The 72,089-nt window shown below is 35.7% G+C and overlaps 1 protein-coding gene across 1 annotated transcript; it reads right to left on the reverse strand.

Annotated features, from left to right (window-relative positions):
* Positions 1 to 926: 926 nt before the first annotated feature.
* Positions 927 to 51,003, reverse strand: LOC130232510 (sodium/potassium/calcium exchanger 3). The gene is made up of 17 exons (XM_056462460.1): positions 50,712 to 51,003; positions 44,636 to 44,722; positions 25,811 to 25,887; positions 23,608 to 23,682; positions 22,975 to 23,059; positions 21,375 to 21,478; positions 19,792 to 19,866; positions 19,682 to 19,707; positions 19,546 to 19,599; positions 15,606 to 15,748; positions 12,514 to 12,680; positions 11,764 to 11,962; positions 8,390 to 8,556; positions 8,196 to 8,310; positions 5,269 to 5,381; positions 5,091 to 5,156; positions 927 to 2,047 (listed from the first exon to the last, which is right to left on the reverse strand). Exons 1-17 carry the CDS (start codon positions 50,806 to 50,808, stop codon positions 1,937 to 1,939), a joined length of 1,761 nt encoding a protein of 586 aa, XP_056318435.1. The 5' UTR covers positions 50,809 to 51,003; the 3' UTR covers positions 927 to 1,936.
* Between the last annotated feature and the right edge of the window lie 21,086 nt (positions 51,004 to 72,089).

Here is a 72,089-nt window from a genome sequence, read left to right on the forward strand (position 1 = left end):
GACTCACCGCACAACACATGGACATGAGCTCAATCAGTTTTGTTGATGCAATAAATATCGCCCATAGATAAAAAACTAATTCTAGCAACACTTTAGCTGATTGTGCAACATCTCTATCTCTACTGGAGGTGGTTAAAAACACTGTAGTATTTACTATAAATTACTATAGTATATTTTCATGTGGGTGTCTGACAGCTGAAAATAGATCTGGCAGCAGATATCGCAGCCTCTGTTACACTTTATCTTGCACTTCTGTGTTAACATTTATTATTATTTATTTAGGATATGCGTTTCACATTCTGACTCCAATGCCTCATTATTAAAATGACTATCATTAAAGGAAATATTCTTAAGAATAAAATAATATGTGCTCTTTGGAAGAGTGTACTTGCATTGAGATGATATTATATTGTCAGTCTGGCATTATGACAATAATATCATCGCAATAAATCAGGGGTAGGGAACCCATGGCTCGGAAATATGTGGCTCTCCAGCTGTCTCTTTTCAATAAATTAATTTTAAAGTTAAAAAAAGTCACTAGAAATCAGTTTCCTATTGAAAATACAATTACAATCCCGTTTTTAATTCTGTTTTTACAGAAAAATGTATAAAAACTCAGTTTACAATTAAATTATGTTTCAACCAGTGTGCGTGTGTGGTGCTGTGGATTAACTTGAATCACAACAAGCTACAAGGGCAAGCTACAAGGGCAAGCTACTAACATTTCAATGGTAACCTCGCGCACGTAAATTCAAACACTTATGACAGGTGATGGCGAAAAAAAATTCTATGAATTTTCCTACCTTCATACATTGTGATGCGTCATATTTGTTTATTTTTAAGTTGTGCATGGACACAAAAAGGTTTTGTTATATACACACACACACACACACACACAACGGCTCTTTAAAAAATCTATTTGCCAAAAACATCTGAAATGGCTCTTTGCTGAATAAAGGTTCCTGACCCCTGCAATATATTATGGTGCAAAATATCATACAACAACATACAGACATTGCGACAGGCCTACTTGTAATATGTATATAATATGCATCATGAATATGTAATTATATGCATCAGATTTCTATATGGATATCAAAACCACTATCAACTAATCAGTGGCTGATGTTAATGCTTTTTAAAACAAAAATATCAGCATGTAAAATAGAAACGGCACAAATTAATGGCAATCCCAAGCTATTCAATGTTTGTGTTGAATTAGTGATATTAGATCAGTGTTTCCCAACCCTGTTCCTGGAGGCACACCAACAGAACATATTTTGGATGTCTCCCCTATCTCACCCATTCACTTCAGGTGTTGGAGTCTCTTCTAATGTTCTGGTGAGGTGATTCAGGTGTGTTGGATTAGGGAGAGCTTGAAAATGTGTACTGTTGGTGTGCCTTCAGGAACAGGGTTGGGAAACACTGCATTAGATATCATACAAATTCACAATAATTAGCCACAAATTTGCATGTTAATGTAAAATGTTCTCCTGTCAGATCATTTTTATGAACAGAAACCATTATATTGATCACTATTCCTCATTCAGAATCTTACTCCGTTCCTCAAACTGATGTTATGTGAACGGATGCCACTATAAATGTATATATTTTCTATTAAAGATTACAGCTCATATGGTGATTTAAAGTGGTTTAATTAGGTCATATTTTAGGTTAATTCTGTTTACTTGGAGTTGACTTAAATCTGTGCACATTCTCTTGTCAAGTTTTTGTTTTTTAATTTGGCTCATGCACATTTTCAGCCCATTTTCTGTACATGCCATGTTTATAAGTGACCCCAGATCTCTGCTTTTAAATCCATTTTGAGGTCTATGTTAAAGCTGAAACATTGCTTTTGGCTGCTACATTAGACCCAAGACTGGAAACCACCCAAGATGTAGTACCTGATCTACAGTATAAATCAGTGCAAGATCATCTAAAGCTGGCCGAAGAGGATGGAGCAGAGCAGAAAGATGGAGTAGAGCAGCATCAGGCCCAAACCCAGCCTTCGATCCAGCTTCCAGCCGTTCAGATGAACACTCAGGACCTGAAGGAGATACACACACACACACACACTTTTAACACTGTGCGTGCGTGCGTGCGTGTGTGAAATCATCGATGCATTGGTAACACTTCATAATAACTGCACACTATGAATCATTTATTAAGCATTAGCACACAGTTAATCATTTGTTTAGCATTAACTCTACATTAATAGACATTAGTAAGCAGTTTATAAATGCTGTATTCTTGATGTATAAGCACATGAACATTTTCATCCTGTATTAATGATTACATTTCCACTACTATATTAATCATTGCATTATTTACTAGGCAGCTATATAAGAGTAGCTGGATTTTAAGACCATTCAGAATGAGTAAGTAGATTAATTAATAGAAATGACACAAATTCATGGAAATTCATGACTATTTTATGTTTATGAGTTAAATTAGTGGCTAAATTATTCATTTCTACAATCATGAAGGTTTACTGAAAAGCCTTTTTGTTTACGTTGCACATTTTCATCCAAGTAAGACCACAAAATATTCTATAAAGCATTTGTTAAGCATTAACTCGACATTAATAGACATTAGTAAGCAGTATATAAATAAAGCTACAAACGCTGTATTCTTGACATGTATAATGTACTTAATGATTGAGTTTTTCATACTTTATTAATTATTTCATTTTCACTACTACTAAATGTAGTATTGCATTATTTACTAAGGAGTTATTAAAGAGTAGCTGGTGGTTTTTGGGATCATTCACAATGAGTAAGTAAATGATTAATAAACTATTCAAATGAACACATATATAATTATTATTCAGGCATTAAGTAATATTGAATTTGTATGTTAATAAATGCTTCAGTTTTGTGATCTAATCTAAAGTGAGGACTATTTATGCTTTATAAATCCCTTGTGAATGACAATTAAAGGCTCATGTATGTTCCAAAAAGGAAATGAATGGGAGAGTGCTGTTTGTGCCAGTAGATGGCGATGTATGTTTTCCTACTAGCATACTTTTTGGCAGACGCCTTGCGGATTCAACAGCAGGAATGTAACCTAAACAGCTCTGATAAGATGTCAGCGTCACTGTTTTTCTATAACAATGTAATTTTGACCCTAATGTTAATTTCTGCAAGGTGAACGGATCCGCTTTCTATAATATAGTGGATTACTCAGTAAATATACACGATTGACATTAAGACATTAAGAGTCTTTTCTTGACTGTTTCTGTTTGTCTTCCTTTTCAGAAAAATCATATGAACCCTTGTGCATCGTTCAAATTTACAACCCTTTCCTTATGTGCTGGAAGAAAACATCAAAGAAAACACTGAATTGAATCACTGTAAAACTGTATAAGATTATTATTGTTATTAATATTATTTTGCATAAATCTGTTAAATCAGCCTCAGTCCTGATCAAAAATATTTATTTATTTATAATTATTTTCACTCTTTAATTTCCAAGTTTAGGATGTCATGGATTTGTGTAAAAAAGTTAATTGTGAACTGGATATATTTGTACCTTTTATTACAGTCTTGCACATGTGAAAGATCCATAATAACATTAGCTTTCATGCACTGTTAGATTTTTTTTACAGTAAAAATGACAAATGTGACCTCTTCCCAACAGGGAAATCACCAACAATAAAGAATACATAATAAAAATAATAATAATAATGATAATAATCCATAATAATAATAATAATACATAATAATGATAATACATAATACATAATAATAACGATAATAATAATAACGATAATATCAATAATAATAATACATAATAATAATGATAATAATAATAATAATAATAATACATAACAATAATAATGATAATAATAATAACAACAATACATAATAATGATAATAATAATAATACATAATAATAATAATAATGATAATACATAATAATACATAATAATAATAATAATAATGATAATACATAATAATACATAATAATAATAATAATGATAATAATAATACATAATAATAATAATAATAATAATAATAATGATAATATATAATAATACATAATAATAATAATAATAATGATAATACATAATAATACATAATAATAATAATAATGATAATAATAATAATAATAATAATACATAATAATAATAATAATAATAATAATAATAATAATAATAATACATAATAATAATAATAATAATAACAATACATAATAATAATAACAATACACAATAATAATAATAATGATAATAATACATAATAAAAATAATAATAATAACAATACATAATAATAATAATACATAATGATAATAATACATAATAATAATAATACATAATAAAAAATAAAAATAATAATGATAATAATAATACGCTGTCATGGCTTTGCAGTCAAAAATTGTGATTATAATGGAAGTCAATGGGGCAAAAACATCCACCAACATAATGAAAGGGTAGTAAACTTGCCAACACTGTATTAAGTTTTTACATTTTTTAAAAAGCCTTTTGCCAAAATATGTGTCGAAATAAGATTTGTGACCAAAAATCATTTCATTTGCTGAAACAGAGAAAGTTGTGGCCAAATTAAGACTCAAAATCAGCCCAGAGTGGATGAAAACAACCCCAAGTTTAACATAAGGGTTAAAAATATGGGCGCAGTTCAAGATGAAAAGGCATTTATTATTAAGCCATCACGTAACCATCAGTGATGAAAATCAGAAAAGGAAATACTTAAGAAAAAAAGTTCATTTTATAGCACTACTGTCATAAAAGCTTGCAGAGAATCATATGGTGTATGTGCTCACCACATTTACTGAAGAGCTGAGCTTTTGTTTAGAAACTAGGCATTTGGTTCTATTCAGCCACCCATTTTTATTATTATTTCTTTTGTAAATGACTTAATTAAAGCTGTCCAAATGCAAAGGTAGCCGTGTGTATTGATAATTACTGATCTAGGCAATTCCTATTTTTAGGTGTGAATTTTCCAGAAGCAAAAAATAAATACTGCAAACACGTGAAGAGTTGAAGCCATTCTAGAGCTAAATACAGGACAAATGAGGAGGGTTGACAACTATGCTTGTATGCATGTTGTGGTGTTGTGTATTTGCTCACGGTGAGGAAGACTGATGCCAGCAGCAGGACCACAGAATAGACCAGACCCTTATTATTGATGAACACCTGACAAACAACACAGAGAGCCATCAGACATCATCATCTGCACAGTGTGTGTGTGTGTGTGTGTGTGTGTGTGTGTGTGTGTGTGTGTGTGTGGAGTAAATAAAACACTCACTTCTGAGCCGTGATCTACAACTAGTGTCCTCAGAGCCCAGGGGAAGCCCAGACCCAGCAGGATGTCAAAGATGTTGCTGCCGATGGAGTTGGACACCGCCATATCCCCCATACCTGAATCACAGAGACAGTCTTACATGAGTATTTTTATAAACAGGAATGTTTCTGTCCACATGAAGACACAAAGATGCACTGTGATGCACGTTCAGGCCATGTCAAACCAAGAGGTGGAGATAAGATTCTCAGAGTTTTCTTGCACACGGACGTTTCAGTGGTCCAGTTGTCCTCAAATGTATTGGACGGACATTTTTATCATCTATTAGTGTTGACAATAGTTATTCCATCAAGTTGGAAACTACTGTTGCGTGAAGCATTTAGTCAATATGAATACCACATTTTCTTTTTTACTAATAACACATTTTTGGCATCATTATTGCAACCTTGAGTCAAACTCAGTAAGTGATTGGAATTTAACCCTTGTGTACTGATCAGGGGTGCGTTTACCAAACAATGACATCGGCGGCTGAACTATCATAGTGCGATTCTAATTATTCTCTAGTTCCACCTGGGGATACTCATCCTGAGGCCTTCAGACTATGCAGCGCCGCTGATTTAATCCAAGACCAGCGACGAGATGATCCCAAGGTTTCCATAATTCTGGACCAGGCCGTATCCAGAGCAGCTACTGTGGTGGTCATGGAGGAGTGGAGAGCATGAGACTGATTCCTGTGACGCTCCAGGGACAGACGAGTCTTTGCTGAGGTCCAGCATTCTCCAGCGCCTAGACTGCAGCTCTGCACAAGACGTTTGGGCAGTGGAGAAATGGTCGTGCCCAACTGAGCCTGGTTTCTCTCGAGGTTTTTTAATTCTTCACTTTCACAAATTGGTGAAGTTTTTTTCCCTCTCCGCTGTCATCACTGGCTTGCATGGTTCAGGATCTGTAGAGCTGCGCATCGTTGGATTTGCTCTTCAGTGTTTGGACTCTCAGTAGTGATTATTAAACCACACTGAACTGAACTGAACAGAACTGAACTTAAACACTGAAAACTGGACCACACTGTTTCAATTCACTATGATCTTTCACGTGAAGCTGCTTTGACACAATCCATACTGTAAAAGCGCTACACAAATAAAGGTGAAATGAACTGAATTGAATTACGATGCATCTTTTGGGCAAAGAACGATGTAGTGACGAGTGTTTCCCAAAACCCCTAGTTTCTCTGTCACAGATCCATCGCTTGAAGCATGTTAGTTATAGCATAAAATGCCCATAATAATGTTCTAAATGGGGTGGAGTAACAACTTCTTTAGAGAAGAACCTCATCATTTCTTTGTGCAAATTGTATTGTTTTACACAAACACGCATAAATAAAAATAAATAAATAAATAAATTTTAAAAAATCCAATATTAGTTTTGGTAAAAACATGCACTCGTTTTCCATATTAATTGAAATATATGTAAACCGCACTTATTGGGCCAATGTTTCCTTTACAAATATTATTGAGAACATTCCATAATCTATTCTAAAATATAAAATCACTTACAAAAAGCTAACACGTACTCTAATATCATATATAAATCATATAAATAAATAAATAAATAAATAAATGAGGTGTAAATAAATAAATTTATTAAGAAATGAAATGTAATATTTATTATTTATTAGGAAATGAAATATTCTACTTTAATAATATTAATGATGATGATGATGATTATTATTAAGTAGGATATTGTTTATTTATTTTTTTTAAGTCTACTTTTACAATTTGACACATGTAAACCACTGCAGAAATGTTCTAACCAGCCGGCCCGTCACATACAGTACAGATACTTCATAAATAACCCACTATAAATTAAAAGCATTAACATATGCTGTGTTTTTTTTTTTTACAAGCTTTGGAGACGTAAGGTAAATTCCACTTTTCAATAATAGGTCACCTATAGCTTTCGTCATGAGGCTTTCGTGTTCAAAATGACATCAATGTTTTCAAAGTGCACTATGAAGGGAGCACAATTGTAAACATGAAGATCGCTAAAACTGATCTGTAAAAATAGTTAGCAAATTACACATAAGAGAGATGAGCTTAATGCTTTATTATTTTTAATCATTCCATGTTTAAATGTTAGAATGTTCTAAATGAATAGGGCATAGGGGGGGAAAACTGGGAATAGAACACAGCCAGGAACTCTGTTTCTAACTACAGCTCCAGAGGAGTAGTTGCAAGCATACAAGTTTGCGAATGTTCATTGGATTTGGAAAACGGCAAATCAACAAACTATGTTTGTAACGACGGAACTTGCAACCTTAGTTCGCTAACAGTGGTTTTCGGAAACGCACCCCAGATTGACTCCCCTTATATATTATAATGGAAGTCAATAGGGCAAAAACAGCCCAATAATATAATGAATGAGTAGTCAATGCCCTGAGTGTTTTGTATTGAGTGTACTGACAAATCGTCACCTTAGAATTATAAGGTTCTGTCTGACATTTTTGTCAAAATGTAATGATTGCCATATTCTTATTAAATGACAACGTATTTACATTATGAGATGTTTTTTATTAAGTTGTTTACATTTTAAGACTTCTTATTTTGAAAGCAAATGTTACACACACACTGTTTGCTATATGGATTGCAAAAACTTTGAAGCTCGATATCTCAAAATCATTCAGAACGCAGACAGAACCTTATAATTCAAAGGTGACGAAATTCCAAAGCATTTCCCCAAAATATGCATCAAAATAATATTTATCACCAAACATCATTCCATTTGCTGAAATACAGAGAACAGAGAAAGTTAAGGCCAAATTAAGCCTCAAAATCCCCCGAGAGTGGATGAAAACGACCCAACAGCACACAAGGGTTAAAAGAGATGAATAAGGTATTAGTCAACAAATACACACATATTTAAGATTTTTCTGTGCATACCTTGACGGGCAACGATGAGGCTTGCCATGCAGTCAGGCACACTGGTGCCAGCAGCCAGAAACGTGATTCCCATGATGTAGTCGGGAATATCGAGTGTGTAACTGATGATGGTGACCTGCATGCATAATCATACAAATCTGATCAGAAAGACTGGCGTGTGTAGTAGGATTGATTTATTCTTAGCTTGATCTTACCATCCACACCATGAGGTAGGAGAAAATAGCAATCCAGAAAGTTGAAGCAATAAAGGTGATCATGAACCAGCGATGCCAGCGTGGGAGGATGCAGTTTGGTACAGTAAAATACAGTAAAACACCCAGCGGCCAGGACACCAGCCACTTCAGACGCGCACTGCAGCCCGCTAATGCACACACACACACACACACACACAAATTCACATTCAGACGTGAAATAAACAGTCTTTACTTGTCATTTTATGGACATAATAACAATAACAAATGTCCACCACATTATTTTTATATAAATAAATGATTCAGATAAGTGTGGTTTATTTATAAACTAATTTCGAGAGGATCACGTGCTTATGATCAACATGGCTGGTTTCTCATTAACTCCATAATCTGACCTATTAGATGGTTACGGAAGCATTATAAATAACCAGAGCTTTTCACTCCAGTTATCTTCGTCTTGAAGCTTCCCCCTCCTTCCACCCCTACTTCCTCCCCCTATTCCAATAGGGGGCGACACGGTGGCCCAGTGGCTAGCACTGTTGCCTCACAGCAAGAACACCGCTGGTCTAACCTCCTATCAGGCTGGTTGGTGTTTCTGTACGGAGTTTACATGTTCTCCCCGTGTTTGCGTGGGCTTCCCCCGGGTTCCCCTGTTTCCTCCCACCGTCCAAAAACAAACCATAGCCAATCAACTAAACCAATTATCACCTAAGACGACCTTAGTTTACACTTCTCACACGGCGACAAGCAGGGGAGTTCTTGAGACCTACCTGAGCTCGGACTCCCCTCTCGCCCTTCTAATGGGAGGGAGCCCCGGGCTCGAGGATATTACGAGCTCAGGGCTCTCTCCCGGGACAGCATGCCAAATACGCTTATTGATTATCAGCTAAGTGTGAACTCTTGAAAGGTAAAACATTAGCAAATTTTAAAACTATGATTAATAAATGCTGTACAAGTATTGTTCATTATTAGTTATTATAACCATGTTTTAATGCGCAATTTGTTTATCCAGTTTCGTGTAGTAAAATAAAAGTAATGGAATAAAATTAATAGCGCTGGACAAAGATTGGTCCCACTTTATTTTGATGGTCCGTTTGTTGAATTAAGTTACATTACATCTACATGCCAGCTAATTCTTATTAGATTATAAGTAGACTGTTGGGTTAGGGTTAGGGTTAGTGTAAGTTGACATGTGCTTGTAAAGTGTCTTATAGTCAGTTAAATGTCTGTTGAAGGAGCAGTATCAGCAGATATTAAGCAGACAGTCTACTAATACTCAAATGGACCATCAAAATAAAGTGTTACCCAAAGATTAAACACATCCAAAATATGTTTGTTTTATTTTTTACATAATATATGTGTATAGTGGGCAGCATGGAGGCTATGTGGTTGTCTCACAGCAAAAAGGTCGCTGTTTCGAGTCCCGGCTGAGTCAGTTGGCATTTCTGTGTGGCGTTTGCATGTTCTCCCTGTGTGGGTGTGGGTTTCCTCTGGGTGCTCTGGTTTCCCCCCCCCAGTCCAAACACATGTGCTATAGGGAATTGAATAAACTAAATTGGCTGTTGTGGATGAGTGTGTATAAATGTTTCCCAGTGCTGGGTTGCAGCTGGAAGGGCATCCGCTGCGTAAAACATATGCTGGATAAGTTGGCGGGTCATTCCGCTGTGGCGGAATAAAGGGACTAAGCTGAAGAAAAATTAATGAATGTGTGTGTATTTCTTTTGTGTATATGAATACACACATGCATGCATATATTCGAGAAAAAGTTTATTATATTTAGATAAAATATGTGTGTATATGATACAAATTATATATACATGTGACAAACCTTTAGTTTTTTATGTATGTTTATGTATCACATATATAAAACACACACACACATATATATTATGGCAAAATAAATATTTATTTTAGATGTGGTTAATCGTGATTAATGTTTGCCCAGCAAGAAAAATTTAAAAATACAATCATATGTGTGACTCTATACAGATTAAAAAGAAAATTCATTAAAGACAATTAATAATGCAAAGAGGGATCACGTTGGCGCAGCGGGTAGCACAATCGCCTCACAGCAAGAAGGTTGGTAGTTCAAGCCTCGGCTGGGTCAGTCGGCATTTCTGTGTGGCGTTGTTTGCATGTTCTTCCCATGTTGGCGTGGGTTTCCTCTGGTTTTTATAGGTGAATTGGGTAAGCTAAATTGGCCGTAGTGTATGTGTGTGATTGAGCGTCTATGGGTGTTTCCCAGTGATGGGTTGCAGCTGGAAGGGCATCCGCTGCATAAAACATGCTGGATAAGTTGGCGGTTCATTCCGCTGTGGCAGATTATTAAAGGGACTAAGCCGAAAAGAAAATGAATGAAATAATGCAAAGAAAGTTTGCAAATAATGGTGTTTATAACGGATTTATGGAAAGTATTTTGTCTTGTAACTAGGACTGTCACGATGAGGAGTTTTTGTTGTGTATTATACAGTGCTCAGCATAATTGAGTTCACCCCATTTTGAAAATTAATATAGGCAGTGTATTTTGGTGCATTCAAACAAAATATATATATAAGATATATTTATTAAAATAATATTTTAGTCACCAAACATATTTAGAAATCGAAAGATAAAACAATTAAACTCAAGCAAAATATTGCAAAAAAATGACAACCTACAAAATTTCAACTAAATGTTTCACATTTTTTGCTTCTCTTGATTTTTCCTCTTTTTTCTACAGCATTTCTATAGTTTTTTGACTGTTATCGTAAGTTATTTTGCTAATTTTTTTAATGAATTTTGTTATTTTTTTTACTTTAACTGAACTTGTTATTTACACTGAACAAAAATATAGTTATTTTGTTAAAGTAAATCAAGGTTTATACCATCATACACTGAAAATAAAGCCAGTTAATGAACAGTTTCCATATTTTGTGATTAATTTTCCTTTTATTTCTGGTTATGAATTGCATTATGGGATGTTGATCTCTGTTCTGTCACTTCTGATGGTGAAAATTCAACTCTACAGTTTAACAAGGTGACTTTTATTGACATTTTAGTAAATAATATAATGTACAAGATATAATATCTGGAGAAGTCTGTCAAATAACAGAAAATGTGCTGGCAGTTTATTACAAGGCTTTTGTAGCGTAATATACAACACCAACCCAGCCAATATAGCACTGCAAACTATTAAAATTCTCAATAAAAAATCACCTTTTCTAACTTTTTAAGGTTAAAAATTGTTTGAAGAAAGATTAAAATCCCATAATGCAATTAAATAAACGAGACAAATAAAAACATGAATCACCAAATACAGAAAACTGCCAATTTCCGGATATTTTTAACAGCGCACAGCACATATGAATAGTTATATACTGTGTTTGATGTGTACTGACCAGGGATATGGAGCGGCCTGAAGATCTGGTCTTCGTCTTCATCGTCTTCCTCAGGCTGAGTGTTCTCCACCTCCAGCATCACTCCTGTGTTTCCGTCCTCCAGCGTCTGCTGAGCTTCAACATTTCCACCGTTCACCATTCCTCTGGAGCTCTTCACTGAGCCCCGGCTCGACCTGTTCTCCTTCAGCAGCCTCTGTCTCTGAAAACAACACACACAATCACATTTATAAGCACTGACTTCTAGATTTTCAGTTACACGCACAAATAAATTACATTGTGAATTATTAGTAGTATTTCTAATACATTTTCTCTGTTTTAATGTTTTACTCAGTTTGACTATTTTTTGGGTCAAATGAATGCATCTTTGGTGTGCATAAGTAAGTCAGATATGAAAATTCTACATACTGATGACTGGAACTGTGAGTAAATCCTAAAACAATAGCTTTCTACAGAGACTTACATGAAAGAAAGATAATTTTCCAGAATTTTCAGGTGTGTATTATTAAAAATAAATAAATAAAAGATTGGTATAGAGTTTTTTTGTATACAGTATATTATTCCATATGCTGCTTATAGATAATCCCTACTGAAACATGTATTATTAAAAACAACGACGCCTGCATGAAGCATTTCTATTCACTTTGAATTCTACCATCGTGATTTTCAGTTGGCATTTGTTATTGACTGCTCATTTGAAAGGAAGTGATTTCCTGTACTGAACAGCATATAAAAAACAGAACTGGTGCTGACCTCGCTGATGAGCATGCGTCCGGCCATGGAGAGGCGTGTGCGCGGAGAGAAGTGTGGAGTGATCATGACGCGCAGACCAGCCTCTGGGAAGGAGAGCTGATGAGGCCTTAATATGAGGAGCTCGTCCACCATCAACACTGAAGAGTCCTGAGCAGAGCCTGCGGGAGCTCAACACACACACACACACATGCACACCCACACACACACACACATGCACACACACGCACACACACGCACACGCGCACACACACGCACACACGCACACACACACACACACACACAAGCAAACATGCATACACAAACACGCGCAAACATGCAGAAACGAACATGCAAGCACGCACACAAATGCACACACAAACACACGCACAGAAATACACACAAATGCATGCACGCAAAACGCAGACACACACGCACACAAACAAATGCACACACACACACACACACACGTGCGCACACAAACGCACGCACAGATATACACAAATGCATGCACGCAAAACGCAGACACACAAATGCACACACGCGCACACACACACACACGCACGCACGCACACAAATGCATGCAGGCAAAATGTAGACACACACAAACAAACGCACGCAGGCACACAAATGCACGCACACACACAAACGCATGCACACAAACAAACGCAAGCACACACACATGCACACAAACGCACACACGCACGCACGCAAATGTACACACACACAAACGCACACAAACATGCACACAAAAACACATACAAACACATGCAAGCACAAACACACACACAAATGCACGCACAAACGCCCACCAGGCACGCACGCATAAAGGCATATGCACACACACACAAACACACGCATGCACACATACACACATGAACATGCACGCACACACAAACACATGCACAAAGGAACACAAACACATGCATGCACAAATGCACACACACATACATACAAACAAACACACACACACACACACACACACATCACTACAAACACTGCTACTGTACTGCTTAACTGCTACTGTACAGGCTTACAATCACCTATAAAGTGCGGCACTTCTTTTATTGTTGCACTATTGGCATGTAAAGCATCACCTCACCTCCAGAATGAAGACTTGATCACTCATTTTACCCTCTCTGTCATCTTTTCTTCAGTCAGATAGACAGAAATAAAGTGTTGGTGTTGAAAACATGCAGGATTTTTCTACATATCGTGAACTTCTGTGGTGCCTAATGGTTTGAACTTCCTAATTGCAGTTTGAGTGCAATTTGAAAAGGCTTTAAATCTTCTCAGCTGAGAAACAAGCAAAACAATCTGTCATTTCCTTTAAAGGGCACATACTGTAGTTGACCTCTTTTTTATGATTTAATAATAATATTATGGCTCTTCTGAGTGTGTCAGTTCAGGTTCAGTTTAAAACACAATTCAGATTGTTTTATTATAATGTGTTAAAAAGTGTCATGTTGGGGGCGTGTCCACAGCTCGCTGATTTATGGGTGTGTTGCTTCACATGTAAATTAGTTTCGGCTTCCCGCCAACGTAACAAGGGGGCGGGGCCATGAGCTCACCCGCTCTGCATTTGCAACAGAGTCTGAGAGGCAGACAGAGAAGGAGCTGGAGTGAGAGGTACAGCAGTCAGTCGTACATGTACGACTCGGACACAGACCAAGCAGAGAGTACAAAATCATTTGTGTCTTTGTACAGTTTTACAGCCAACTGTGTGCTAGTTTCAAGTGCTGAGCTTGTACACAGAAACTAATAACCACGCACACTGAATTAACTTTGACTGAGGCACCGGATGCGCCACTCGAAGCCGCGACACGGCACACCAGACACTCTCTGTGGCGCGGCAGAGACATGAAGTGTCCCGAATCGTCGCGCCACGCATTTTTGAATTCTAAACATAGGTTTCTGCAGCGGTCCGCGGCGCCCAGCCGTCGACTTGAGTGTACCCTGATAGAAACCTATGTTTATAATTCTAAAACGCATGCTAGTTAAGATCACAGGGAGCTTCTGGGATCGCGAGAAATGCAAACGGCTGAAGTATAAGGTAGACTCAATGAGAAGTACACATGTTTGCAAACCTACCTAAAGATACAACCAATAATTCCGATTAGAGCGATAATGTGGAGAATATTGATCTTGTGTTGAGCCCAATGAGCCTTGCATCTGAAAATAGAGCTAGCGTGTTCCTTTAGTGATATCGCTTCGACTCACGCTGAAAATGGCGGACGCGAATCAACAAACTGAGGATATGATGACACGCCTGTCAATTCACGAGTTCATACTTGCAATAGTTTCAGAATAAAGCGTATTTGGCGTCGGGGAGCTCGGGGAAGACACCCAAACTCGAGTTATTCCTCTTATCAGGAAACAAAGAGGAATTGGGATTCGAGCGAAGTATCTAGCCCGGCCCCAGAACGCTCCCCCCGGGATTGTAATGCTTAAGAGGTGAGGTGACGGGGTGGTGAAGGGATGCTAAAGTCGTAAGATGCTGCAGGTAAGACAGCTTTGGTATATATAGGGGTTTGGTCAAGAACTGATTGGATAATAGAATAATTGTCAATGACGTATTTGATACTGAAACTTCTGCGCGTGCTCCTCCCGAAATTTGTTTATAAAACATCACTCAATATTGGTGGGCAGGGGGACCGCTCTCCTACGTAAAGTTGCGGTCGGTTTGAAAACCGTTCCAATTGGTCCACCGTTTTTTATGTTGTTAAATTGAAAAAAAAGCACTGGGTGTGTATATATACGGTATATGACGGTCTATACACCATACATGCACATATGTCTGCCCAAACAGCTTGAAAAGTAAATTTTTTACCATAGGTGCTCTTTAAAGATGTTGTGGTTAAAAAGTACATACATTGTTTTTTATACAAATGGCTGCTTATTCTGCTAGGTCGGACCCTTTAAAGGGTGAAACTATTTATTATGCTCAAACTATTGTATTTTATCTTTCACCGAAGAAAGAAAGAAATGAACTCGGATGAGAAGGGGGTGATCGGGTTATTTAATTCTGGAAGTAAACTAATCCTAAACGTGCTGTATTCAGCTTCATTTCAATGCTATACAAGAACAACAATACTGCATCTTATCCTGTCTAATACCTTTCCTCAGCAGCACCATGGACGTGTTGCCGTTCGCTCCCACTTCTTCTGCCTCTTTATCTCTGGATGTTTCTCTGCGTACACAACACTGACCTGGACCACCACACGATCTCTGGACAAAACTGGCAATCTGACTGTTAAACCTGTAAAGGAGATGATCAAGGCAAAAACATCGATCAATGGTTTGAGTTTTTGTGTCTGAGAAACCACAAAACTACACTAAAATTAATTTCACTGCAGCACAAACTAAGCCTCATATATAATACATTCATTTCATCAAAAATACTAGCATGACGTCTAGTTTTTGAGGATCTTTCGGTCTACTTCACTTTGTCAGGCCTATTTAGGTGATTTCTGTGGTTTTAACAGGGGGGCAAACACTTTTTCACACAATGCCATGTAGTTTTGGATTTGGTTTTCCATTAATATTGAAAAACCTTCATTTAAAACGGCATGATGTCAGGACTTCGGTCTTGTTAATTCTTGTTTTGGTGGCAGAGCCCAGACACTAGTCCTGTCATGTCTTGTATGTTGTGCTCGGCTCGAGTTTTCTTGGGTCGAGTGCTTATTTTCTGTCATTGTGTGTCTTCATCTTTGTATGAGCGCCGTCTTGTCTGCGCACACTTCCACTTAATAATAATAATAATAATTCCTTACATTTATATAGCACTTTTCTGGGCACTCAAATCACTGGATGACGCGACGGCAGCCATTTTGCGCCAGACCGCACACCACACACCTGCTAATTGGTGGAGAGGAGACAGAGTGATGAAGCCAATTATGATATGGGGATGATTAACAGGCCATGATGGACATAGGCTAGTGGGCAGATTTGGCCAGGATGCCAGGGTGAAACCCCTACTCTTTTTTGAAGGACATCCTGGGATTTCTAACGACCACAGAGAGTCAGGACCTCGGTTTAACGTCTCATCTGAAAGACGGCGCTAACTGAGGACCATGGAATCCCAGTCACAATACTGGGGCATTAGGACCCACAGAGACTGCAGGTTGACCGCCCCCTGCTGGCCTCGCAAACACCACTTCAGGCAGCAACCTGGCTTTCCCGTGTTGCCCCCTAAATTAAATATCAATATCAATAAAAAGCATTTTTGCACATTTACCAGTTTCATAACTGACTATATTCTTCAAATATCTCCATGTTTCTCTCTCTCTCTCTCTCTCTCCTATAAACAACAATTCCTTCAAAACACAGTGCACTCTTTATCTTTTCACATACATACATTTACAGGCATGTTTATATGAGATAAACATGCACCATTTCATACCATCAACATGCAACCAAACATTTTTCAGTTTCCGTCCTCCTGTTAAACAGAGCAGTGGTGTTTATCTGAGGCTTCGACAGCTCAAGTCTCACCAATGGCCTTAAAAGGTGTTTAATGAAGAGATTGTTGTCTTCTAGAAGATTCTTATCTCTCTGTACAACTCTGCTACTCAGCCAGACTCATTTCTAAACAACAAATGAAGCATGCTCCTCTCGCTAGCACTGATGCAAGTAATGTCGCACATTAGACTGGATGTGGAGGATCTTAATGGGCCTCTCACAATAATCGATATGTCAACTTATCGTGCTATACATGGACATTAGTTAATAATTTTTTGTTATGCAATATATTTTACTCATCATTTTCATCATTATCACTCATCAACATGTTTTAGCTACTGTTAGTGTGCTGCTACCATGTTACCATATTGTTAGACGGAATAAGTTTGCTGCTAATATGTTTAATCACACTGCTTGCATGAGCTAACATGTTATTAGCATGTTTAACATGAGGGTTGCAAGGTTAACACGCTACAATTATGGTTGGCTGATTAGCATAGCTAACATAGTCATTGCGAATTTGATTTTATAGCACATGGCTAATATGTTTTAGCTATTGTTAGCCTGCCATGTTTTTAACATCATTATTTAGTATGCTGCTACCATGCTTACCTTATTGCTATCATGAATTAGCTTGCTGTTACTATGTTTATCACATTGTTTGCATGACTTAACATGTTTTAGCATGTTTAGCATGAGGGTTGCAAATTTAACATGCTACAAGTATGGTTAGCTGATTAGCATTGCTAACAGTCATTGTGAATTTGCTTTTATAGCACATGGCTAACATGTTTTAGCTACTGTTACCATGTTTTTACATCATCATTATATAGTATGCTGCTACCATGTTTACCATATTGCTATCATAAATAAGCTTGCTGCTACTATGTTTTACACATGGTAGTGTGTTTAGCATGAGGGTTGCAAGGTTAACATGCTACAAGTATGGTTGGCTGATTAGCATAGCTAACATAGTCATTGTGCATTTGATTTTATAGCACATGACTAACATGTTTTAGCTATTGTTAGCCTGCCATGTTTTTAACATCATTATTTAGTATGCTGCTAACATGCTTACCTTATTGCTATCATGAATTAGCTTGCTGTTACTATGTTTATCACATTGTTTGCATGACTTAACATGTTTTAGCATGTTTAGCATGAGGGTTGCAAAGTTAACATGCTACAAGTATGGTTAGCTGATTAGCATTGCCAACACAGTCATTGTGAATTTACTTTTATAGCACCTGGCTAACATGTTTTAGCTCCTGTTACCATGTTTTTAACATCATCATTATATAGTATGCTGCTACCATGTTTACCATATTGCTATCATGAATAAGCTTGCTGCTACTATGTTTTACACATGGTAGTGTGTTTAGCATGAGGGTTGCAAGAATAACATGCTACAAGTATGGTTGGCTGATTAGCATAGCTAACATAGTCATTGTGAATTTGATTTTATAGCACATGGCTAACATGTTTTAGCTATTGTTAGCCTGCCATGTTTTTAACATGATCATTATTTAGTGTGCTGCTACCATGTTACCATATTGCTAGCATGAAATTGCTTGCTGCTACTATGTTTATCACATTGTTTGCATGATTCAACATTTTATTAGCATGAGGATTGCAAGTTTAACACTCCAAGTATGGCTATCTGATTAGCATAGCTAACAAGGTCGTTGTGAATTTACTTTTATAGCACGTGGCTAACATGTTTTAGCTACTGTTACCATGTTTTAACGTCATCATTATTTAGTATGCTGGTACCAAGTTTACCTTATTGCTATCATGAATTAGCTTACTGTTACTATGTTTATCACATGTTATTGTGTTTAGCATGAGGGTTGCAAGGTTAACATGCTACAAGTATGGTTAGCTAATTAGCATAGTCAACATGGTCATTGTGAATTTGCTTTTATAGCACATGGCTAACATGTTTAGCTACTCTTACCATGTTTTTAACATCACTATTATTTAGTGAGCTTCTATCATGTTACCACATTGCTAGCATGAATTAGTATGCTGCTACTATGTTTATCATATTGTTAGCATTAATCAACAAGTTGGTATCATGTTTAGCATGAGGGTTGCAAGGCTAACACAATACTAGCATGGTGAACTGATTAAAATGGGTAACATGGTCATTGTGAATTTGCATATTCATAGCACATAGTGATTATGTTTCAGCTACTGTTAGCAACCATGTTTTAACACTTGCATTTATTAGTATGCTACTACCATATTTACAGTGTTATTAACATGAATTAGTATACTGCTAAATTGTTTACATTTTCCGAAAAATTTGCATGATGCTACCATGGTTAGCACATTGCTAGCATAATTAGCTAATTGTTAACATCTCTTCAATATGTTTATCATGTAGCTATCATAGATTTGCATGTTGCTAGCATATTTATACCACATGGCTAATATATTTAGCTCATGTTAACATGTTTTTTTTAACATATTAAAACCATTTAACATGTTTCAGGTCATTTAATTTGCAAAACATAAATCCCTACAATAATAAAACACAGCTAATCAAGTCTTCGGTCAAGAGAGTGTGACGAGGAGCAGCATTATACTCACTTCATGATGAGGATATAGACTCCATACATGGAGATCAGCAGCATAGATTCCCACCTGTAACAGTGCATCATAGCATTCAGAGATTATTAAAACCACCACAATGTAGGAAGATATTCACTTTCTAATGCTAACTTACCATACAACTCTTTCATCAAAGATAACCTATAGCAGAAGAAAAACAGAATAAGAGTAGAGCTACTATCTTCATGGCTTAAGATTGTGTTGTATATACACAGACGCACTGACCAGAATCAATGCCAATACTGAGAAGATGTAGTACAGTGAGTCTCTGAACATGGACCACCAGGTAAGGACCACTGTCTAGGACACAAATGAACATATACAGCATGTTACTGAATAAACACTCACTGTGGTGTTACGAGCGGCCAATAATATACTTATTTACAAGTGCTCACTTAACACTTTAGATGTGCCTCTTCTTAATTTTATTTCATGGGCACTTTAAGGAAGAGAGTACATTTTGATATGTATATAGTAGTTCTTGTTATAAACAATGCATCTTTGCACTTCATTATTTTGTAAACATTCATTTGCCCCAATAGACTTTAATCAAATACCATACTCTTCTCTCCCCCTCAAAACTATTTTTTCATTTAGGGCGGGGCTATCAATCATTTAGGGCAGGGCTATCAGCCATTTAGGGTGGGGCTATTAGTCCTCTAGGGAGGGGCTATCAGTCCTTTAGGGCATGGTTATCAGTCATTTAGTGCAGGGCTATCAGTCATTTAGGGCGGGGCTATCAGTCCTTTAGGGTGGGGATATCAGTAACGTAGGGCGGAGCTGTCAGTATTTTAGGACGGGGCTTTTAACCATTTAGGGGAGGGCTATCAGCAATTTAGGGAGGGGCTATCAGAGTTTAGGGTATGGTTATCAGTCATTTAGGGCAGGGCTATCAGCCATTTGGGGAAAGTCTATCAGTCCTTTAGGGCGTGGTTATCAGTCATTTATGGCAGGGCTATCAGTCCTTTAGGGCATGGTCATCAGTCATTTAGGGCAGGGCTATCAGTCCTTTAGGGCGTGGTTATCAGTCATTTAGGGCACGGCTATCAGTCCTTTAGGGCATGGTTATCAGTCATTTAGGGCAGGGCTATCAGTCATTTAGGGCATGGTTATCGGTGGGGATATCAGTTATGTAGGGTGGGGTTATCAGTACTTTAGGGAGGGGCTATCAGTCCTTTAGGGCATGCTAATCAGTCTCTTAGGGCGTGGTTAACAGTCATTTAGGGCAGGGCTATCAGTCCTTTAGGGAGGGGCTATCAATTTTGTAGGGCGGGGCTATCTGTGTGTGTCTCATGTTGCTCTGAATTCGTCCATTCATCAATTTTCCTTCATTTTGTTACTTTCAACATTTTCAACATTACATTTTGTTGTCTTTCAACAACCCGATCAGTTCCCAAAGAATTAAATCATGCCTTTATTTCTCAATTCAGTACTGTTTAAAGGGGATGTGCATTACGATGGGCAAACTAATCCAGGGATGGGCAAACTTGATCTTGGAGGGCCGGTGTCCCTGCAGACTTTTGCACCAACCCTAATCAAACACACCTGCCTGCAGCTTTCTAGTGATCTTGAAGACACTGATTAGAGTGTTCAGGTGTGTTTGACTAGTGTTGGAGCAAAAGTCTGCAGGGACACCGGCCCTCCAGTATTAATTTCGCCCTTTCCCGATCTAATCTAATCCATTTTATGATGACTTTAAACTTTAATAGTCAAATTTATTTATCTGTCAAATTTTTATGATTCTGCTAAAATCTAAGCTGAGAGACATGTGCATGATGATATGTGTATGGTAGGATCAGTATATCTACCTGACGGGCAAAGATGCCGCACACACCAATAATGACCAGTATATTGAAGACGGCCGATCCAACAATAGTGCCAACGCCAACATCTCCCTTTGTGATAAACACACCTGCCAGTCAAGCACATGAACAAAGGCAACATGTTAGATATGATCACACACTCAATTATTTAACCATTCTGTGGTATAAATGATAAAAATAAGAATTTAAAGCCTCCAAATTTCCAAGAAAAACATGTTTTATACCATTTTATTCATGCCTCCTGTAAACAGATCTATTAGTTTAACCATATAAGCATTCACTTTCAGCTCATTGCTTATGTGTGTTTTTGCTGTGACCACTTCATTGATTTTAATAAACATCAGAATAACATAATATATACAGTTTCAACCTGAAATTATTCATATCACTGGCAGATTCTGATGTAAAGGTTTTGTTCTTATTATATTTGAGAGAAGTCTGTGTCATTTCCGGTCAAAAAAAAACTTTAATAAATTTACCTTGAGAATAATTTCGGGCTTGACTTTAGCTAGTAATTGCTATTATTTATCCACTTACTGAAATGAAGAAACTGATGTTTACTTATTCATTTATACATAACATTTAAATGTGAGTATGAAATTTGATCATCAGCCTTTTGAGCAACGTTTATTTCCAGAACCTTTACTTTCACTGTTCCTTAGATGTGCAAAGATCCTCCCAGGCCTCTAAAACATAAAATCTCATACTTAGAGGAGAGTTTATTTGTAATAATCACAGTATTGCATTGCATTATGTTTAGAAACTAAAGAGCTTTGATTACACACTCCAAGAAATTATTTATCTTTTAATTATCTAATTTGTTACGCGTTTGAACTGCATTATGGGATCTTGATCTTTCAAGTGGCTTATTAACTTGGTTGTAATGTTAACAAGCACATTTTGGATTTTAATAATGCATTATTAAATGTATGTATTAAACTATGATTTATCAATGCTTAACAAGATTATTCATACTTCATCCTTCCTACTAATACATTAACTAAATATTAATTCATACCAATACATTATATTAGTATATATAGTACAGTATAGATACAATAACATACCAATTCATACTTGTACATTAATTAACAATAACTAATGGACCATTATTCATTCATTCATTTTCTTTTTGGCTTAGTCCCTTTATTAATCTGAGGTCGCCACAACGGAATGAACCGCCAACTTATCCAGCATATGTTTTACGCAGCGGATGCCCTTCCAGCTGCAACCCATCACTAGGAAACATCCATACACACTCATTAACATACACACTCTGCTGACAATTTAGCTTCTTCAATTGACCTATAGCGCATGTCTTTGGACTTGTCGGGGAAACCAGAGCACCCGGAGGAAACCCACGCCAACATGGGGAGTACATGCAAGCTCCACACAGAAATGCCACCAGACCCAGCCTAGGCTCGAATTAGCAACCTTCTTGCTGTGAGGCGATAGCACTACCCACTGCGCCACCATGTCACCAGGACCATTGTTTTAAAGTGTTATCAAATTTCCTCTCATATGCTCACATCTTATATCTTATGAAATGATAACCAATCAAGTGTAAGTTTAAAGATGAACTGACCAATTAAGGAAGTAAACAATTCAGGAGCTGAACTTCCTGCAGCCATGAAAGTCGCTCCGGCCACATCTTCACTCAGCTGCAGATTCTGATGAAGAGCATCATGTAGACAATTAATCACTATTAATCATGAGTTACAAGCAATGATGTGCAACTCACAATGGTCTCTTTAACGGTGCATGCGAATCATAATTTAGCATGCGATTACATCTGCAAAAATATAACATTCAGTTCATCCTTCAGTTTGCATGCAAGTCACAATGGATGGCCAGGTGCAAAAAACATCGATTTTATGTGTGTGAAGATAAACATTATATATAAACATATGATTTTGTGTTAGTCCCTATGTTCTGGTGATCTCTTTTATATTGGTTATGAATTGACTAGGATTGATGTACAAATAATCAGCAAATCCCAGTTCCTAAAGGGACACGAACAAAAGGAAATTTCCCTGAAGGATGCACACTTTCCAATGTGGATGCATCAATTAACACTTTACCCAGAGTTCATGCACACAGCATCAGTGCGGACTCCTGGGAGAGCTGGGAAACAAGGCTGTCATCGCTTCATCTTATGATGGATAGCAGAAGTAATGATCTGTCGGGTGAAATGAAGACAGGCGGCTCTGAGACTCACCTCTGAGATCTTCTCCAGGGACGGCACGAAATAATCATCGCAAACAATCGCCAGAGCGTAGAACATGTAGATCGCCTGCGACCAGAGGACAGATGGATTATTATACAGGTAGCTACATACAACTCCAAATCAGAAAAAGTTGGAGCAGTATGGAAGACACAAATAAAAAAAAAGGTAGTAGTGATTTACAAATTTACTTTGGCTTGTATTTCATTGACAATATACACAATATTTCACAATAATACAAATAGGACATGTTTTTCTGGTCAACTTCATTTCATATGTAAATATACATCCTATCCTGTCATTTAGACCTGCAACACAATCCAAAAAAGTTTGGACAGGATCAGTTGATGAGAAATTGATCAAATAATGATGTGATGTGAAGCAGCATCCAAGAAAGGTCTAGTCCTTTAGGAGCAAAGATGGGCCGAGGATGACCAGTTTGCCAACAAATACTTGAGAAAATGATTGAAATGTTTAAAAACAATGTTCCTCAAAGAAAGAGAGGAAGTCATTTGGGTATTTCAGCTTCAACAGTGCAGGACATCATTAAAAGATTCAAGGAATCTGGAGAAATTTCAGTGCGTAAAGGACAAGGGCGCAAGCCTAAGCTAAACAACCAAAAGCTAAACAAATCCCTCAGGTGGCTCTGCATCAAGAATCCTCATTCATCTACAGGCGATATCACCACATGAGCTCAGGACTACTGCTGCAAACCTTTGTCAAGTATCACAATACATAGTTACATCCACAAATGCCAGTGAAAACTGTACTGTGCCAAAAGGAAGCCCTATGTTAACAGTGTCCAGAAGCGCCGTCGACTTCTCTGGGCTCGGATGCATCTGGGATGGACCATCACACAGTGGAAACATGTACTATAATCAGATGAATCATTCATTCATTCATTTTTCCTTGACTTAGTCCCTTTATTCATAAGGGGTCACCACAGCGGAATGAACCGCCAAATTATTTAGCATATGTTTTACACAGCAGAAGCCCTTCCAACTGACCCAGCCAGGACTCGAACCAGCGACCTTCTTGCTGTAAGACGACAGTGCTAACCACTGAGCCACCATGTCACCCCTTCAGATGAATCAGTATTTCAGATATTCTTTTGAGAGAAATGGACGCCGTGTGCTCCAGACCAAAAAGAAAAGGATCGTCCAGACTGTTACCAGCAATATTCCAAAAGCCAGGGTCTTTCTTGGTGTGGGGTTGTGTCAGTGCCCTTGACAAAGGTAACTTGCACTTCTGTGATGCACTATTAATGCTGAAAAGTACAGAGAGATTTTGCAGCACAATATGCTGCCTTCTTTTCCAGGGACACCCATGCATATTTCAACAAGACAATGCAAAGCCACATTCTGCACACATTTCAAAGGCTGCGGAGGAAGCGGATATATGTGCTTGACTGGCCTGTCTGCAGTCCCGACCTGTCTACAATAGAGTATGTGTGGTGCGTTTTGAAGTGCAAAATGCTTCAATGAAAACCCCGGACTGTTGCCCACCTTAAGACTTGTTTGCAGGAAGAATGGGACAAAATTACACCTGAAACACTTCATCACTTGGTGTCTTCAGTCTTTAAACGTCTTTGAAGTGTTGGGAAAAGGAACGGCAACATTACAGTGGTAAATAATTTACTGTTAAAACTGCTTTTGAAATCTGCTGCAAGAACCAAAATGGATGGATGGATGGATATTGTAGATAGATAGATAGATAGATAGATAGATAGATAGATAGATAGATAGATAGATAGATAGATAGATAGATAGATAGATAGATAGATAGATAGATAGATAGATAGATAGATAGATAGATAGATAGATAGATAGATAGATAGATAGATAGACAGACAGACAGACAGACAGACAGACAGACAGACAGACAGACAGACAGACAGACAGACAGACAGACAGACAGACAGACAGACAGACAGACAGACAGACAGACAGACAGACAGACAGACAGATAGATAGATAGATAGATAGATAGATAGATAGACAGATAGACAGATAGACAGATAGACAGATAGAGACAGATAGACAGATAGACAGACAGATAGATAGATAGATAGATAGATAGATAGATAGATAGATAGATAGATAGATAGATAGATAGATAGACAGATAGACAGATAGACAGATAGACAGATAGACAGATAGATAGATAGATAGATAGATAGATAGATAGATAGACTCACACACAGCACGTGCAGTAGTATCGCTCCTCTCTTCCGTTGCTCTTTGGTAAAGATGTCCTCAGGGAACTCATGAATTGCTAATGGGAGGACAGACAGAATATGGACATGGAATCAGGAATTAGACTTTTTGGATTTTTATCAAAACCAATTCCCCCGAATGTGTGACAGACAGGCTGCATTCCTGACAGCAGAGGTTAGGCCATCGCAGAGATCGACAGACATGAATATGAACTTTAATAATGAGAGAACTCAACTCTATTTATAGCAGCTCATTACCATGCTAATGAAACTGCTATGTTCCACACTCATGCATGTAAACACACACTCACACACTCGTTTCATGCTTTATGGAGACTCTCTATAGACATAATGATGTTTCTACTGTACAGAGTGGACTATATTGTGTCCTTCTACCCCTGAACACAACTCTCACAGTAACCGGTACATGTTAAAACTTCATTCTTCATTCTGATATATGAGCCGTTTTTCTCGTAGGGACCAAACAAAATGTCCCCACAAGGTTAAAAATGACTTGTATTGCTACAATTGTTTTTTTGGTCCTCATATGATGATGAATATCAGGACCACACTGACACACACTCCTTTTTTCTTTCTTTCTTTCTTTCTTTCTTTCTTTCTTTCTTTCTTTCTTTCTTTCTTTCTTTTTCTCTTTTTATCTTACTTCTCTTTCTTTATTTTTTCTTTTAATCCTTCTTTCTTTTATTTTCTTTCTTCTATTTTCATCTTTATTTTTTCTTTTCTTTATTATTTTTTCTTTTACACCTTTAACAGTCAGGACAGTAGAGAGTATTGACAGGAAATTATTGGGGAGCAGAGAGAGGGAAAGGATCAGCATAGGACCCCAAGGTGGGAATTGAACTTGGGTCGCCTTGAGCAGCGGAGTGCATGTGTCAACCCACTAACCACAGAACCACTGGCGCAGACATCTTTTATATTTTCTATCTGTCTTTCACTCTTCATTTATTTTTTCCCTTTCTTTCATTCATTATTTCTTTCGTTCTTTCTTCTTTTTATCTTTTGTTAATTTTATCTTTATCTTTTATTTTTTATCTTTTATTTTATGTTTTAATATTTCTTTAATTTTCTTTTTCTCTTCATTTTTTCTCTTTCTTGATTTTTTCTTTTTATCTAGTATTTTCTCTCTTTTCTTTTTCTTTCTTTCTTTCTTTCTTTCCTTTCTTTCTTTTATTCTTAATTTATTTTCTCTTTCTATCTTACTTTCTCTTTCTTTATTTTTTCTTTTAATCCTTCTTTCTTTTATTTTCTTTCTTCTAGTTTTATCTTTATTTTTTCTCTTTTCTTTCTTCTTTCTTTTTATTTTTCTTTTCTTTGTTTTTCTTTCTTTGTTCTGGGTTTTTCACCTTTATTAGATAGGACAGTGGAGAGTATTGAAAAGAAAGCATGGGGAGCTTTTATTTTGTTTCTTTAATTTTAATCTTTTTTCTCTCTTTTTAATCTTTTTTATTTTGTATCTTTCTTTTATTCATTCTTTTTTATTCATTATCTATCTCTCAGTCATTGTTTCTTCATTTATTTTCTATCTTTCTTTCTTTCTATCTTTCTTTCTTTCTCCTCAGCTCTCATCTTTCATGTTGCCTTCTCTCCCTCTGTCTTTATCAGTGTCATAGGGTCTGCTCTCTCTCTTTCTCTCTCTCTCTCTCTCTCTCTCTCTCTCTCTCTATGTAAATCGCGCTGAAAAACCAGCATCCAATCAACGCCCTGACGAGTCGCCTCAGCGAAGCCAGTTACCATGGCGACGCCTCCCCCTGGGCAGCAACTGGTTGACGGGCAGCGGCAGGAAGCCAATGGCAACAGAGAGACTGGGTGGAGGATTCATCTTTCCCATGGACTTGATTTAGGAAATATGGAAAAGAAGGAGGGACGAGGAGATGACAAGCAGCGCAGAAGTGCAACGGCTAAAAATACTCCACTTCTCTCTCCCAGGGGGAAAGACTGGAGGTTCTGTGAGAAAGACGCGCATATGAGATGTGTTTGACTCCAAGAAAAATAGGAAAGTGTGTAAATCAGATGGCGGAGCAAGTGGAGCAAGCTAAATAGTGGATAATGCTAGGAAAATAGGAACTTTGGTGTTTTTTTTTAACTGTTTTTCTGGGATTTTCTTTTTTTTTTCTTCAGTCCATGCCTCATGTTTTAGTTAATACAACATAGACTCACTGTTGGAAAAACCCGTTGAAGTCAGAATTGTTAACCCCCCTGTGTGTGTATATATATATATATATATATATATATATATATATATATATATATATATATATATATATATATATATATATATATATATATATATATATATATATATATATATAATATACATATCTTAACATAATAGTTTTAATAACTCATTTCTAATAACTGATTTCTTTCAGTGACAGCACATAATATTTGACTAGATATTTTACAAGACACTAGTATTCAGATTAAAGTGATATTTAAAAGGCTTAACTAGGTTAATTAGGTTAAGTTGGATTAATTATGCAAGTCATTGTATAACAGTGGTTTGTTCTGTAGACCAGTGGTCCCCAAAGTGGGGGTCGGGACCCACTGGAGGGGGGTTGCAAGACAATGAGGGGGGAGGAGGGGGGGGGGTCACTTGGTGATTTCCAAAAATATCATATATGTTAATAAACTATTATAAATACCATATTTTATCCATCAGCCTTTCAATTTTTTTCTCTTGGATTGCGACCCCTGGGGTTATTACGCTAGATTAACAACACAGCAATAGCGTCATTTGCAACAGATTGAATTCACAGCACCAGCCTAAACTTCCTGACACCTTTATGGCCCTCAAATACATTAAGAATAAATACAGGCGACTGTCCATAGAGGATGATCTCCAAGTGGTGGTCTCCAAAAATAAACCAAGAACAGTCTTGTGCTGTAAACATTGTCCACCATTCTCATTAAATGAGGTTAATATTAAATTAAACAAATGAATAAATGACTATTAAAAATTATATATTTGCTAGACTGTTGCACTTTTTTGTGTCGTCAATATGCTCATGTTTATGAAGGCATATTGGTGTGCGTGTGAGCCATTGCATTCAACATTTGTATGTTTATATCCACCTCTGAAATTAGTGGGGTTCGTGAGTCACTGGCATTGTTATTTTGAGGATCGTGGACTGAAAAGTTTGGGAACCCCTGTTTTAGTCAACGCAACATGCACTCACTGTTGGCAAAAACCTGCCAACACTATATAAAAAAAAAAAAACGCAGGCTTCTGCACAAGTCATTCAGGTTGTCCAAACACAAATTGATTAAGTTAATTTTACGATTTTAAGTGGTTTGAACATAAAACAATTATGTTGTCCCCCCAAAAATAAAACATACTGGGTTTCACATAATTCCTTCATGTTGACTCAACACAAACTTAATTCTTTTTACAAATTTAGGTGGATTGACCATGAAACATTTAAGTTGTCCCGAAATAAACTCAAGAATTGTGTTGATTCAGCTCATTTTAATGAAGTACTTTGAACAAGCAGCATATAGTTGAAGTCAGAATTATTAGCCCTCCTGAATTATTAGCAACCTGTATATTTTTCCCCAATTTCTGTTTAACAGAGAGATTTCTTTAACACATTTCTAAACATAATAGTGTTAATAACTCATTTCTAATAACTGATTTCTTTTATCTTTGCCATGATGACTTTACTAGGTTAATTAGGGAAGTTAGGGTAATTATGCAAGTCATTGTATAACAGTGGTTTGCTATAGTCCAGTGGTTCCCAAAGTGGGGGTCGGGACCCACTGGGGGTTTGCAAGAAAATGAGGGGAAAGGAGGGGGTCGCTTGGTGATTTCTAAAAATATCCTATATGTTATTAAACTATTAGAAATACCATATTTTATCCATCAGCCTGAAGAAGATAAAAATCCTATTTAATAAAAACAACAACATGCAATTAAAAAGCCATCAGCCTTTCAATTGTTTTTCTATTGGATTGCGACCTCTGGGGTTATTACGCTAGATTAGTGACACAGCAATGGTGTTAGTTGCAGCAGATTGATTTTGCGGCACAATGTTAAACTTTGACATCTTTACGGCACTCACGTACATTAAAAATAAAGGCCAAGACTGAACATAGAGGATGACCTCCAAGTGGTGGTCTCCAAAAATAAACCAAGAATACTCTTGTGCTGTCAATATTGCCCACCATACTCATTAAATGAGGTTAATATTAAATGAATAATGACTATAAAAATATATGGTTGTTAGACTGTTGCACTTTTACTGTGTGTTGTCAATATGCTCATTTATATAGTCCCCACTGGTGTGTGTGTGCACCGTCGTGTGCAATGTTTGTATGTTTATAACTATCTCGTGAGTCACTGGAATTGTTATTTTGGGGGTCACGAGCTGTAAAGTTTGGCAACCCATGCTGTAGAAAATCAATAAATAAATATTGCTTAAGGGGGTTAATAATATTGACCTTAAAATGGTGTTAAAAAATTATAAACTGCTTTTATTCTAGCTGAAATAAAACAAATAAGACTTTCTCTAGAAGAAAAAATATTATAGCGAATACTGTGAAGAATTCCTGAATCTGTTAAACACCATTTGGAAAATGATGAAGGGCATAATTTTGAGCTCAACTGTATATGTACAATTCAATGCACTTTCCTGCTGAATTGAACACTAAAGACAGTAAAACACATACACAACAAATGCTGCTTCGATTGAAACATGATTATTGTGCCTCAATGTGTGCCCCGGCTCTATCTTATACATCTGACCTGTGAATGCTGTCAGACGGCGGAAAGAAGAGAAAAGCGAGTGCGAATAAATGGCCATCTGATATCAGGTATCTCGATGAGAAACGTGTCGCAAAGCTTTCCTTCATATGTGGGAGAGGGTGAGAAACACACAATGAGGTGCAAAAATGCCAAAAATAAAGCCTATGTCAGATTGATGTGAGAAAATGGCACACACACACACACACACACACACACACACACACACACACACACACACACACACACACACACGCACACACACACACACACACACACACACACACACACACACACACACACACACACACACACAATCAGCTAAAGGAGTGCCTCCAGTTTTAATATCATTTCAACACTTCCAGTCAAAAGGCTGATGAAAAGGTAAGTTAAAGGTGAGCTATTAAGCAAAAATCACTTTTATAAGCGGTTTAAACACACTTGTGTGGTAACAGTGTGTGAATATAACCAGCTTCTAATGGTAAAAGTGTATTAATGTTATTATTTATTATCACACCTGATAAAAACAGTCTGCAGAAACACTTTGATTGACATTCTCCCCTTTGTACGTGTCATCAGAGGGGGAAAGCCCCACCCACTAGTGACCATCTCACCCTCATTAGCATAGGACGTCAGTGTAGTTTTTAAATCTGCCTCTATACTGGCACAAGGGCATTTGTAGCTCCGCCCTCTTTTGAACAGAGCACAATCTCATTTGCATTTAAAGCGACAGTCACCAAAACACCACAATTAGGATCAAAGCCTAAAAGGATCAGTTTCAGAGAGCTATTAAACATTATCTGTGTGGTATTTTGAGCTGAAACTTCACATACACAGACTAGGGACATCAGAGACTTATTTTGCATAACGTATAATGGAGCATAATAGGTCTTTAAACATGATGCTGGGTTGGTTTTAGAGAAATGAAGATATTCTGTCATCATTTAGTACCATGTTGAACCAAACCTGATATTTCTGCAGAACACTAATGTTATTAAAGGGCATTTATCTATAACAGTGATGTTAAACTCAGTTCCTGGAGGGCCGCAGCTCTAAACAGTTTAGCTTTAACCCTAATTAAACACACCTGATCAAACTAATTGAGTCCTTCAGGCTTGTTTGAAACCTACAGTGTTGAAGCAGGGTTGGAACTAAAAGGTGCAGAGCTGGGGCCCTCCAAGAACTGAGTTTGACACCCCTGATCTATAATAAAAGTCATTCACGTGGGTTAATGAAGGTCTCCTGTAGAAAAAAAAAGGCATGTGGTTTCATAAGAAAAACCTCCATATTTAAACTGAATAAACTGCTAATTAACTGTTGTCCTGATAAAAAGACTAGCATTCTTACATTTTTAAGTCTTCCACTATGGCATTCATCATGTCTGTGTCAGTAAAAACACTGCAGTAACATGGTAAAGTGAAAGAGACATGGAGGAAAAGTCTGCGGATCTACACAGTATTATGATGCTTCCTCCAGGTTTGTTTGCAATCATTTCTGCATTTTCGCCTTCGTGATCACATCACACAACACATTTCTATTACATTTACGTATAATTTGTTTATTTATATAAAAACATGTTGAAAAAAAATATACATCGACAGTTCATTCAGAATCAGAAAGAAAGAGCTTTATTGCCAGGTATGTTCACACATACGAGGAATTTGTTTTGGTGACAGAGCTTCTACAGTGCAACAGGATTACAGAGACAGGACAAAAAACAGAGAATAAATATATTCTAAAAAATACAAGTAAACTACTTGTATTATATAAATACTATATACAACGTTATATGTGCAGCTGTTATGTGCAAATTGGCATGTAAAGTGTGTTGTTAAATAAGTGTATATGTGTATAAAAGTGTATAGCAAGTAGTGATGTTGGTTCCACAATTATTATCATCAAGTGTTCATGAGATGGATTGCCTGAGGGAAGAAACTGTTTCTGTGTCGGGCTGTTCTGGTGCGCAGTGCTCTGTAGCGTCGACCAGAAGGTAAAAGTTCAAAGAGGCAGTGTGCTGGGTGTGAGGGGTCCAGAGTGATTTTGGCAGCCCTTCTGCTCGCTCTGGATAAGTACAGTTCTTGGGGAGTAGGAAGGGTTGTACCAGTGATTCGCTCAGCAGTCCGAACTATTCGACGTAGTCTTTGGAGGTCGTATTTAGTAGCTGAGCTAAACCAGACAGTTATTGATGTGCAGATGACTGATTCAATGATGGAGGTGTAGAACTGTTTCAGAAGCTCCTTTGGGAGGTTAAACTTCCTCAGCTGACGAAGAAAGTACAGCCTCTGTTGAGATTTATTTGACAATGGAGTCAATGTGAGTGTCCCATTTCAGGTCCTGAGAGATGGTGGTGCCCAGGAACCTAAATGACTCCACTGCTGCCACAATGCTGTCCATGATGCTCAGTGGGGGGAGAGCAGGGGGGTTTCTCCTGAAGTCCACTATCATCTCCACTGTTTTGAGCGTGTTGAGCTCCAGGTTCATTCATTCATTCATTCAATTTTATTCGGCTTAGTTCCTGACTTGTCAGGGGTCGCCACAACGGAATGAACCGCCAACTTTCCTAGCATCTGTTTTACACAGCAGATGCCCTTCCAACCGCAACCCAGTAATGGGAAGCACCCACACACACTCATTCACACACACACTCATATACTACTGCCAATTTAGCGCATGTGTTTGGACTGCGGGGGAAGCCGGAGCACCCGGACGAAACCCACGCCAACACGGGGAGAACATGCAAACTCCACACAGAAACGTCAACTGACTCAGCCGGGACTTGAACCAGTGACCTTCTTGCTGTGAGGTGGCAGTGCTAACCACTGAGCCACTGTGCCGCCGAAATCAAAATTATGAAATTATTATTTAATATTATTTAATTATTTTACAAATATTCCTAAGTGCTGCTTAATGGAAGGAAGTTTTTCCCCAACACATTTTAATTAAACAGAATAATTTTAATAACCAATTTATTTTGTCTTTTCAATGATGTCACTGCATAATATTTTCTAATTATTTCCTTTTGCAAGATGAAGTATTCAGCTTAAAGTGCAATTTAAAGGCTTAATAAGCAGTAATTAGGTTAACTAGACAAGTTAGGTCAATTAGGCAAGTCATTAGAGAACAGTGGTTTGTTCAAAAGTCAGTCGGAAAAATATATATTACTTAATTCTAATAGGCATTATGGTGGCTCAGTGGTTAACACTCACAGCTTGAAGGTCACTGGTTCAAGTCTCAGCTGGGTCAGTTGGCATTTCTGTGTGGAGTTTGCATGTTCTCCCTGTGTTGGTGTGGGTTTCCTCTGGGTGCTCAGGTTTCCCCTACAGTCCAAACACATGCGCTATAGGGGAATTTAATAAACTAACTGGGTTGCAGCGGGAAGGGCATCTGCTGTGTAAAACATATGCTGGAATAGTTGGCGGTTCATTTTGTGGTGAGCCCTGATAAACAAGGAAATTGAATGAATGATTTCTAATAATATTGATCTTAAAATTGTTTAAAAAATGTTTTTTTCCCAGCTAAGCAAAGAAAAAATATATACTTTTTTTTAAGAAGAAAAAAAATATTATAGGAATTACTGTGAAAATGTCCTTGGTCCATAAACATCACTTGGGAAATATTCATTCATTCATTCATTCATTCATTCATTCATTCATTCATTTTCTTTTCGGCTTAGTCCCTTTATTAATCTGGGGTCGCCACAGCGGAATGAACCGCCAACTCATCCAGCATTTGTTTTATGCAGCGGATGCCCTTCCAGCAACCCATCACTGGGAAACACATACACACTCATTCACACACATACACTACGGACAATTTAGCCTACCCAATTCACCTGTACCGCATGTCTTTGGACTGTGGGGGAAACCAGAGCACCCGGAGCAAACCCATGTGAACACAGGGAGAACATACAAACTACACACAGAAATGCCAACTGACCCAGCCGAGGCTCGAACCAGCGACCTTCTTGCAGTGAGGCGACAGCACTACCTGCGCCACTGCATCGCCCACTTGGGTAATATTTTTAAAAATGTAATTCACACGTGGGCTAATAATGTTGACTTCAACTGAACACATAAAGATTTGTAACCAAACAATATAGATTAATTTGGGTTAATTACTGCCACTTTCCCCAAATACAGCACATTTGATATGCAGTGGATAGACAGCATTCACATTGAGTCTTCTTCACCTGTCAAACACTGACTTCTGCTTCAACCCGTTGACCTTTCTGCATCCCGTCAGAAGAGCTTTACCTCACTGTCTCTGATTACCAAACCCTCATAATGTTACTTGATGATGTTTTTCTGTTGTATTTATTGCAGCGAGCGGGGGTTTGTCTTTCTGAGGGGTTTTCCATCCGCCTACTCTTTTGAAATGTACACACGATATTTGGCCAACGTAAAGAACATCATGTGCACTGATTACTGACGGGTCTAAATATAGCACCTTCCCTTTGCTTCTCATTGTTTATTTCCTCCCACCTTTCTCTCTCTCTCTCTCTCTCTCTGTCTGTTTTTCATCTGCACTCTCGCTCTCTCCCGCTCTCCACAAACACACGCTTTCCCAAAATTTAGCATTCAGTTGCCAAGCAACACAAACCTCAAAGAACCGTGGTCTGAAGACGGGCTCTGCCGTCTCGGCCTTTCAGAAGCACGGGAACAATGGTGCGGGTGACAGAGAGACAGAAGAGGAAATTGATCTCAGACTCATTACATAATCCTCTCTAATTACTGAAGAGCTGCACCTTTAACATAACCATGCTCAACTCTCAGAGACATGAATGTGAGATTTCAGCAGTAGTCAATCTGTTCAATGCAGTTCTTCAGTTGAGCTTTGTTGTCATGACTTGTCAAGTATTGCTAAAGCATTGCAGATTACATACACAATGAATAAAATCATAAGGTGAATATATATAATACATACAAACAACACAAAGTATATAGTAAAACTATCTGTCTATCTATCTGTCTATCTTTCTATATCCGTTTGTCTGTCTAATATATATATATATATATCTGTCTCTCTGTCTGTCTTTCCATTTACCTGCATGTGTGGCCATCCATCCATGCATCCATCTATCTATGTCTGTCAGTCTATCTTTCTATATCCATCCATCCATCCATCTATTTATCTATCTATCCATCCATCCATCCATCTATTTATCTATCCATCCATCCATCCATCCATCTATCTATGTCTATCAGTCTATCTTTCTATATCCATCCATCCATCCATCCATCTATTTATCTATCTATCTATCCATCCATTCATCCATCTATAAATGTCTGTCAGTCAATCTTTCTATATCCATCCATCCATCCATCCATCTATTTATCTATCTATCTATCCATCCATCCATCTATCTATGTCTGTCAGTCTATCTTTCTATATCCATCCATCCATCCATCCATCCATCTATTTATCTATCTATCTATCCATCTATCCATCCATCCATCTATAAATGTCTGTCAGTCAATCTTTCTATATCCATCCATCCATCCATCTACCCATCTATTTATCTATCTATCCATCCATCCATCCATCCATCCATGTCTTTCAGTCTATCTTTCTATATCCATCCATCCATCTATTTATCTATCTTTCTATCCATCCATCCATCCATCTATAAATGTCTGTCAGTCTATCTTTCTATATCCATCCATCCATCCATCCATCCATCTATTTATCTATAAATGTCTGTCAGTCAATCTTTCTATATCCATCCATCCATCCATCCATCTATTTATCCATCCATCCATCTATCCATCCATCCATCCATCCATCCATCCATCCATCTATTTATCTATCTTTCTATCCATCCATCCATCCATCTATAAATGTCTGTCAGTCTATCTTTCTATATCCATCCATCCATCCATCCATCCATCCATCTATTTATCTATAAATGTCTGTCAGTCAATCTTTCTATATCCATCCATCCATCCATCCATCCATCCATCCATCTATCCATCCATCCATCCATCTATTTATCTATCTTTCTATCCATCCATCCATCCATCTATAAATGTCTGTCAGTCTATCTTTCTATATCCATCCATCCATCCATCCATCCATCCATCCATCCATTTATCTATAAATGTCTGTCAGTCAATCTTTCTATATCCATCCATCCATCCATCCATCTATTTATCTATCCATCCATCCATCCATCCATCCATCCATCTATAAATGTCTGTCAGTCTATCTTTCTATATCCATCCATCCATCCATCCATCTATTTATCTATCCATCCATCCATCCATGCATCCATCCATCCATCTATTTATTTATCTATCTATCCATCCATCTATAAATGTCTGTCAGTCTATCTTTCTATATCTATCCATCCATCCATCTATTTATCTCTGTCAGTCTATCTTTCTATATCCATCCATCCATCCATCCACCTATTTATCTATCTATCCATCCATCCATCTATAAATGTCTGTCAGTCTATCTTTCTATATCTATCCATCTATCCATCCATCTATCTATCTCTGTCAGTCTATCTTTCTATATCCATCCATCTATCCATCCATCCATCCATGTCTGTCAGTCTATCTTTCTATATCCATCCATCCATCTATCCATTCATCCATCCATGTCTGTCAGTCTATCTTTCTATATCCATCCATCCATCCTTCTATCTATCTATCTATCTATCTATCTATCTATCTATCTATCTATCTATCTATCTATCTATCTATCTATCTATCTATCTATCTATCTATCTATCTATCTATCTATCTATCTATCTATCTATCTATCCGTCCGTCCGTCCGTCTGTCTGTCTGTCTGTCTGTCTGTCTGTGTAGCTATCACACTTTTTAAAATAGCAAATCAAATTTCCCCAATGAGTGGTCAAATCAAAGAGTGTTATCACAAAAGCCAAGAGTTATTGACTGTGATATTTGAAGAAACCAACTGGACAGCAATAGGTCACTTCACATCATTTGTACTGACCTGATCTCTCTTTAAGGTAACAATCATACAATTGCACTTGTTTCCGTGCTCAGTAAGTATCTCTGTGAGTCAGTCTGTGTGTCTCTTTATGACCCAGTTATTGCGTTTTTTTAACCTGCTCCTCCAGCAGCTCAACGTGATGCAACAAATCTACCCTGTGCCAATTACAATCAACAGAACATTGAGAATCTTGCTCTCTTGCTGTGTTTACAGGAAGGTAGGACTTTTAACATAATTAGAAGATCTTATGAGGTGACACTTTTGATATATTTCAATCAAACACTCTCATTCAAAGAGCTCTTAATATTCGTATGAACAATCAGCCTAGGCTCATTGAAAATACTTGCCTCAGCCTACATTTTTTTTTTTTGAAATGTAAATTACACTATTTAGCGTATGTTTCAGATGCTTAATCCACTAGAGGGCGCTGTCTACATTTTTGCAAATTTTAAATATGTTACCCAGGGTACTTTTTGTGGTTGTAAGCTTCAGATGACAAATCCACTAGAAAGCACTCACTACATTTATATGTTTTACATCTGGAATATATTATAGGGTGCATTTTGTTGAACGTTGATGAAGTCAAATCTTCTAGAGGGCACTATCTACAGTTTTGGGAATGTGAAACTTAAAGTACATTTCATTGTATGTTTCTGATGACAAATCCACTAGAGGGCGCTGTCTGCATTTTTTTGCAAATTTGAAATATGATCCTTAGGGTACATTTTATGACACAACTTAGATGACAAATCCACTAGAGGGCGCTGTCTACATTTTTGCAAATCTAGAATATTTTACTTAAGGTTCATTTTATTGTATTTTTTGATGACCAATCCACGTGCTGTTTACATTTTTGCAAATCTGAAATACGATACTTAGGGTACAACTTTACATCTGAAATACATTATAGGGTGCATTTTGTTGAACGTTGCTGATGTCAAATTCACTAGCGGGCACTGTCTAGATTTTTTTGCAAATTTGAAATAGATTACTCTGGGTACTTTTTGTTGTGCGTTTCAATGACAAATCCCCTAAAGGGCACTCTACATTTTTACACTTTACATCTGAAATACATTAAAGGGTGCATTTTGTTAAAAGTTTCTGATGTCAAATTCACTAGAGGGCGCCATCAACGTTTTTACAAATTTGAAATATGTTACTTGAAGTCCTTTTTGTTGCATGTTTCAAATGACAAATCCTCTAGAGGGCACTGTCTGCATTTTTGGGAATCTGAAAAAAGTTACTTAAAGTACATTTCTTTGTATGTTTCTGATCACAAATCCACTAGAGGGTGCTGTCTACATTTTTGCGAATTTGAAATACATTACTCCAGGTACATTTTATTGTAAGTTTCAATGACGTACACTTAAGGACACTCTACATTTTTACATTTAATATCTGAAATACATTATAGAGTGCGTTTTGTTGAACACTTCTGATGTAAAATCCACTAGGGGGCACTGTCTACAATTTTGAGAATCTGAAATATGTTACTTAGGGTACAATTTATTCCATGTTTCTGATAACAAATCCACTAGAGGGTGCTGTCTACACTTTTTTCTGAGTTTGAAATATGTTACTGGAGGTACTTTTTGTTTTAGGTTTAAATGACAAATCCACTAGAGGGCGTTGTCTACACTTTTGGGAATCTGAAATATGTTACTTAGGGTACAATTTATACCACGATAACAAATCCTCTAGAGGGTGCTCTCTATACTTTTTCCGAATTTGAAATATGTTACTTAGCATAAGTTTTATTGTGGGTTTCAGATACACAACCTTCTTGTACCTGTTCAGGAGATGGCGGAACTTGTCATATAGATCAGTTATTGAAATATATTATTTTTTGTTTAACCAAAGAAATACACTCATCAAGATTTTAAACAAATGATTACAGAATGTCCAGTTTTGGGTGAACTCTGCCTTTAACAATGTCTTTATTTGATAAGCGCAGGCTAGTTTCACAATAAATTGTAGCCTACACTAAGTAACGTATTTCAGATTTGCACAGCGCCCTATAGTGGATTTGTCATCTGAAACACAACAAAATGTAACTTAAGTAATGCATTTCAGATTTGTAAAAATGTAGACAGCACCCTCTAGTGGATTTGTCATCTGAAACACACAATAAAATGTATCTTAAGCAAAATATTTCAGATTTGCAAAAATGTACACACCGCCCTCTAGTGGATTTGTAATCTTAAATGTACAACAAAATGTAACTCAAGTAATGCATTTCAGATTTGTAAAAATGTAGACAACGCCCTCTAGTGGATTTGTCATCTGAATTGTGTCATAAAATGTACCATAAGGAACATATTTCAGATTTGCACAATGTAAACAGCGCCCTCTAATGGATTTGTTATCTGAAACGTGCAATGAAATGTACCCCAAGTAATGTATAAGAGACATTCACTGTCCATGTTATATATCATGATATAAACAAAGAGCTGCTATAGAAAAAAAAGTGACTTTCCCATCATGTGATGGAAAAAGTGCAAAACGAGAATACTCAGATTGATGACAATGCTAATTTTTGCGTGAACTATCCCTTTACAATGTCTTTATTTGCGGAGCGCAGGCTAGTTACGCAATAAATTGTACCCTAAGTATCAAATTTCAGATTTGCAAAAATGTAGACAGCACCATCTAGTGGATTTGTCATCTGAAACATACAATAAAATGTACCTTAAGTAAAATATTTTAATTTGCAAAAATGTAGACAGCGCCCTCTAGAGGATTTGTCATCTGAATTGTGTCATAAAATGTACCCTAAGGAACATATTTCAGATTTGCACAATGTAAACAGCGCCCTCTAGTGGATTCTTTTTATCTAAACCGTGCAATGAAATGTACCCCAAGTAATGTATAAGAGACATTCACTGTCCATGTTATATAACATGATATAAACAAAGAGCTGATAGAAAAAGTGACTTTCCATCATTTGATGGAAAAGTGCAAAACAAGAATACTCACATTGATGACAATGCTCATTTTTTCTTGAACTATCCCTTTAACAATATCTTTATTTGATGAGGGCAGGCTAGTTATGTAATAAATTGTACCCTAAGTATCGTATTTTAGATTTGCAAAAATGTACACAGCGCCCTCTAGTGGATTTGTAATCTTAAATGTACAACAAAATGTAACTCAAGTAATGCATTTTAGATTTGTAAAAACACAGCGCCCTCTAGTGGATTTGTCATCTAAAACATACATCTTAAGTAAAAAATATAAAATTTGCAAAAATGTAGATAGCGCCCTAAATTGTACCACAGGTATTGTGTTTCAGATATGCAAAAATGTAAACAGCGCCCTCTAGTGGATTTATCATCTGAAAGGTGCAATGAAATGTAGCCTAAGTAACATATAAGAGACATTCACCGTCCATTTGTTGTATATCATGATAAAAACAGAGCTGCTATAAAAAGAGTGATGGAAAAAGATTCAAATGTAATGCTCAACTTGATCTTTCGCTAGCGTATATTCTGGCGGCTAACTGCTTCTATAAAGCATTTTAATATATTAGTACATAAAGTAGTTATTTATACTTAAAGTACGTAAAGTTCAGTAGCTTAATGTGTGTGAAAGTTCACACTGAAGTTTATTCTATTAAAGTATCAAGCACTCCTTTTAAAAGTATGCTACAGTGTTTTCTTTTTCACAAGAACCCTTAACAATGTCTTTATTAGCAGGCTAGTTTTGTTAGCACTTAGCACTTGACATTCACTGTCCATGTGTTGTATATCATGATCAAAACAATGAGCTGCTATAGAAAAAAAGGTGGTTTTTCCATCACGTGACGGAAAAAGTGCAAAATGTAATGCTCAATCTGATCTTTCGCTAGCGTTTACTCTGGCGGCTAACTGCTTCAGTCACGCAGTTCATGGTGTATGTCATTATTTAAAAGGCTTGCTGTGCGCAGATTAGAGCCGACAGACCATGCTGTGATCTCGCTTTTCTGTACTCTGTCTGCATTTACAAACTGCAGCAGAGCCACGACCATAAGAACAAAGCTATTTGTATGAGCTCAACGTCTGGAGCTGTTTTCCAGAGAGCGTCTGTTCCTGACTTCTGTTTATATATCTGGACAGTGTATGTTTTCTGCTCCACCGCTTTCATTCTCAATGCATTATTATTTTTTATTTTAGCAGAGTAACCAGTACGCCTCTTTTCTTTAAGATGTTTGGTGACAGCAGAGCTCTGATTTTTAAACAAAAATAAAGTAACTGGTGCTAAAAAATCATATACCGTTATAATAAGTTTAATATACTGCAGGGAAAACAAGTATTGAACACGTCATGTTTTTTCCTGGTAATAATGATTCTAAAGAAGCTGCTGACATGGAATTAAAGCAGATTTTGCTAAAAAGCCAAACAATACAAACATAAAAATAAAACAAAACAAAGAAATCTGAGAAATGAGTTCTGTGTAATAACAATGGACAGAAGGAGAAAGTGCTGAACCACTGAAACTTGTTTACCACTTTATATAAAAGGCTTTTTTTGGTGCTGCAGCTTTAAGACGCCTCTCATATGGAGAATAAAGACACATGCATTGCTCAGGTGTGAGTTTCTCACAGACTTCAACAGAGTGTCAAAATCTGCATGCTTCTGTGGGTCTCATCTATCAAATCTGAGCTTTATTTTGTATTTCCTATTGGATTCGTATCAGGTGATTGGCTGGGCCATTCTAAAGCTTGATTTTCTTTCTCTGAAAGCGTCTGAGAGTCTGCTTGGCTGTGTTTTGGATCATTGTAATGCTGAAATGTCCACCCTGGTTTCATCTTCATCCTCCTGCTAATGTAGATGTTGAACTGAGGGTTGCTGAAGAACTACTGAGAGATTTCAGCTGCTGTCTGGGGTTTCACTGTTGAACTACACCTCCCTTTCTTCATGTGTTTAATACTTTTGTCCTGCGTCATTTAATTTAATTACACATAACTTCATTTGTAAACTAATTAGTTTAGTTTTCTTTTCATATATGGATTTCTTTGGTTGTAACAACATCTGGTGAAAATTTAAAGTCAATGGCACCTTTAGAAATGCGTTTTCTGAGAAAAATGGTGACGTGTTCATTACTTATTTCCCCACTGTAATAATAATAATAATAATAATAATAATAATTCTGAACCACTGTGAGGACAGACTTTGGCTGAGGGCTTTTAGAAATTAGCAAAACAACATTTCAGATGATTTACAATGTGCTCCAAATACTGGGAAGTCCCATCATGCACATTTGTATCATCACATAATCTGCTCAAATAAAATCACATGGCTTTACTGATGCACAGGATGGAGTTTATTCGCTAAATCTGTTTCCATCACAGTTTATGCACAGTTTTTCTTATTGGATAAAAAGTCTATCCTGCTCAGTTGTGTGCACACGTTATTTTATCCCCATTTTCAAAATGTGTGTGTGTATGGGTGTTTCTGTAAAGCATTTGTTATGAAATATTCCAAAATGCGCATAAAATAGGTGGATGGAAACAATAGCTACTGTCGTCTGAATGCAAAAGTTGTTCAAAAACACATTAAGGAAAACATCATATATAAACATGCCACAAGAGATATACGCAAAGCCCAAATGCATTTACTGTGTAAGTCTGTATTTCAACTATAGTAACCTTTTGGGTAAAAAAACAAGATTTACTTTCACTATAAAGCAATTTTATATAAATCAAACTATTCAGCCCACAACCCCCAAAATAACAATGCCATTGACCCCCAATATTCTCTGAGGTGGTTATAAATATATATGAAGAGTTTAGATGCAAAACCCTCTAAAAGCCATTTGATATTTTCTTCTGAACTCTTGTGGGAAGGCTCAATAATTTTACATTTATAGAGACAGATAAGTTCTACTCATTGCCTTTCAAGTGAAATACCTGAACATAAACAGGAGGTTGAGATAACTTGTCATTTTAGGAGAACATTTCAGACAGCATTTAGAAGTTTTTGCATCTGAACTCTTCATATAAACCTTGCACACAACTGCACAAACATACCAATAGGCCCAAGTCTACTCATCGTTTAATTCTGGAGAACACCACTCGAAGACCATCCTCCATGTTCAGTTGTGGCCTGTATTTATTTTAATTTTATTTGCTGTAAAGGTGTCAGAAAGTTTAACCTGGAGCCATAAAATCAATGTGCTACATCTGATGCTACTGCACTCACAGAAATAAAAGTACGGGAGCTGTCACTGAGGTAGTACCTTTTTAAAAGATTCTTATTTGTACCCAAATAGTCAACAGTGGTATCTAAAAGGTGCATATTAGTACCCAAATATACCTAAAAAGTACCTTTGAGGAACCATTATTAACCCTTCAGGTACAAATTTATACCCTTTAAAAAGGTACTGCCCCAGTGACAGCTCCCGTACCTTTATTTCTGAGAGTGTGCTGTGTGTTTTTATGTAACTATTAACCACTATCTGTTTTCTTCAGTGGGGTATGGATAACATATGGTAATTCTAATAGTTTAATAAAATGAATTTGACTTTTGGAAATCACCAAGTGACCCCCACTTTGGGAACCACTGGTGTTAATCACCATGAAAACACTCAATAAATAGCAAACCATGCAATATCCAAACATATTGTTCTTATGAGATTAAAAATAATGTCACACTTCATTTAAAGGTACACTTCCTGCTATTAACAAACCATTGACTATGGTATTTGGGTGCTAAATTGCTGCTTATTGTTAGTTATTAATGTAGTAGTTTCAGTTTAAAATTATTCATTGTATTTACTAAATTTCTTTGAAGGTAATTGGTTGCAAACTATTTATATTTGCTGAATTTAAATAAACAAATGAAATGTAATAATGTTCAACTTAATTTGTTCATTTAAATTCAGCTCATATAAATTGTTTGCAATCAGTTCCCTTTAAAAAAAATTGTAAACCCAATGAATCCTTTTTGTCAGTGTAGGATTAGGGATGTAAACTAAGATCCTACTTTATAAGTGCTAATAAATATCTTTATAAAAGGCACTTAATAAACCACTAGTTAACAGTGAGAATTGGTACTTAAGCTAAAACGATGTCATATGTTTTAATTACAGTCATATTCAGTTCCCACCTGCTCTGGGAGTGTCAATGGTTTGATTATCATTTCCATACTGGAGGATCCTGCGTCTGTGAACGTCTGTTTCTGGCCATGAAGACTCTGTAAAATAAAGACAGCAGAAATTAATTCATCTGCAACAACCAAATGTGTACAAAAGCTGACTTTTCTATCTCCAAACTGTCATTGCAACGGGTCAACAATCCCAATGAAAACATTTACACGAAGGCGTCAGGTAAACCAAAAAAGGTATTTGCGAGCAAGTATGCTTGAGTAAAAACATTCGGCACTTCAAGCTCCTCTACGCAAGTGTGCTTCCCGACACACAAGCTGTAAAACCAGAACGGTTCTGTTTAGATTTCTCTTGGCAGCAAGAAAACACAACAGTGTGCTGGAGATACAGCGTTCACTTTTTACTAGACTTATATAGGACACGTCAGAGATTTAAATATCTGCCACACACACTTAAGGACACATATCGCATATAGAAAACTAATACATGGCAATATATACAAATTACATACAGTTGAAGTCAGAATTAATAGCCCCTCATTTTTTATTTTATTTTTTTTATATTTCCCAAATGATGTTTAACAGAGCAAGGAAATTTTCACAGTATGTCTGATAATATTTTGTCCTCTGGAGAAAGTCTTATTTGGTTTATTTCGGCTAGAATAAAAGCAGTTTTAAATTTTTTAAAAACCATTTTAAGGTCAAAATTATTAGCCCCTTTAAGCTGTATTTTTTTTTTTTTTGTTAGTCTCCAGAACAAACCATCGTTATACCTTATTATATACCTTACCTAATTACTCTAACCTGCCTAGTTAACCTAATTAACCTAGTTAAGCCTTTAAATGTCACTTTAAGCTGTATAGAAGCGTCTTGAAGAATATCTAGTCTAATATTATTTACTGTCATCATGTCAAAGAGAAAATAAATCAGTCATTAGAAATAAGTTATTAAAACTATAATGTTTAGAAATGTGTTGAAGAAATCTGCTATCCGTTAAACAGAAATTGGGGAAAAAAATTATCAGGAGGGCTAATAATTCTGACATCAATTGTATATGACATACACATTCATGTCTGGATTTTAAATATATAAAATACAGCATAATAACATGTCATAATTCAAAATATTGCAAAAATGGCTGCATATAAAAATGTGTTTTTAGTAGTGCAAAATTAATTACATTCAGAATAAGTTTGTTTTGACATAAGATGTGTATTATTTCTCATGTACATGTAATAGATATATAAAAACAGATTTTATTTGCACAACTAAAATTATATATAATTTGTATCATAAACATTTATACTTTATATCAATATATAAATAAACATATCTATATAAATAATTATATAAATCTATATATAATTAAATATATCTATATATAAATACTCAAATGTATGCATGTGTGTTTATATACACTGCCTGACAAAAGTCTTGTCACCTATCTACAAAAGCCAGGGGTATTTAAATAATATAATATAATATAATATAATATAATATAATATAATATAATATAATATAATATAATATAATATAATATAATATAATTCTAATCTAATCTAATATTGTATAATATAATATAAATCTAATCTAATATAATAATATAATCTAAATATAATATAATCTAAATATAATATAATCTAAAATAATCTAATCTAATATAATATAGTATAATATAATATAAATGTAATTGAATCTAATATTGTATAATATGATATAAATATAATCTAATCTAATATAATATAGTATAATATAAATCAAATCTAATCTAATGTAATATAGTATAATCTAATATAATCTAATATAATATAATATAATATAATATAATATAATATAATATAATATAATATAATATAATATAATATAATATAATATAATATAATATAATATAATATAATATAATATATACAACTTACATGCATAAAATAAAGCAAAGATATAAATGAAATAAACAGTACTTTAAGTCTTTCCGGAAAATCTAACAGTATTCAGGCATGGAAACAACATGTAATCAAATGTAAAATAACACTCCAGTCATAATATTGCACAATAACCATATAGTAATCAAATAAATTGATCTTTTTAAAAACTACACAATGTTATAAGTTCATGTGCTCGATGGTTTTAAACTCTCTTAAAATGCTCTTACACTCACAGGCCTTAAAAATACATGCAAAAATATGGTAAAACTCTGATGATCAACTATAATCTCGGCTCCACATCGACCGTCCTGCTATGTGAATATTGCAGATGCACTGCAGTGTTGATGCTGAAATTATATTTCTAATTCAGAGGAAGAACAACAGAGAGCTTGAAACAGATGGACCACGAGTTTTTCCAGCACGAGCAACAGATGCCAAACTGGATAAAGCAAAGATGATGAATCAACAGCCAGTAAACATGCTTTATGTACCAGCTGTCCAATGGACTATTGTCAGTGACGCAGCTCACTACTTAAAGAAACCCTCCACTTTTTTGTAAATAGGCTCATTTTACAGCTTCTCTAGAGTTAAACAATTGAGATATACCAGATTTACATCCAACTTTTAGCTTAGCTTAGCTTAGCATAGGTCATTGAATTGGATTAGACCATTAGCATCTCACTCAAAAACGACCAAAGAGGTTTGATCATTTTCCTATTTAAAAGCTCGAATCTGATGTTTTTTACATCGTGTAATAACCCAGCAGGCACAAGATGTGACATTAGATTGACGTTGTACCCCAAAGTCATGGGGATGTTGGATTTTGGGTGAAAATTAACATTGATCTCAGAATCCAACATCGCCCCAACGTCAGCATCTAACGTCGGATGGGTAACTTTCCAACGCAACCTTAAAACAACCAAATATCAACATCTAATGATGTTATAGCTTGACATTGTGTGGACGTTACTACTATGTCTATTAGACGTTGGATTTTGGTTGCCATACGTGACGAATAAATGTCAGTATTTGACGTCAATATGATGTTGGTTTAAGATGTTGGCTCAGCATTGGATTTTGGTCACCTTCCAACACAACATAAAATCAACCAAATATCAACGTCATTCATTTATTCATTTTACATTGGCTTCGTCCCTGATAAATAAGGGACTAAGTCCATGGAAAATGAATGAATGACGTTGATATTTGGTTGATCGCCACAGCAGAATGAACCGCCAACTATTCCAGCACATGTTTTACATAGTGGATTCCCTTTCAGCCGCAACCCAGTACTGGGAAACACACTACAGCCAATTTTGCTTTCCCAATTCACCAATATCGCATGTGTTTGGACTGTGGGGGAAACCCACGCGACCACGAAGTCATGCAAAATCCACACAGAAATGCCAACTGGCCCAGCCAGAACTCGAACCAGCAACCTTCTTGTTGTGAGTTGACAGTGCTAACCACTGAGCCATGCTGACACCTATCAACGTCATTTGACATCAAAATAACGTTATCCTTGGATGCTGGCTAGACACTGAAGTTTGCTCACCTGACATCACGACATAAATCTAACCTAATATTAACATCTTATGATGTTGTGTGCCTGCTGGAAAGACCGATGGAAAATGAAGATGCTATTTTCTCAGCTGATATGGCTAGGAACTATACTGTCATTCTGGCATAATAATTAACAAACTTTCCTGCCATACCAACACAATCTCACGGCAATTCGTAACTTTTTTTTAGTGGCTAATTCGTACGAATTCGCACGATCTAATTCGTACAATTTAGTACGATTTGCTCATCCTCCAATGACGGTTGGGTTTAGGGGCGGGGTTAGGTGCCACGCCTCCTTTTTAAAATCGTACAATTTCGTACGACTGAACTCGTACAAATTCGTACGAATTAGCCACTAAACTGTCAAAACGTAAAATACTTACATTTTCTCGTGAGATCAGGCTGGCCATACCATGACTGCACAGTGCAATTATATTACACAGTGCCTATGAAGTGGACTGTTCCTTCAAACACATTAATACTGATGCCTTGTTGCATAAAAACGTGCACATCTCTCATTGGAATTACTTTGGTAAAAGACCATTTTAAGACTCTATATGGTGAATAGAGCTGTGCAATAAGATGATAAATAATCAAAGGCACAATTGTTAGCCCCTGTAGGAATTTTTACTGGTGACACCTAATACATCCTTAAGTGAGTCTGTAAAACAGCCTTTAGCAATCATTAAAAGGAGGACATTCCAACAGAATATGTTTTACAGTAAGAGGAATTTTGAAAACATGAGTTAGTCTTAGATGTTCAATACAACATCTGGCTAAACCCCCCCCCCCCCACTTGATTAATTCTCATCTTAAAAAGCATTAAATCGGAAATTTGAAGTTCTTCCGCGTATGCCACTGTTTCCCAACCACGTTTCTGGAGGATCACCAGTTCTGCACATTTTCCATGTCTCCTTAACCAAACACACTTGATTTAGATCAAACTCATTAGCAGAGTCTGAAAGACCTGTAATGGGTGTGACAGAGAAAGGAGACATCCAAAACATGCTGTGTTGGTGGTCCTCCAGGAACGTGGTTGAGAAACACCGATGTATGCTGATCGCTACAAATATGCATCAACATCCACAGGTGACATCTACGCTGTTTTTAGAGTGAAATATTCCCAGAAAATATCCAGATATATTCCCACCGACTGCGTTCAACTGTTTCTTATCAGACCGTCTCTGTTTGTGTAGGGTGTATTTGTCCAGCTTTCATTTTGTGATGCTATATATGGGTAAAATCAGCTCCTCTGCGGCAGTACCGTCCTCTTTGTCATCACAAAACATAAAAATGAAACAACTGATACCACACAGCAAGATCAATGTGAGCTGTGAAAGCTGGAGCGGTTTGTTATGCTGACTTGGAGTCGATCTTCTGTCAGTATAGGTTTTTACCTGTGGCTGTTCTTTAATTAACCATTGTGAACGGGTTCAATTTGACTAACCTTTGGTTATGTTGGTGGCTGTTTATGCCCCATTGACTTCCATTATAATGACATTTTTGGATTGCAAAGCCATGACGGCATATAATCATGCATTCTTGATTTATGGTGGTTTTCTAACGTGAGAAGAGGTCAAATTTGTAAGGTTTACTCCTTGCATTTAAGTACAGCTAACAGATCATTTACTGGCAGTACATAATCACTTTTTATGGCATAATTTATTAGTAATCCATTTGTATTTAATTACAATTAATTATGTGTCAAACATTATAACATGTATTCAATTTGCATTTAAGTACATTTTCTTGCATACTTTTTTTTTTTTTACAAGGGGAATCAAATTTCATAAGGAAATATAAAATTTGACCTGCAGGAGAATAATTATAATTAACTTGCCTAACATGTTTATTTTGTGCATTTTTTACTTAAATGATGTAACTGATATTGCAGTATTACAAACAACATCTGATAATTGTGTCTGCCATTGATAACTGTGATTCAATTGGCAAGATTTTACCCCCAAAACCAGTTAAGCACAAATTGTACTGAGCTCAGAGTACTGCATTTAAGATATTAGGGTCAGAGACCACTGTTTATTTTAGCATCATAGAGACAATTAGCATTATTACTGATGTGAATTTGATTGAAATGCATATTAGCTCTGGGTTTGCCAGTAATTGAACAAATTTTACTCATTTTGATACCAACCTGTCCAGGAAAAAATATTATTTGATTTTAGTTGAAATGTTATACATATACATACATATTTGCATATATATACACATACATATATGTACATACATATATATATATATATATATATATATATATATATATATATATATATATATATATATATATATATATATATATATATATATATAAATATACTAATATATATATACATACATATATACTAATATATATATACATACATATATACTAATATATATATATATATATATATATATATATATATATATATATATATATATATATATATATATATATATATATATATATATACTAATATGCGAAAACATTAATGAGATTCTCAGAAATAACTGGAAAAATGCACGTCAGGAATAAAAGGACGCTAATGTGATGCTGGTGTTGAAATAAAACGTGTTCAGTGAGTGCTCCTCCACACCTGTGCTCTGCAGGATCTGCGCGCCCCACAGCCCGGCCAGCAGCGCCGCTCCCCCGCAGCAGAAGCGCAGCAGCGGCCGCCGTCTGGAGCTCCGCATCCCGCTCGTCTGTGCGCGGATCTCCGTCAGACCATCACAGCCGACTTCCCCTGCTGCTGCTGTTTTCTGCCTCCTCAATAAACTTGCCTGTCGCCTTGTTTGTCTTCATCACAGTCAACAGTGCGCGGTTTCAAACTACTGGGAAGCATCGCTGAACTAAACTCACGCGCAGCTCCGACGCGCACAAATGCGCTCACATGCGCTGGGTTTGGGGAGGTCTGTGTAACTGGTGCTCTCTCTCTCTTTCTCAGCGGCAGTTTGAAGGCGGCTCTAGCTCATAATCGTGAACCAATGAGAAAACACAAGTCAAATACTCGTATGAGCACCATAACATCCAATAATGAACATTAGCTTCGTAAATTTATTATTTAAATAAAAAAAAAATAAAAAAATAAATTATATATATATATATATATATATATATATATATATATATATATATATATATATATATATATATATATATATATATATATATATATATATATATATATGGGTTTGGGTAGGTCTGTGTAACTGAAAAATCATACTCAAGTACCATTACTAACGTAACATTCTGTAGTGCATTAGTAATTGTTTAAGGGCATTTGGTGGTTTCAGTCCTCATACAGTAAACGTCCATGTTTTCATCAGTGACATGCAGTCTATAAAGTCTTTATTGGGTGCAATTTTACTTTCGATGTGCGATTTGATTGGACAGGAATCGCAGGACTGATTAATCTATTTTAGCCAAGCCCCAGAGTTAAAAAAAAAAAAACAGGTAGTGACTGGAGTTTGAAGGAAAGTAGAGGAGTAAAATTACAGATACACAGCACTAAAAATGTGCAAAAGGGAAAGTGAAAGTACACATTTTTAAAACAACTTGGTAAATTACAATTCCTGATAATAATTTAAGCATTGTTACTTTACACCACTATTTATATATATATATATATATATATATATATATATATATATATATATATATATATATATATATATATATATATATATATATATATATATAGATAGATAGATAGATAGATAGATAGATAGATAGATAGATAGATAGATAGATAGATAGATAGATAGATAGATAGATAGATATATACATACATACATACAGTGGTAGAAAGAGTTCTGAAAAATCATACTCAAGTACCATTACTTGCCAAATTTACATCCAGTAGAAAAAATATTTTAGAAAATACTGTGAAAAATTCCTTAATCTCTAATCTGTTGGATTTCACTGTTCAATATCAAAGAATAAATATTGCACAGGAGGGTGAATAATTTTGACCTCAACTGTGTGTTTGTGTCTGTTTGTGTGTGTGTGTGTGTTTATATATATATATATATATATGACCATCGGGAGGGTCAACTTTCTTAATAATGTTACTTCGTGTAATGCATGCTTCAGTGAATCAAATGTACTGTATGTATTTATTTAAATGACATCTAATTTATTCATTAAACCATATTTAATTACTTAGTGTTTTGAGGGGTTTTAATGTATTTTAAGCTACAGTATTCTCTGATTAGTTATTAGTAGGGCCAGACGGAATCTGCAGACGTTTTTTGCTATTTCTGCAGAGAATTTTGGTAAAAATCTGTGAATTTATGCACATTTTTTTTGGCAGTATCATAACTAAAACCTTAATATGTGAAATAAAAAACTTTTATTTAATGTTTAAAATGCAAATCCAATTAGATTCACTTCATTTGGTAAACAAAGCAAGTCTCTCATATCTCTACTAAAAGACAGAAAATATTACTGTACAAACTGCATTGTACGTAAATCAGATGAACATTTTCATAATAGTCAATAACATTACTGTAATTAATTTAAAAACTGAATAAATATAGATTTACACACATTTACTCAAGTAAATAAACAGAATTAATGATGGACTAAACATCTGCCGAAAAGCTGCGGAAATCTGCACGCGCAGATTGTGTGGGCCTAGTTATTACAGAGGTTTATGTTGCTCAAACTATGCTTTTAATTTTACTTTTAGGTTATATGTAGAAACAAACACCTATTTTACAAAAAAAAAGTGTCTTGTGAACACTCACGATGTCAAGTGTCCGGTTTCAGACTGTTGAATGAATATTTTCCTGCATAGACTAGCACGATTATTCATTCACAATGGACGTCCTTCTTGGGGGATCTATCATTAATTGGAGGGGAGCGGGGGCATTTTACTGCACTTTATCCAAATTTTAAAGTAAATTCTAGATAAGTGGGCCAAAAAGCATTAAGTTAATCTTACTGCATTTAATAAATATTCTAAATGAAATAAACTGTAAAGTGTAAACTAAAATTGCCATGGCGTATTTAGAACTTCACTTGCACATGTCTATAAATGTTATCAACATTGAAGGAAATAAAATCACACATTTATTCTGAAGTTCACCACCAGGTGGCGAAATTGCCTGTGTCTTGATTTTCAGGCGAATTAAACTCCTCAATACAGCATTGTAAATCTATATCCTAATATTTGGTGGAACATTTATTTTACTATTTGATTAAAAAGTCAGTATCAACTGGCTGAATATGTCTCAAAACTTACTGTTTTTTTGTTTTATTAATGTTAAAATGCTCATCCATGTGATTTATTTACCATTTAGCACCAAGAAGGACCAGACAACAGATCCAACCAACATTAAAACAACCGAGTCATGTTTGGATAGAGGTGTGTGTTTAGTTTCAAACATTAATTTCAGTTTTGGAGTTTTAGAAATGTAGGTTAGTTCCCACGAGGACAGAGCAACCACAAACACAACTTCTGTATTTGCAGATCACTGGTGCCTCAAAGCTGATAAGCACAGACTGAATCATGATGTCAGAAGCTCTGGAAGATCTCAAACAGCACACTCAGGCCAAATAAAGACCAAACCCAGAGTACTGTTGTCAGTCTGAATGTAGCAAAAATAAAATATTTTTTGTTTATATGTACACCTTAGAGGTCAAACAGTTTAAAAGGACAAACTGTGGCCATGTTAAATACGAACAAATAATGATAGCCAATGTTGCTTGCAGATTTGAATGCTATCAAAGGCCTGGCAAGTCTTGGCAGCCATCTTTGAAATGCTTCTCAGATATACAAGTGCAGCTCTTATCTCTTTAAATGGGGAAACATAAAATTCTTCAAAACTGGTTACCAAGCTAACGATTTAATTTCATATTTGCAATCACTAATGAAATTTATCAACAAATGCCTCGTTAAAAAAAGGTAAATTAACAAATTTCATGAAACCAACCTAATTTTTGGTTGTTTCTGGAGCCGCTGCTTCAGTCATCTTAAGACAAACACAAAATGCCTCACCACTTGTCAATCAAACTATCATAAGATATAACTTACCTCTGAATAAAGTCGATGGTCAGATGTAAGTTCCACCTTATTCTTGAAGGAAAGTTTTCTGCTAATACACCAGTGACATCTTTGTTAACAAGTTTGTGCCTTCACGTTTTCACGTTACTGTCGTAAGAAATAACTTACCTGTCATCCTCTGAATAAAGCCACGTCCGATGGTCATCCGAAGAAATTTCCACCTTATTCTTGACGGAAAGTTGTCTCCTAATACGACAGTGACATCTTTGTTTACAAGTTTGCGGGCGCGTTCACATTTCGCGCCGCAGCCATTATGCTGCCTTTGATATAATGACGTCACACGGAAATAATTATTATACCCTGCGTTCGTTTAATACAGGATAAATCATTTGTTCTCAAAGTATATATTCAGGTTTTATGTAGATATTGTTCCCATGTATGTCACTGAGTCAAGTCCGAGATACAGTCAAGTAGACCCCAGGGCGTTTAAAGCTAGGGCAACATAACAATGCTGGACCAATTTAGGTAAAGTTGGTTTTATATTTCAAATATTCACATATTCAGACTTTCTCCTTAATAATATAATTTCCGAAAAAAAATTGTTATTTGCTTATTCTAAATAGGGAAATCATATCAGCAGCCAGTGACAAAATACAAAATTGTTCACAGTCAAATAAATAGTGCTAATGTTGTTTTAAGGTCATACTTAACTGCGATTTCAGACTGAATATTTAAAGTAGTCTGGGGACTGTTAAAATGAACAAATCTGTGAATATAAAACTAGTGGTGAGCAAAGCGAGCAGTGTTGCCAGATATAGCTGACTTTTTCCAGCCCAAAAGCTGTCCAAAAATGCACAGAAAACCACCCAAAATATTAGATTAATATTGTATTTAATTTAAATTTATTTAAAATAACCTAGTTACTTTAACTGTTATAATTTTTAACCATTCATCAACCAACACCAGCAGTCACAAAACCACAACATAACCAGATCACATTGAAACACTGCCCCCCACTCACCCACACACTACTTTTCTACATGTTGTGATTGCACTACCTATTAGAGTCGGCTATGTTTTACTTTGAAAATGGGGTATAAATTCATCCTATTTGATGTTATAAATTCTTTTGAACGTAATTAGGTGGTGGGCGACGCAGTAGGTAGTGCTGTCGCCTCACAGCAAGAAGGTTGCTGGTTCGAGCCTCGGCTGGGTCAGTTGGTGTTTCTATGTGGAGGTTTCAGCTGGAAGGGCATCCGCTGCGTAAAACATGTGCTGGAAAAGTTGGCGGTTCATTCCACTGTGGCGACCCCGGATTAATAAAGGGACTAAACCGAAAAGAAAATGAATGAATGAATAATTAGGTGGTGCTTGTTAATCAGAAAACAAGTGTCATGATAATCCGCTGTGAGTTTAACTGCAGTCGATGCGTGCATGCAAAGGGGAGTCAGATTTTGTCCGGGTGGGCCCACGCAGTTTGCGCTACGCACTGGTCACTAACTGAATAGAGTAGGAGCACACATTTATGTTTTGTTGAATATGTTGCATGTAAAAGTTACGTTTCAAAACCACCCAAATTTTGTCAACCCACCAATGCCATTTTTTACCCACAATCAAATTAAAAACTGCCCAATTCTGTGGGAAACTGCCCAATCTGGCAACACTGAAAGTAAGGCCTGGCAACAACAGTATGAGATTTTACTTAAATACTTTCACAGATTTTTTAAAAACTAAAAATAGAGAGTATAATAAAAATACTAAAAAATTTGTCAAATAAAAAATAGAGTATAATACCAAAAATGGTTTCTCATCCAAATTTCGCCAAACTTTTTCAATAATTGGCAGGAAGATGTCTGCCGACACTGGTGAAAACCTCGGAAGCATGCTATGGTTAACCCTGAGCAAATACCTTAAAAAACTCACATTTTACCCCACGTTACATTTTGCCCCATGCTCCCCTACACCATACAACAATATTTGACACAAAAACATTTCCAACACCATCTCATACAGAAACAAGTTCAGTTTTTATTGCCAGGATCCCTCAGGTTCACATATACAATACTTGATCAATCCCTATTAGTTAAGACAAGAAAAGCTCCAGTGATCACCCTCCCATTCTTCACACAGTAACCGGACAGCACAATCCTGTCCATCCAGTCGTTATTATTTCCAGATATAGACCAGTGTGCATAGTGTGTGGGTTTGTGGTTAGCCATACACCTACGTATTATTATTATTATTTTAAAAGTTTGTTTTCAATGTGACGATACTTATTTATAAAAGTGCCTGCTAACTAGTGAGTCCATTTCGAGAGCTGATAATTGATGGGATTGGTAGATATAATGCTATTTATTGGCAGATTTGGCAATTTAGAACAGTCATTGACATCAGTGTATAGTAAATACTAATAGGGACTAAGCTGAACACTTTCTCACTTTGATTTTTTGCCTCGTTTCTAATCCAGATATCTAAAAATTCTTAAATCAAGAAGCATTTTCTTGACAAGCAACAAATATTGTCTTGTTTTCAGAAATAATAACACAAGATTAAGTGAGTTTTTCCTTAAAACAAGCAAAATAATCTGCCAGTGGGGTAAGAAAAATATACTTGCATTTAATTTTGACATAAGATTATTTCGCTTAGCCCATTGGCAGATTATTTTCCTTGTTTTAAGGAAAAACTCACTTAATTTTGGGATATTATTTCTGAAAACCGGACAGTATTCTTTGCTTGTCTAGAAAATGCTTCTTGATTTAAGAGTTCTGAGATATTTGGACTAGAAACAAACCAAAAATTCGAAGGAAAGCATTTTCTTGCAGTGAATCTGTAAATCTGTCCACGGGCATGACATGGCAAGCAACAGGACTTCAAAAAAAAGAGCATAAACAGAACAAGGAATGATTAAAGTGGAAAATGCACATTCGTTGACGTGGTCTGGACAGTTTTTAAACGAACAGCCTGCGAACGCCACAATTGTTGGTAGTGGAGCGATACAAAATTTGGCACTACAACGTATTTCCAGCTGAATTTATCTGCATGATTTGCATGGCTTTGTTTTCTGGAGTGACAGTGGCTCCGTTTCAGAGGAAACAGGCTGTACTTTAAAAGACCTTACAGACGTTTCAGTGCATATATTTGTATAAAAGAATCACATTTGAAACCAAAGGAGTATTTTTTGTAAACAAAAAGTTGCATCGTTAATACTCAAGCAATACTATATGATGAAAAAATAGCCATAAAAATAAAATGCCATAACAATAGGAGTTAGTTTGACATAAACAAACCAGTCCCTTTAAAATAAAAGAATTTCAAGTCAAATAATACGTCATTCAGTCTAATTGCGATTGTTATTTTTTGGTAATCCAATTCAATAACAATGATTTCTCTCTAAGAGCAAAACAATACATTTATAATACAGCTTTGACAATAAAAAAACATGATGAAAAGGTGGAATGTCACATTATTTTTCTTTTCAAGCAGCCACAGTTTACATTTTCCCCCTTGAGTTTGTTTCCAGTGTATTTTCAGTAGCTCTGCACTACAGAAAACGCTTTAGCGGTTGTCGTTATTCCAGTGAAACAAATGCTTTTCTTACTTAGAGATTTAGTCTCATTTCTAGTCCAAATATCGAACAATTCTTAAATCAAGAAGCGTTTTCTGGACAAGCAAAAAAATATTGATTTGTTTCAGAAATAATACGTTAAAATTAAGTGTGTTTGTCTTTAAAACAAGCAAAATAATCTGCTAGTGGGCTGGGTTAAAATAATCATATTTCCTATCGAAAACAAGATTATTATGGACAAAACTCACTTAAAGGTGCTGTGTGTCAGTTTTTGACTCTTCTAAAGCATAAAAATATGTTTGCAGATATTCAGAAACATGCTCAGTGAACATTCTTGTTTATCTGAAAAACAATGCTGAAGTCAGATATTCTGCTTTGAATGTGTTTTTCGTGCCGGAACGGCTGTCTTTGTTTTGGTTCTTTTAACCCGCCCAATGCCAGTTTAGCCAATTATATTTCAGCACCCCGGGTTGCCTTAGTGGAAAACCACGTATTTCATTCATTCATACGGAAAGGCTCTGAAAGCATGCGTCTGTGACTGAAATACGTCCTCTGGTGGACAGTAGCAGACTCCGAAATGATTCACAGTTGAAATGATATAAATATTACGAATGTAAACATTAGATGAGCAGGTTACATTGTAACCCCGTGTCCTAACAACACGCTTCGTGACGAGATACGCAGTGATGAGCAATTGGGCTGTTTTCACCAGACGAAACACGACAGAAATGTAAATACAGGCATTCAGAAGCACAGAATATGCACTCACTCACAATATGGTAAGGTTTATAATCTATATTTAATACATAGTAACCCTCTTTAACATTATTAAATGTACATGCTAAATCACTGATGTGTGTTCAGTTCTAAAGTTGGGTTGGCGGAGCTGGAGTTGGATGGATTGGTGGGCCCCTGATAGTAACTATAGGGGCCCCAAAACAGTGTGGGCCCTTAAAAACGTCCTAACTTTCACCCCCCTAGCAGCGCCCCTGTTTCTAATAAATAACTGCCTCATGTGGAATTGAATCTGTGTCTCATTTCGGAGTCTGCTACTGTCCACCAGAGGTCGCATTTCGGTCATGCTTTCAGAGCTTTTCTGAATGAAATACGAGGTTTTCCACCAAGGCAACCAGGGGTGCTGAAATATAAATGGCTACAGTGGAACGGCGGGTTAAAAGAACTAAGACAAAGACAGCGGTCATTCATTTTCAAAGCAGAATATCTGACTTCAGCATTGTTTTTCAGATAAACAAGAATGTTCACTGAGCATGTTTCTGAATATCTGCAAACATAGTATGGTATTTTTAGAAGAGTCAATAACCTACATACAGCACCTTTAATTTAGACTTACTATTTCTTAAACCAAAATGATATTTTTTACTTGTCTATATAAAAATGCTTCATGATTTAGGAATTTCTAGATATTTGGACTCGAAACAAGACAAAAAAGTAAGAAAAGCACTATTTTGCAGTGTATATAACCTGCTGTCATGTCATGCCTTAATTTTCCTACAATAAAAAAAACATTCATCGGATCAAAAATTTGCATCTCTTCCCTTCCGCTTCAAATATACATATCTAGCAATCACATCCACATTTGCAAGATTAATAAGTTATTACATTTGTTTTTTTTTAATATAAATACATACACAGATACAGAAGGTGGCTTCGAAATTGGTCGTGGTGCTTTCACAGCCTCCTACCATCTAAAAGACTATGTCGCACACACAGATGAACAGGAAACAGTTCTTTTACGTTGCCGTTTTTGCGAAGTAAAAGCCCACGAAATGCATAAAAAGCTGCATCGGTGAACTTCCTGACTGTCCCGCATTCATCAACACTCAAATTCTCCACTGACGGTCACAACGAAACTCCAGCTTTACACACACACACACACACATACACACCAGAGGGAAGTCACACTTATTTTGGCTCTACATTTCTGTCACAGAGAAGAGTAAAGATATAGATTTATAAGTCTCACCATCGGAGTACATCAGAATCTGCTGGTTCCAGGTTATCACAGTGACTCTAAAATAAAAAATAAACGCTGAAGGACGTGGCTGACGTACAGTAATGATGAATATTTAACAACGCTTTGCTTCGTTTTTCCTTTCAAGTTGAGTCCGGCGTGTTTTGAGAGTCCAGCTATTCTTACATGATCATCAGTGCACCTTCAGGTAAAGAGGTAAAGAGTGGTATCTGGGTGCGATCCGGGAAATAAAAGCAGTTTTATAAACATAACATAAATGCAAAGCATGATTTCTGCATCAAAGCATGAACAAAGCAGAACTGATCTGGCTTCTCTCTTAAGTCTTTGTGAACGCATGTTAAAAATATCATAGTATATGATAATATAGTAATTATGAACCATACTATAGTGAAGTACTTCAATTAGTTGCAGTTTTATAGTTCTATATTTATAGTTCTAACACAACAACCATAGCAATATAAACAAATGACCCAATACTGTGATTTTATCCAACTATAGGGTATATTACACTTCAATACACCCCATAATACTGAGGTATATTACAATATTTATCACAGCTTACTATAGTAACACTACAGTATATGCTGTAGCACTCATTAACATAGAGTTGTAAACACTATAACATTTACAGTATAATGCACTTTACTATAGTATGATTCAAAAACACTATAGTATCTAATATAAATTGCTATTCATATGGGAACACAAAGTCTGCGTGAACCAGAAGCTGACTGAGACTTTTATTTCAGTATCTTGATGTACAATCTTGATGTACTTCACACTGAATCTGAATATTGAATGGGGCGGGGCTTTATTTCGGTATGTTGATGTACCTCAAACCGAATATTGAGTAGGGGCGGGGCTTTATTGCAGTATGTTGATGTACCTCAAACCGAAAACTGAATATTGAATAGGGGCGGGGCTTTATTTCAGTATGTTGATGTACCTCAAACCGAAAACTAAATATTGAGTAGGGGCGTGGCTTTATTTTAGCATCTTGATGTACTTCGAACTGAATCTGAATATTGAGTAGGGGAGGGCTTTATTTTAGTATGTTGATGTACCTTAAACCGAAAACTGAATATTGAGTAGGGGTGTGGCTTTACTTTAGTATGTTGATGTACCTTAAACCGAAAACTGAATATTGAGTAGGGGCGGGGCTTTATTTCAGTATGTTGATGTACCTCAAACCGAAAATTGAATATTGAGTAGGGGCGTGGCTTTATTTTAGTATGCTGATGTACTTCGAACTGAATCTGAATATTGAGTAGGGGCGGGGCTTTTTTCAGTATGTTGTTGTACTTCAAAACTGAAACTGATATTGAGTATGAGTGGGGCTGTTGTTCAGTATATTGATGTACCTCAAACTGAAACTGAATATTGAGTATGGGCGGGGCTTTTTTCAGTATGTTGATGTACCCCAAACCGAAAACTGAATATTGAGTAGGGGCGTGGCTTTATTTTAGTATGTTGATGTACTGTACTTCAAACTGAAACTGAATATTGAGTGTGGGCGGGGCTTTATGTAGTATGTTTATGTACTTCAAACTCAAGCTGAATATTGAGTGGTGGGGCTTTATTTCAGTATGTTGATGTATTTCAAACTGAATATTGAGTAGGGGCCGGGGCTTTGTTTCAGTATGCTGATGTACTTCAAACTAAAATGGAATAATAAGTAGAGGGTGGAGCTTTCTTTCAGAATGTTGATGTATTTCAAACTAAAACTGAATATAGAGTAGGGGGCAGGGCTTTATTTCAGTATACTGATGTACTTCAAATTGAATCTGAATTTTTAGAAGGGGGCGGGGCTTTATTTCAGTATGTTGATGTACTTTAAACTGAATCTGAATATTGACTAGGGGGCGGTGCTTTATTTCAGTATCTTGATGTACTTCAAACTGAATCTGAATATTGACTAGGGGGCGGTGCTTTTTTTCAGTATGCTGATGTACTTCAAACTGAATCTTAATATTGACTAGGGGGCGGTACTTTATTTCAGTATTTTGATGTACTTCAAAGCAAAACTGAATATTGAGTAGGGGGCGGGCCGTTCATAGCAAACTAAACACTAAGAGGGGCATGGTTACGAATATTTGTTTCTACAGATTAATTATTCACCTTAAGAATAAAAATGTGAGCCAGTAAAATAAAAAAGGTCCATTTTGATTTCATGCAGACTTTAAATCAAATCGGCTGCAATCCTTATACATATAAATGTGCTGTTTTCAGAAATTAGCATGGTTTCAGAGTAAAAGGAACCAAATATGTGGTTTCAAACACCTAAATTAATAAAATTAAGAAATAAATGTTCACATTTCAGACACTTTATCTCATTAAAAACATCCAAATGCACAGCTTTTCAACTTTATTTTCTCTTATATGGGTCATACAATATCCTTGAGTCCAGTCAATTGTCTACATTTTAGATTCAAGTGGCTTTATCAATCTTTATCAATAATCAAATTGATTATTAGTGCATAAAAATAAAAAAATGTCCATGAACAGTGCAGATATACTGGCTGGTCCCTTGTGAAAAAGAAGTACGCTTTAAAATGCATTTTATTTTTAATACAAATGCTTATTTGAGAAATAATGTTCTTTAATTAGAATAAGTGCAAAGTGAATGTAATGTTTTTGGGCATTTGATTGCATTTCATTTGCTCAGATTCAGAAGATTTTGATTTTCATATTGTCTTGATTAAATTGTTATGTTGTCTATGAAAAAAAATACTGACAAGCATTTATGATCAACTTAAATGTATTTTAATGTAATTTCTTTCTAATACATTCGAAGTTGCAAAATAGTACATTAAACATTTTTTAATTTAACAAATAAATACAATAAATAAATTAAAATATAATATTATAATATTAAAGTACCTTATAAATAAATATTGTAATAATCTGATTAAGTATTTTGGCAAAATTAGCAAAAGGTTGATTATAAAAATATTGAAAAGTGATTTTCAAAAGTTAAAAGTCTAGGACTTTTATTTTGAAATTACCAATAAGTGCACTTTTTTATAACAATAAGTGTACTTGAGCATTTAAAACCATGATGGAAATGTCTCTCATTTAAATACACCCGAGTGGCCTCTTGAGTCATATTATATTATCTGAAATTAATAATCTACTTTTACGTTTTAAAGAACACAAGTGCAAAGTAACTACAATTAAGCACACTTATTTTTCACAAGGGTATTCACAAACCAAACCTGCACATATTTGATGCTCATTGTTAGTACGCATTGCTATTGGTGGTGTTAGGTTACTATATACACGCTCGAGAGTTAAGCGAGAAGCCAGTCTTTCAGCTTAGAAATCGCTAAAATAGGTTTTACCTACAGTATTTCAGACATTGCGATGGATTACGCTCACAGACGTCGATCTGAATAATGTTCTAGTAAGAAACTGTGTACATATATACCATCAAGCCCAAATTTATTCCCCAGGCAAATTCTGTAAATAAAAAAAATGTAAATATAAGCTAAGCTCCCACAATAATGCTTTTTATACATCGTCTTGTTATCTTCAGAGAGAAGCCTGTGTCATTTCTAGACAAAATATAAATTACTGATTGAATAAAAGTAACTTTAAGTCAGATTAGCCAGGAGTATGAATAATTTCTGGCTTGACTGTATATATAAATATATAGTTTGAAACTCCTGAAGCTGTTTTTATCTTCTCAATGGTGAACATGGTGAATGTATTGCTAGGACACGACTGTTTTTGTAATAATAACAGGATGAAAAACACTAAAATACAAATCGGGACTTCCAAAAAATATCACTAACCGTAATCTAAAAGTCAGGTCTGAGGGTTGCAAGTAATGCCTTTTGGACAATCAGATGTTTTAAGAGCAAAATCGTCCAATGCTAAAGGTTGCACCGAAGGCTATATCGTTGTTAGCAAGTGGTCACAGTGAAGGGACTACGCAGAGACCTAGCCCTGAAAACCTTCTAGGGTGCGACAGAGATGTTAGGATGTAGGCGTAATTTTAAACCAATGTACTTGTAGGCCGGCCGGTTTCTTTTCGTAAGGCTTTTGTCGATGTTCTCGAAGCTTTTAAGGATCTCATTAGCCAGATTTGCTAACATTTGCATTGCATCTGCTGATCTTGCGCTAGTCAATGCTAGCAGGGTTTGTTGACGTTGCAGAGCAGTTCGGTGACTTTAATGAGCCGTGCGACGGTGCTCTGGGATTCCTCCTGCAGACGCTGGTTGTTCTGCCGGAGATTTTGCACCTCTGCTTGCAGCATTGCTTTGTCCTCTTTCTCCTGTGGGGAAGCATGCAGACACAATGACTTTCAGGATTGAGCAGGTTCTGTTGATGTGTATTGGTAAGGATATACATCCATACAAACGTGATGGCTTTTTACAGTGAATATGAGACACGGATGAAGACAATGGCTGCAGATGGGAAAACATGGCTTGCTTGACAAAAAAAAAAAGAGTATATTTATACAACAGTTCTGTCTGGTTCTTGAATCTGATTGGCTGAAAGCCGTGCAATATTACCGTAATAACAGCACTTGTACAGCCTCCTCACACTTCTGTATTACTCCGCCCACATAGAGTGACAGCAGATCATTAAACTCACTACAGTTTGATAAATACTGCAGCTGTTGGACAACATCATGTACTTCTGAGGCTTTTTCAGGTGAGAATGTAGTTGTTTAGATTGCAACTACGCAGTTTATTTATAAGAATAGTGCCTATTTTAAATATTCATAATTGCGGCGCGTTGGCGTCCATCAGCCCATCACTGAACAGAGCAAAGATGGTTGACGTTCCACCACAAGATGGCAACAGAGACTGCATAATACATCCTCAGGGGAGGGAAAAACTCAGCAAAAAATTTCTAACTACAGCTGATCAAATCATTATAAAACAGGTACGTAACATTCTAGGTCGATCTCTCTCTTTTGTATGTTGTAGTGCTGTATTTATACCATAGTAATCTGCTAGTGTATGCTTTGCTCTGGCTTTTTCAGGGGTTATTTATTGTGGAATCCGATTGCAACAGAGAAATACTGGGAAATCTCTGTAGACTGATGGCATTTCATGCCGTTCAGCCTTAAAATCTTAAAATGTCAGCAAAATCAGCTGTTTTGTCATCACTTTAGACATTACGCTAGAGAATCATTCAAATACAGCTCTAAAGTGACGTTGGTTGATGAGCAGCGGTTTCTGATGTTCTGACGTCAGCTGCAGATGTGAATGAATGGTGAAAGAAAGTAGTTCTCCGTACAAAAGGATTTTTGAGACTCTCCGTGTTTGATTTTCTTTTTTATATATGCGATTATGCCTGTATATCTGTCACTAGTCAAACACTAAGTCACTACTTGTGTGATATTGCTCATATATATATTATTATTATTATTAATTAATTAATAAAGACTACTGAGCAATTCCATGCAAATGTCAACCTTGCCATTAAAAAAAGCTTTCACCAAAACAGTGAAACCCTTTCTAAGTTTTTTTTTTGTGTAGGCTTGTGTTTTATAGTACTGTAACAATACTCAAAAATGTCTCTGTCAATATTTTCAAACAGTTATATTTGATGCGCCAGAATCACACAAGTGCCAATTTCACATCTGTCAGAAGCATAAATAAACTTTGTCCTCATAAATGCAAAATCAAATAAAATCAATCATGTTTGTTCTATAGAGAGCCGACTCTTATCCATTTCATCAGCATTATTTCTTTTGGGTTGTGCAGTTTAATTCACAGAATTTCTACAAAGTATGTATACTGTAAATCTCGCAGACCTTTTCTGGTCACATCCATAACGCATGTTTATTTTCCTCATTTAAAATCTAAAACGTGTACAGATTGAGATTTTTCTGGTCCCTTTACTATGTGGTCAGTTGTTTTGGAAAATATAAACAACGTTTCAATATTATGTTAACATATATTTCCTATGGGAATTTATGTTTTCAGTTGTTACTGCAAATGTCACACACAGATTTAATTTATATTTTATGCTTAGCAAGGCACTGTTTATTTGAACGAACATGCTGCAAACATTTTTATTAATTTGTGCAAAATGGTGGCTCAGTGGTTAGCACTGTGGCCTCACACCAAGAAGGTCTCTGGTTCGAGTCCTGGCGGGGCCAGTTGGCATTTCTGTGTGGAGTTTGCATGTTCTCCCTGTGTTGGCATGGGTTTACTTTGGGTGCTCCGGTTTCCCCCAGTCCAAACACATGCACTATAGGGGAATTGAATAAACTAAATTGGCCGTAGTGTATGAGTGTGTGTGAATGTGAGAGTGTATGGATGTTTCCCAGTACTGAGTTGCGGCTGGAAGGGCATCCGCTGTGTAAAACATATGCTGGAATAGTTAGGGGTTCATTCCACTGTGGTGACCCCTGATAATCAGGGGTCTAATCCGAAGAAGAATGAATGAGTTGAAGATAAAATTATATTATTTCCTATTAAATTTTTCTTCTGGAGAAACTTATTTATTTTAGTTTGCCTGGAATTGTTTTGTTGTTGCACATTTTAAAACATTTTCCCCTTCAGGTTATTATTATTGTTTAATTTTTGATTGGCTACAGAACAAACCAATGTTGTCCAATGACTTGCCTAGTTAACCTAATTAACTAATTAAACTGAATTATATCTTGCAAGATAACTCATAAATATAATGTACCGTAATCATGGCAAAGACAACAGAAATTAGTTATTAAGTCTGTGTTTAAAAAAGTGTTTAAATAATTGTATCTCCATTAAACAGCACTTTATATATATATATATATATATATATATATATATATATATATATATATATATATATATATATATATATATATATATATAAAGAGTTCAAATTTCATAGGAGGGCTAATAATAATCTTGTCTTCATCAGTATATCATTGACTGAACAAGTAAAACCGTGTCTTCTCTTTGTTTTGTTAGTAAATCAGGACCTGCATGCAGATTAGTTCACGATGATTGCAACAAAAACAACAGAAGAAGCTCCATCAGACATGCATTAATGAGAAGCCGCAACAGTGAAATGAAACATTCGTTAAGCACTGCACATACATACATTTAAAAAACAAACATCTCATAAATATCCTGAATGATATTCACACATAAATGCTGAAAAAGCAATGATGTTCCTAAACAGGGCAGTAATGCATATGTGCATCTATAATAGTCTTTTATATGACTGTGGTTATTCATTCATAGTCAACAAAGTCTTTATTACACTATATGATTTTCCTAGATGCGTTTGCTGGATAACTGTGGGACCGGACGCAGTCATGCTCACCCTCTCTTTCCCTTACTGACCTTATATTCAGGTATTGGATGCAATAAATAAGAACTAAAACCTTGGATAATACATGATATTCATCCTAATGGGATTTAAGGCTTTAATATAGTTACATAATGTATTATTATTACTTGTTTATGCATTTCAGATGTGTGTTGGTGTTAAATGTTTGCAGTAATTCCTTCAAGGGCGTAGGTTTGCATTTGACGATATATATATATATATATATATATATATATATATATATATATATATATATATATATATATATATATATATATTGCTATTAACTGTTTAACTGCTATAAAATATATTATTAATTAATCAATCCTATCTTCATTAAATTTATTAAGTTAAATGAAATAGTCAGGCCCATAGCCAAGGGGGGTTCGGGTGGTTTGAAAGACCAAAAGTTGGATTATTATTACTGTTGTTGTTATTATTATTATTGTTATTATTATTATTATTATTAAGATTATTATTATTGTTATTGTTATTATTATTATTATTGTTATTATTATTATTATTATTATTAATAATAATATTATTATTGTTATTATTATAATTATAATTATTATTATTATTATTATTGTTGTTATTATTATTATTATTTATATTATTATTGTTATTGTTATTATTATTATTATTATTAATATTATTATTATTATTATTATTAATATTATTGTTATTATTATTATTATTATTATTATTATTATTATTATTATTATTATTATTAGTGTTGTTGTTGTTAATATTATTAATATTATTATTATTTTTATTGTTGTTATTATTATTATTATTCATATTATTATTATTATAATTATTATTGTTGTTGTTATTATTATTATTATTAATATTATTATTATTATTGTTGTTGTTATTAATATTATTATTATTATTATTATTATTATTGTTGTTGTTGTTGTTGTTAATATTATTAATATTATTATTATTTTTATTGTTATTATTATTATTATTAATATTATTATTATAATTATTATTGTTGTTATTATTATTATTATTATTATTATTATTATTATTATTGTTGTTATTAATATTATTATTATTATTATTAATATTATTATTATTATTATTATTATTATTATTATTATTGTTATTATTATTATTATTATTATTATTATTATTATTATTATTATTATTATTATTATTATTATTATTATTATTATGTTTGAATTTTTCTTTTTCCAAATTCAGACTGAGGAAAGCTGAATGTCCTGGCCAGTTTGTTATTTGTCTGTAAGCTCCAGTTTTTGATTTAAAACAAGTTTTAACAGATTTCTAAATATAAATGTACCGATAGATGAATTTATACTTTAATTATACGTATCTTTTTCACATTTCTTTATTATAAATGTTCATTATTTATAAAACCGTAATATAAAGCTTACAGCTTAAATGCACATGGGCCTGATAGTGTAATGTTAAAAGAATGTCTATTAATTGATAAAGAGAGAGTTTAAGAAAGACTTCTGTTGATTTTAGCCATAATGCAAATGAAACATGTCTCATATATCAGTATTGGTAAAGGATGGAGCACAGGCTGGAGTTTTTCTGACAAACTGTTTCAAATTGCACATGCTACTCTGAGAGATGAGGAGAACTGGCAGGGGTCATATACTTTTACATGTAGCTGTTTGTTCTGCAGTTAGTTTTCAGGGTATATTATGCACAGAATAAATCAGTCCGCTATAATGATAGACTGTGCGCTAAAGTGGGAAAAACACAAGCATTAACGGTATTAACGGTAGCGAACTGTAGTTTATGTGACTTTTCGTTAAAAAGCTCCTTATGTCCACCTTTTTTGCTGCCGAAATTCACGCTTGCATGTGTCACACACCTTCACACACCTTATTCTTGCACGGGAAATTCACCAGCACATGTTTGGCACTCGCTGTTTGTATCTTAAGCAGCTACAGCCTCTCACGTAACAGCAGGGAAAGGCACAGCCAATCACAATGATCATATGTGATTTTTTGGGGGGTTGGGGGGGATGCCACCCGAGGAGAGAACATGATTTAACCCTTTCTGCATGTGTATTTTAATATTGACAGCACGTTTTTTTTAGTGAATCAAATTATCGGTGGGGACATTTTAATAGTTGACCCATATTGGTGGGGACGCGTCCCCTCCGTCCACCCTAAATCTACTCCCCTGAATTCCTTAATGCGTTGTTTGCAAACATGTATGGTGATGATCAAGCGTATGTTGAAATGTTAGTTCTGTGTCATTCATACTGGACACTAGATGGCACTCATATTATATTTTCCACATATACTTTACTGAAGAAGTCAGCTAATAATCTATCTCTGCATGAGGATAGAGATGACAGAAAGGGATAAATGGACCAAACATAAGGAAAATAAACTAATGCGTGTGTCAATATCTGGATTATTTGTGTTCTTCAGGGTTTTCTATAAGCATTAAAGTATATTTATAGAGCAATGCTAATTGACCTAGCGTTTACCACTTAAAATAGCACGAATTCTTCACCATTCTATGATGTTAAACAATGTCTGGTCACAAAACAATAGTAATTTTAAACACTGGACTGGTGTTATGAGGGGAATTTAGGATTAAAGTATATGGATAATTGTTTAAAACCTTGGATAATACATTATATTCATCCTATAGGCTTTAAGGCTATAATATAGTTAGATAATGTATTATGTAATGTATTGTGTTCATGTATTTCAGTTCTGGCATTGTTTGCAATCAGGTATGGTGATGATAATATGACAGATTTAAATGATTATTCCTCTACTCATTACTGCTGCCTAAAGACTGACTTTTCCCTAATATTATGATGCTCAGAATTTTTAATAATAACCATTTGATATAATTTCAAGCTGATTGAATACAACCCACCAATCACCAATCATAAACAATCAGTTGCTATACTGTGGCTGATACTGACGTTATAGTTCATTCTGACCATTGCTCATATAAGACAGTAGCTTTTATATCTATATTTTTTTTATTTATTTGTTGAGCCTCACATCATATATTTACATTCAAGCTTCATATTTTATGATACATTTTCTTCAAAAAGCCATTAACCCAAAAATATGATCATTTTTTTGTAAAATAGCCTTTAATTGTGTATAATATATAATGATTTTAATTAAAATGCATTGTTAGTTCATGTTAGCTCAGCTTTATTAGTAAACAATTAGTAATAGACACAACAATTGTTACATTTTAGTAAGTGCTAAAATGAACACTTTATAAAAACTGAACATATGAGAGATATTAACAGGCGCAAGTTGCATGAGTTACATCTTATTCAGAAATTATACACAAACGTGGCCTTTACTGATGTGTGTATTTGAAATAAAGATTTGCCATTAGAGATGTTTAAACAAGATCTAAACCGAGAACCTGCATCCCCCTGCATCTGAATATCTCTGCGTTTGTTAGTTATGGAAGTGAGAAGGTGTTGTTGTTTGGTTGCTGATTGACTGAAAATCTCATGCTCTACTTGTCTACTCTGCCTTTGGTGGGTTAGTGTTGACAGCACATTCATCACGTGTTATAAAGCTGTCATGACAGTCTTACAAACGCCCCTTCTTAATAAGTAAAGTGTTACCAATGAGTGTTAGTGAAAATATTTGACAAAGTTTTGCAATTAGACATGTTCAAACAAGATCTACAACCCTAAATCAGAAAAAGTTGGGACAGTGTGGAAAACACAAAAGGAGTGATTTCTAATGACCAATTTTGGTTCTTGCAACACATTTCAAAAACAGTTGTAACAGTAAAGCATTTACCACATTGTAATATTGCCCGTCCTTTTCACAACACTTAAAAGACGTTTAAGGACTGAAGACACTAAAGAATGAAGTGTTTCAGGTGTAATTTTGTCCCATTCTTCTTGCAAACAAGTCTTAAGGTGGGCAACAGTCCGGGGTCTTCGTTGTTGTATTTTGCGCTTCAAAATGCACCACACATTCTCTATTGTAGACAGGTCGGGACTGCAGAGAGGCCAGTCAAGTATCCTCTTTCTCCGCAGCCAGCACTTTGTGTGCAGAATGTGGCTTTGCATTGTCTTGTTGAAATATGCATGGGTGTCCCTGGAAAAGAAGGCAGCATATTGTGCTGCAAAATCTCTCTGTACTTTTCAGCATTAATAGTGCATCACAGAAGTGCAAGTTACCTTTGTCAAGGGCACTGACACAACCCCACACCAAGAAAGACCCTGGCTTTTGGACTTGTTGCTGGTAACAGTCTGGACGATGCTTTTCTTTTTCGTTCCAGAGAACACGACGTCCATTTTCCCCATAAAATGCCTGAAATACTAATTCATCTGACCACAGAACATGTTTCCACTGTGTGATGGACCATCCCAAATGCATCCGAGCCTAGAGAAGTCGACGGCGCTTCTGGACACTGTTAACATAGGGCTTCCTTTTGGCACAGTACAGTTTTAACTGGCATTTGTGGATGTAACTATGCATTGTGATATTTGACAAAGGTTTGCAGCAGTAGTCCTGAGCTCATGTGGTGATATCGCCTGTAGATGAATGAGGATTCTTGATGCAGAGCCACCTGAGGGATCGGAGATCACTGTTGTTCAGCATAGGCTTGCGCTCTTGTCCTTTACGCACTGAAATTCCTCCAGATTCCTTGAATCTTTTACTGATGTCCTGCACTGTTGAAGCTGAAATATCCAAATGACTTCCTCTCTTTCTTTGAGGATCATTGTTTTTAAACATTTCAATCATTTTCTCAAGTTTTTTTTGTCAAACTGGTGATCCTCGGCCCATCTTTACTCCTAAAGGACTAGACCTTTCTTGAATGCTGCTTTCAAATCATAACTACAATCACCTGTTGACATCACCTGCTTCAAACCACATCCTCATTTAACCAACTGACCTGATTACTAGCCCTAAACTGCTCCTGTCACAACTTTTTTTTTTGATTGTGTTGCAGGTCTGAACGAGAGTAAAGGATGTATATTTACAAATGAAATGAAGTTGAACAGAAAAACATGAAATATTTTGTGTTTATATTGTCTGCAATGAAATACAAGCCAAAGTAAATTTGTAAATCACTCCTTTCTTTCTTTATTTGCGTTCTCCATACTGTCCCAACTTTTTCTGATTTGGGG

The sequence above is a fragment of the Danio aesculapii genome, chromosome 7 (genome assembly GCF_903798145.1).
Source record: "Danio aesculapii chromosome 7, fDanAes4.1, whole genome shotgun sequence".
Taxonomy (NCBI): domain Eukaryota; kingdom Metazoa; phylum Chordata; class Actinopteri; order Cypriniformes; family Danionidae; genus Danio; species Danio aesculapii.

Bases quoted from the DNA above. Each gene is read 5' to 3' on its own strand.
- LOC130232510 (XM_056462460.1), bottom strand. From the start codon at position 50,808: ATGCGGAGCTCCAGACGGCGGCCGCTGCTGCGCTTCTGCTGCGGGGGA. The intron at 8,557-11,763 runs GTCAGTACACAT...TGTGTGCATTAG, and splicing joins CAGGCCGCTCCATATCCCTG to CGGGCTGCAGTGCGCGTCTG. The intron at 2,048-5,090 runs GTGAGCAAATAC...TATCTCCTTCAG, and splicing joins TGGCATCAGTCTTCCTCACC to GTCCTGAGTGTTCATCTGAA.